Genomic DNA, 72,089 nt, shown 5'->3' on the forward strand with positions numbered 1-72,089 from the left:
TTCTTGTTCTGTGCTAATGTTAAACGTTCTCAAGTCTCTTCAATCCATGTAAAAAAGCTGGAATTATTCATGCTTCTCCCTTCTCATTTATAATAGGGTTTGTATAGTTTCAACAAGGAAGCAAGATATACCCTGAAATTTACTGCAGGCAGGAACAGTTGGCCCATTTAGTTTCTTCATTGTCTTTATTGACTTTACTGTCCATGAGGAGTAACAAAGATTAAGACTGTGCAGTAGCTAAGGACATCGTTAGTGGCTGGAATAATGAAGGAAGGAATGATAGCTGAAAAAGCTCTAGCTAACTAAAAAAGAGTCTTAGCATGTTGAATTTCTATATATTAAATTAGAAAGAAAGAAAGAATAAATATATCCAAGTGCTGCAACAAATGTTCATAATATGGCCAATGATCATTATTCAAGGTGCCTGGAACTCCAGCTAATGCCCAAAGCCATTCATTGTTGGAGCTTTAATTTTGGCAATAAGAAAAAGTGTGAACATGTTTTTCATTCTCTGTTCTTATAGTAGTTGGAATCTTCTTATAAGCTGAGCTGTGGTTATACTTTGTTAGGATAGCCAGTAAGTATAAGAAACATGCAGCTACACATATATTAAGGCTTTGCTTGAAGGATTATATGTAGGCATTTTGTAAGAAGTTCAAGCTGCTTTATGGCAAATAACATTTTCAACTGTACCACCAGCCTTTAAAGTTGGTACTAGCAATAAAGCACTATTGATGTTTATTAGTCCTGTGAAGTGCGGATCTCTCTTCTTTTTTGGATACATCTTGACATGTGGACTGCACTCGGGCCCAGTATCTCATGAGTTCCTGCATTTACTTATACATCATATATTGATAGTTCTTGATTATGTCCATAAGAAAGGAAAACTTTTTTAGCACACATTCAAACAGGAGGAAATTATGTTTATCTTACATATAATATCCATATTTTCATCACTATCTTTTTTTTCAGTAAAGTAACTTTAGCTCCAAGTTAAATGTTATGAGAAAACTTTTCAATTTCCTGGCAATTACTTTGATTCAATACTTGTCAAATGTGCAGATGTGCCAAATTTACATATCCATAAAGTGCCTTTATCTGCATTACACATTATAAAGTCAATTCCAATAAACAATATTTATAATTCCAAAGTGCACAGGATTCATGGATCAGTGACTAGACAGGAAAGGAATCAATTTTAGTATTTTGGTTCTGCATTTATGAACCGTTCATGCCTTGGTGACTGTAATAACTTCTGTTTCATCAGCTAAGAAAAGTAGACTGTAAGTGCTTCACTTATTATTCACTAGTTACTTTTCCTGCAGCTTCCTCTGTTACTGTGAAGACTGGGCTGGGCACATAGTTAAAGGGTGTTACACGTGCAGCACGACTGGGAGAGCTATGCCTACTGGTGGGTAGGTTCACAATAGCAAGGGCACTTTTTCCCAGCTCTGGCAGTAGAGATGAGGCTAAGCCAGGCCTGTTTCTACACCCCGTGGAACTGCTCTCAAAAGTGGGTGAAGTGCTGGAATTAGTCTTTGTGACTGCAATGTCTTCAGTCTGCACTACAGCATCACTTGTTTTCCGGCGTGGCTCAGATACATCATCAGTTAGTGGCAGAGCGCATGCTGGAAGAGTGCTCCTGAGAATATGGGGGATATCTTCATCTCTAATTCTTCTCCAAGTTGCTCTGCCTTTGCTAGAAGCAGTATGTGGTCTTGGGACCCTTGTCTCTTCAGCTTTGGAAGCATTCTGGTCTTTCCTAAACTCACCACGTGGCCCTGGAAGGTTAATGTGAGGAGAAGAGGAGTATCTCTTAAATGGTTCTGGAGGCGGTGGAAGATTTCTGACTGGAAGGCGGGAAGGACTTTCAGAGCTTGTTCTTCTAGGAGGGCAGTTAGGCGAAGTAGTCACTTTTGGCTTAGGTTGTTTGTGGATTTTGAGTTCCTCACAACGAGAAGAACAGAGAAAAACAGCAGGTAAAGCAGAATTTTTAGTTGGAGGAATATGATGTTGTCGTGGTGACACAGACAAGTCAGAGTGTTGACGTCTCATGCTTCCTGAAGATTCCTTGATGAAAGTTAGCTGGCGTGACATACCAGACTTTTCAGATTCGTTGTTCTTAACGTGGTAAAGTCTGCTACCTTGAGGCCTCCTGTTGGGACTCTGTCGAGGGCTGACAGGTTCTATAGCAAGCGGTGAAGTGCCAGGGGGGGAACGTGGAGTTGGCTTTTTCATATATGGAATTCTTACAGGCGACTTCTGAGTTTTATTACCAGGAAGAACCTGGGTACTTTTGGACCTCTTAGACATTGGTGAAGGTACTGGTGCTTGTGCTTTACGTGAAGGAGTTGAATTTCGAGAGGCGCTAGAAGAGGGTGCATTGCCGATACGAGCTGGGGGTGTAGCACTTCTTTTAGGCAAGGTCATTTCCACTCCCAGGTCTGAAGATTTCCCTAGGCGATGGAGGCTTCGAGATCGCACAGTGGTTGCCACCTTTGTTGGATCTTCAATGTGTGGAGCTTGACTCTGAAGTGGTTTGGTTGATGATTCTTTCTCCTTGGCTGGTACGTAGATAACTGTACGACCACGGACAACCATAGGGATGTTAGATGCTTGCTTTTGGTTAGAATTACATTTTCTTTCTCTGACATTCTTAGCTTCTTCATAACAGTTTATTGTGTTGGCTTTGTTGGAATTCTGGATCCTGGGATGCATGGTCCATTCTTTGCTTTGTTTATGATTGACTTGTAAAGGCTGACATGCCGACACTGATGGGCTAGACATAAGAGAATCAGATGAAGGGCCTCTTGAAATGGATGAAGTGCTCCTGGAGATAGAGGAAGCAGCCTGGTGTATCCAGCTCACAATGGAATTAGCACCTTCTTTGATTGCTTCCCAGTCTACGCTGTCTAGATCAGACATCTCACCTCCATCTGGTGATCTGTCTCCAACAGAACTTTGTTTATGATCGCTTTTACCGGGGAATTTAATCTTGTGCTTCCTTTTGCGGGTTGAGGTTCTTCTTCTCCTTGGTAACACTGTAGAATTGCATATTTCCTCATCTGAAGTTTGACTGACAGATGAATCTCTGTTTCCAGCTTGAATGTTTAGACTCCTGCACTGGAGCCTAGCTGAATGCCTACTGGATTTATCTGCCTTTTCTAGGGTGCATATAGGTTCAATGTCACTGAGTGAACTCATAGATGAACTGAGAGAGTAGCAAGGGATGGGTTCGTCCTCTATTAAATTTGAGAATGTAGAAGAATTATTGCTGGATTTGCTGGCTTCTGGAAGCTCATTGATTTCTCTCTTTGATACCCCATTATAGAGACTTTTTCTTGGAGATTTCAATGGCTTCTGTTTTATTTTTGGAGAATTTTTGTTGGAATACAGTGTGTCTGTCTCCTCCTCGTAAAAACAATAAACTGCCTCTTCAGTTGGTGTGGTGTGGCAGAATGACTGAAAAGCTAGGTTCCCATGGGTATATTCACCCTGATTCAAATCCAGTTTTGATTTTACTTTACCATGTGGTTCAGGGCCTTCAAGGGTAGTTGTTTGGTGTGCTTTTATTTGATAAGCTGTATTTGTAGTTCTGTTTCTTTTGTTATTAATTTTAACTGGATTTGCATAATCATGATCTGCCACATTTTCCATCGTGTATATTGGTCTTTTCTTTTTTTCCAAATTACTGTCTAACATGGTCCCAAATTCTCTTCTTTCTCTCTGGCTTCTTTGCCTCTCTTTCAGATCTTGGTCTTCTTTAAGAGAGTACTGTAATGTTTCATCACTGAGGGATGCAGCACTGGAGAAGTTAACGGGTGTCCCTTCTGCTGAATCAGTGTAAGAAGAGTCATCCTTAAGTAAGTCTTTCTTTGACTGGAAGATATTTGATCCTGCTAGCTGAGTATGTGCTGGAACCAACATATATACTGGGAGATGAACTGGCTTTTTACTTGAGGAATTAAGAATATGTCCCGAAAGGACTGATGTTTTAACATTACGTAACTGGGAGGGCATGGCTGAATTTATGCACTCTTTTAAAATATCAATATCATCATCAGAAACAAGTTCAAGTTCAGATTTTGTCATCATTCCCAGGATCCTTTCCTCCCTATTTTCTCCTTGTTTTTCATGTGCAACAAAATTTAAACCATTTTTGTCAGAAAAGGGTGGAATGAGTTTCAGCTCCACATCTTTCTCAATGTAATGTTCGTGCAAAGGCAATGCACTCAGGCTTGAGGCACATGAGAAATTTTCTGTTGGTTTTTCCACTGTGAAATAAATCATGGAGTCAATATCTCTTGGAATCTGAAACCTCTCTTTAAAATCTGTTATTTCCATGAACTTTTTCACATTGTTCTCCCATTGAATATTGAACTGGTTAGTCTCTCTTTCTAGGTGCCCATTAGCCTCAAAGCATGGAGTTTTGCTCCTGCTTGGAGGCATGGTCTGCCCAGGGCTATCTGGCAACTCACTGGGGCTTATTGTTCCATTAATCATCTCACTGCATGGATCACTCTGAATAGAACTGGCAATGGAAGGACTCTCAAAGCTACCAAGGGAACTGACAGAGCTGCAACGACTCATCACCAAAGGAGTTTCCTGAATATAATTCTCTGAAGAACTGGATGGGGTCATGTCCTCATTCCTCGAAGATGAAATTTCCTGGAAAAAGTGTTTTTCAGGGTTTGGCATAGGAATAACCATGGGCTGGGATGTAACAGGAGAAACTGCACTTTGTTTTACAGTTGCATCTTTTGTTTGTTTGTACTTGCTTTGTATGTTGCCATCCTCCATCTCTAGTATCTCTAGGGATGAGTCACTGTCTATTTCATTATCACTTCGGCTTTGTCCATCCAGTATGTTATCGCCCGATGATAGAGAGGAAAGGGAGCTGCATCGAGAGAAACATATTGGGGTTCCTTCTACTGCAAATTTTTGCAGTGATTCCTGTTCTGTTGAGGAGTGGTTAGAAGCCTTTTCAAAAGTCTTTATATAAGAGTCAGGTATTTGTGATGTGAGCAACCATGCTTTTTTTTGCTGTAAACCACTTCCAGGGAATCCTGACACGTTACTGGATACACTATCAAGGCCTGTAATGTGCTTATATGATGGAGATAGCTTTATGGTATGCACCAAAGGATCTGCTGGTAAAGTGTTACCTGTGTTTTTTACAAAATGCTCTTCAGTTTTCTCAGATCCCTCTTTGCTCTTCAGACCTGTAAGCGATATACCTTTAGTTGCTGAGTCATAAAGTTGCCTTTGATCCTCTGTGGATGGCACTTCTTTTTCCTGGTGTACAGCTGAATCATTTCTTTCTGGTTTGAGGACCAAAACACTCTTCAGATCCAGACGACTTGGACGTTTTTGATACCTATGCAACTCATCCTTGTAATCCAAAAAGGTAGATCTGCTGCAGGGTTTCATATGTTCCTTTGGACAATATCCATCACTTGTGCTGCCACTGTTTAAACTGTCATTAGAGAGGCTTGTGTAAGCAGTTTTCAAGCGCAATAGAGCTTGTGCTCTGCTTATATTATCTCGCCTAAATAAACCACTGTTGTCTGATAATCTACAAGGAGAACAAGAATGAGCTCTCCCTTCATGTAACTCATCTGAACCACAGGGCCAGTCAATGCAATGATCCTCTGAGCTCAGGCTAAAACTATCATCAGATGATGTATGCATTGTAGAAACATCTTCAACAAGTCTTTCTATCTTAGATATTGCAGAGGGTATTTTAGTTGCCAATTTATCAGCAGTAGAGACATTTTCATGTGGTTTCCTGATTTCATTTTTACAGCTGTCAACCTTCTCTAGCTCTCCTGCTCTCTTTAGGGACCCTGCTCGTGGAATGTTTTGCCCTTGGGTATAGGACGAGTTAAGATACATGGAGAGTACAGAGGAATTGCCAGTTTCTGCACTGATGGACGTATTTGGAATTTCATCATCATCAAAGCAACCAGAATCTGATGCATAATCCTTAACCAGGCTTTCAATGTGCCTCAGCGGACCCTTCACTGGCTGTGATTTAAGGCCTTGTTTGTCCATAGAGTCAATGGTTTCAGCCAAGTGTTTTGCATCCAGCTCAGCTTCCAGTGCCTTCTGCTTCCTCATATATAGTGAAGGCATGCAGGAACCAGGAGAGATTACAGAAGCATCTTTGTACTTTACAGGGCGGTGTGCAAGCAAGTTTCTTAGGGCAGCTGCACTGCCCATTGCAATCATCTTGTGCTTGGAGTGAATAAGGTTTCGTAACATACTGACAGCCCCCAGATCCCACAAAAGCTCCTGGTCCTGAGCACACCGTGCAGATAAGTTCCATAGAGTTCCACAGGCGTTACTGACTATGGTCAAGCTGTGAGACTTGAGATGCTGCAGAAGAGTCTGAAGACAGTTGTGGTCACGTAGGATCCGCCTGTAAGACAAAAAAGGCATCAAAATATATCTCAAGCTATTATAAATGTCAGATGCAATTTGACATATAAATACTTTCAATATATTTAATACTTATATATATATATACACTATAAGAATTATATGGAATTGGACAGTGTGAAATATTGAATGTTACCGAGGCTCTGCTGCCATGAGATAAGTGGAGAAACCCATGACTGTTAAAATCTGCTTAACACTTTAGGTGAACTGGATCGTGTTAGTGTCTTATAAATTAATATTATGTTATTATTATATTAATATAATTATAATAATTCATATAATATTGTATTAAGATAGTATATTAAAATTGTTCTGCTTGGAAATAATCCTAGGATCCCAGCTCCAAAAATGAAGTGACTGGTCTGGCAACTATCCCATTAATTGCTACACCATAAGATTACCCCCCTGACCCACCAGAAACATCACCCATCCCAGACATCATCTGCCCCAGATGACATTCAGCCACTGCTCAGACTCCCTGGCAGCAAAAGGTGTCAACCCTATTAAATACACAGATGTTTCCTCACAGATGTCTCCAAAAAAAGTCTCATTGATCGAAATATCTGGCTTAATATACTTCTAGTTTCTTTTAAGACTTGGGATTGCTGTGCTTATTTACTTCGTATCTACTGTGGGGTATTTTATATATTTTTTTCTTATGCAAGTGCTACTCTGTTGTATGTTTCTCTATATGTATAGAGATATAAGTATATGATCATAGAGTAATATGCCTATGCAGAAACAAATAAAATATCAGGTGTCATTCAAGTGTGGTTGCTCTGAAATAGACACATATGGGGCAAATTCACTAAGATGCAAAGTTGCGCCAGGGCAACTTCGCCGCACTTCGCCAGGCGTAGTTTCGCCAGCGCTCCGCAAATTCACTAAAATCCGAAGTTGCGCTCAGGGGTAGCGTAAGTTTGCGAAGTTGCGCTAGTGTTGATTCGCTATGTAAAGCGAAGTTACGCTAGCGAAGGCTAATTTGCATACGGCGCCAAATTCAAATTTCAATGGAGGAGTACGTATCAGCACTACAAATGCCTAGAAAACCTTCAAATCATCAAATAAAAATTTTATTTTGCCCTACACATGTGCTCACTGTCTAGGTAAGTTGCCATGAGTCAGGAAATGTAGGGGGGAGGGAGGGGAGCCCCAAAAAATTTTTCGATCTTTTTCAGCCTATCACCCATAATGTAGAAAACACGCCAGCGTTTTTTGGGACTTAGAAAAAATTTAGACTTTTTTTGAAACAATCCCTATCTACTCTATTGCGCTTCGCCAGGTCTGAGGTGGCGAAGGAAGTCTAGCGTAAAAGGTAGCGTTCAGTACACGTCGCTAGCGAAAATTCGCCTGGCGTAAGGATGCGAAGTAACACTAGCGAAACTATGCCAGCGTTCGTTAGTGAATTTGCGCAGTAACGAAAATTAACGCTAGCGTTCGGCGCTTCGGCGCTTAGTGAATTTGCCCCATAGAGAGCAAATGTAGACAAAATTCATAAAGGTACTTGCATCAAATGTGCTCCTTCACTTCCACATGGTTGCCACTGCATCAGTCCTGTCTCTCATGATGTGCCTACTGGTGCTGGGAAACCCTGGAGCTACCTACCACCCTGGACCACACTGGACCTGGCAATAGCCCCAGGGTTTGCAGAGGTGGTTGAAAATGCCCCTAACCTTAGAATGCTAGCTTTTGATACATCGGAGACAATTGTGCAGATACAACTTGGAGAGCAGCCACACTTTGCACTTTCTACTTGCATCTATAAATGACCCTTATTGTATTGGGCAACTGAACACAAACCTTAACGTTAAGGTTTTGCTCCTAACCTGTAGTCATCACGTGTAGCAATCAAACTGGATACATTGCGCAGGATTCCTCCACCACTCTCTATTATTGACAACGAATTGCTCTGGCACTTGTAGGTCAATGTGCTCACTAAGAAGCCCAGCGATCCTTCCACTGAGCAGACAGAGACCTTGTTCTCAGTGCTGTGGGCAGAGAGATTCCACAGTGCACTCAGTACACTTTTTAGTGTTGATTCCTTTAGAAAGAAACAATGAATTAATACTTGTACATTCAGTAAATAGGCGATATTCTACAAGACACAATAAGGTCTGTGTTTCTTCTCACCTCTTGGTAAAAGGAATTCTGCCTTCATAATATTGTACTGCTATTAAATATTTGCTATTGTAACCTTCTTATGAGGCAAAGCAAAGTCTAGTATATTACATTTTGAGTAGCTAGCATTTGAATTATTTACTTAATTGCACAAACATTTAAAGACATTCAGACTCCAACCACTAATTTACCCACCAGTCCATAGTAACAACATGAATGAGCTTGCACTGTAAGGTCAGCACCACCGGTGAGATTTGTTTGCATTCTGACTGAATAGACTGCTTTGCTTACTTGGCTTACAGTATCAATTGTTTCAATTCATTTATTTGGGGTGCTCAGAAACTCCCCTTTTATTATAATTTTAAACAAAATATCTATCAATAAAACTACAACAATATTCTGTATGTGTGTACTGAAATATGATACAAAATGTAATGACTAACTGAAAAAAATGTAATGCTTGCTCTTACCTTGTTGGCCCGCAAAGCACATTGCATCAAGCTGATCACACTGCCAACTTCACGCAGAATCTTTTTACTATTAATATCTGCCCTCCATGACAGATTTCTTAAGATACTGGATGCCACCTAGAAATGATGAGACCTTAACATAGTGAAATATTCTCAGGTCCCAAAAAAATCTCTGCTGCTTTATTTTCCTGATCTTGCAAAAGTAAAATGTTCTATTGAAGCATAAATCTCACCTGCTGCAATTCTTCATTTTCAGATGCCAGGTGAGCTACAATTGCCTGCATGCAACCACGGCGGGAACACAGTGTCGCCTGTTAGAGAATGCACAACGGGTATTTTATTTGCAGTATAAATAAATAAAGTCTAGTAGTAACTTAGAGGTTCGTCTTTATTAAGTTATATATAAAGTTTCACAAATTACAGATAATATCACTCTGGAGAACCATTTTTTCATCATTCATCCTTTTATTAGAAAATGCACGACATGTTTTAGATCAAAGATCCTTTCTCAGGTGTTTGAGGGAGTGCTGAGGAAGGATCTTTGATCAGAAACATGTTGTGCATTTTCTAATAAAAGGATGACTGATGAAAAAATGGTTCTGTAATTTGTGAAAGTTTGGAACGTCTGGCGGTACCTTGCTCTGAAGGTTGAACCTACTTTACATTCAATAACCAAAGACAATATCAACCGCATGGTGTGTATATATATAAAGTTTCCTCCTACCTTGTTCACTACATCACCAAAAGTAAGATTAGTGAGAGCCATTCCCGCATAGCGCCTTAATGCCAAGCTGAAGGGATCACTTGTCATTCTGTTCATCAGGTAGTCCACCTCAAGGAGCTCAGAAATTGCCTGTAGGCCACCTAGATAAGAAACACAAATTGCGATTACATTTCTTAAAAATATTACAAAACCTAGTGATAAGTTATTAAAAAAGTCAGTTGTAAAACTTTGAGGTGTGCTGATGAGTATAGGACGTCCCCACCTCCTGTGACCCCAGTAACTTACCAGGACTTATTGGGGGTAAGACCTTTGTTTTACAAACTCCTGCCCTATTGCTCTACACTGAGCTGCAGCAGCTCCATCATCCCTTCACTCCCAGTGTTCTGTGCTCTGCCTGGCACATGGGCAGAACATCTAGTACTGGATAAGTGCACTAAGCATGCTCAGCTGTTATGCACCAAGCCAATGGCAGAACATAATACACAAGACCAGTGGTCCCCAACCAGTAGCTCGCGAGCAGCATGTTGCTCACCAACCCCTTGGATGTTGCACTCAGTGGCCTCAAAGCAGATGCTTATTTTTGAATTCCTGGCTTGGAGGCAAGTTTTAGTTGCATAAGAAACAGGTGTACTGACAAACAGAACCTCCTGAGGGCTACCAGTCCATATAGGGGCTACCAAACAGCCAATAACAGCCCTTATTTGACATCCCCATGGACATTTTTCATGCTTGTGTTGCTTCCCAACTCTTTTTTTACATTTAAATGTGGCTCACGAGTAAAAAAAGGTTGGGGAGCCCCTGCACTAGACCAAGAGAGACCAGATTAGTGACTGGGGTATGCATGATCACCCCCAAGTATTTAAAGTTGACTTCTCCTTTAAAATAATACTATAATAATAGTATCCACCATTGTAAAATTATTTTATTACATACACACGTTATTATGAAGCTGTGTTATCTTATGCCACAGTAACTTTTTTTTGTATTTTTTTCTGTATTTTATTTTTTAAATCTAGATCAAATAATATATAATGAATCAGTTTCTATAAATTAACCTTTTAGATAATTATCATGTACATCTACAATTCCTGTCATAAAGCAATAATAGTCAGAAGAATCAGTGCTAGAAAATGACACAAAAAGCATTGATAATGTGTCTGGACCTAAGGAAATACTTCTCCCCCCCCCCCAAAAAAACTGCACAACTTTACATAGTATTACACTTTCTTTTTAGTGTCATTTTTCTAATATGTCATTAATGGTGAAAAATCTATTGGGGTGATTTATTACTGCTTGGTTTGTTCCATGGGGAAAACTTGTAAACGACCTATTAATTTGCATTAGGAATTAAGAAATTATTGGGTTGTTAGAGCTTGGCACTGCTGTTGAGCTCTAACACCCCTTAGAAGAGAATAGTGTTTCAATAGCTCAAAGCAGTAAGCAACACATTCAGTTACACTGAGTAGGAGAAACAACAGCCTATGAGAAAGCAGTTCCATCCGAAAGTGCTGGCTCTTTCTGAAAGCACATGACCAGGCAAAATGACCTGAGACGGCTGCCTACACACCAATATTACAACTAAAAAAAATACACTTGTTGGTTCAGGAATTAAATTTTATATTGTAGAGTGAATTGTTTGCAGTGTAAACTGTGTAATTTAGAAATAAAAACTACACCATAAAAATGGTTTAAGGAATTAAGGCAGAAATGACTATCCTGTAATACAATTCCTTTTTAACATTTTTTCCCTATCTTTGTAAAATATGGTTAGTAAGTGATAGCAAATCGATAAACGTGGTGATTTATTGTGCATCATACCAAGTTCATTCATTGCTCTGCGATATTCCTCATCAAACGACAGCTTCATGATTGCGCAGCTTGCTTGGCAGATTTGTGGCTCCACAGGGACTGGAGATAGAATAATGAATACAGCTTGTTGTGAGAGTGACAAGATAAAGGGTTGGTTGGAAAAACGTTGCACAGTTCTTTCTACTGCTCATGGAATATACCCAGTATAATCCCTGTATAATAAAGCTGACATGCACTCAGAAATTCTTATGGTTTATATAGTTAGACTAAACTTAAAACCTGTAATTCTGTATTGTACCTGGTTTGCACTCATGCATGTTCCCTCCTCGTTCATGCTCTAGCATCCAGTCACAGCAGGTTTCTGTATAAGAACGAATCTGTTCCAAGATGTGAAGAACTCTCATCTCTTTCTTAGCCTGTCCTTCATCTGGCTGAGAAAATATAACATTGTGCAGGGCAGCATTTGCACGCATCCTGGCATCCTTAAATGAAGAAGATTCTTGTGCACTTGCATCTCGCTCTGCCTCATGCAGGATTTGAATCAGCAGTGGGAGACAGCCAGATCTGCGCATGGCCTGACAGCTGTCCTGGGAGCTGGACATTGCCAAAAGGGTACGTGACATGTCATCCTTGTCTCGGGTGGCCAGCATAGACAGCAGCCATAATACAACCTCCACCTGTGGGGGGGGGAACAATAACCAATGTACCTTTATAGATTGTTCCATCCAAACTCTTTAATGTGTTTTGTAACATTCTACTTGTGTACCTTTCATTATTTTTACATGTCACATTAACTTATTGTTGTCCCTCTTCCTATGGATTTAATACTGGTGCACCCATTGGCCGCCTACATCACCCGCTCGCATCTCCCTTACCAACTCCCTGCTGTTGCTGGTGCCATTCCCCCGATCACCGCCACCACCAGCCCAGAGTATCAGGTAAATCATTACAATCACTTGGGGGTGCCTAATTTTTGGCACACTACCTTCTTTGCACAAAATTACCTTGCTTTCTTGCTGCCCTGAGCTGTCATCTGGAGGAACGACAACCTCTGTATTCATCTTTTCTGCCATGGTCTTTTGCTGTGGAAAAGCAGTTATAAACAATACAAAATCTTTGCAAACTGCAGATATATTTACTTTTTTAACTGACCCAGTAGGTCTCAGCACGTAATAAATCTAAATGTAATGTGCAGAAAAATGCCAATACACACTAAGCCATGTAAAATGTTCAAGATTCACGCAGTTTGTTTGCTGTTATCTGAATGCGGTTCTAATTAGGGATGCACCAAATCCAGGATTCGGTACGGTATTCGGCCAGGATTCGTCCATTTTCAGCAGGATTCAGATTCGGCCGAATCCTTGTGCCTGGCCGAAACGAATCCGTATCCTTAAAATCATGTGACTTTTTGTCACAAAACAAGGAAGTAAAAAATGTTTTAGCTGTACACTTCGTGCGTGCCTTTATTTTTCCCTCCAATTCACGGATTGCATATGCAAAATACGGTTTGGATTCGATTCGGTATTCTGACAAATCTTTCACAAAGGATTCGGGGGTTGGGCCGAATCCAAAAAAAATAGATTCGGTGCATCCCTAGTTTTAATACCTTTCCAGCAATTTACTACAGGCACTAGGTTACTAAAATTTGCATGGGTGTTCTTTAGGATTGATCAAAAGCAACTGCAATTTATTCGAAGCCCTATACTGGGCCCTACAGGCAGTGAATTTTCAGTGAAAGATATAATGAACAGTTCATGACAATCCAAGTGCAGCTGTAATAGCAAAAATAAGTCAGTTAATATTGCCACCACACCGAGTAAGTTCCTTATAACTCATCGTTTCCATACTGGGTTGTAATTAGGATTGCCACCTTTTCTGGAAAAAAATACCGACCTTCCTATATACTTATATATACTATATACTACCGGCCAGGTGGCAACCCAATTGTAATGTTCTAATTGGTGAAACGTTTTTCCTGGTGTAATAACCCATAGCAAACAGCCAAATGTTTGCTTCCAAAGAGCATGTTATTAAATTGTCTGCTGAACCTGAACAAACTTTGTATCAGTGTTTTCACTGAGCTTCCAGAAAAAGGGGAAAAGTTCACTAGACAACAGTGCAACAAACCTGTATCAAATTTGTCCCAGACCCAATTCTGCAAGGAAACTGTATATTCTTCCTATGCTCGTGTGGGTTTCCTCATGCAACTCCAGTTTCCTCCCACATTCCAAAAACATATGAGTAGGTTAATTGATAAAAATTACCCTATTATGTGTCAATGTGAATGGCAGGGACTGATGGGAATTATATAATCTATATAAATAAAGGATGATAAGAGAAGACTTGAATTTAGAATTTAGGCAAAAGTGTTACCTCAACAACTTGATGCTCTTTCAATTCTTTACTTTGCATTTCTTCCAACTGTTGCTCTATTTGCTCAAGGCGAGATGCCCGAATCTGAGGATGGAGCATTGTTTTATAATCAGTAACCAGTTTTACTTCACAGTATAACAGCTTGGATTTGATGCTAGCTGCAAGAAAAAATGGCCTACCCTGAACCTCCATTAGTGCAGATGACTGCTGCATTTATATTAAAAGTCGAATTTCAAATTGATGCAAATTTTTTTATTACTATAATAAATTCGAATGTACTCACAAATCAAATGGGAGGTAATTTATGAAAACATTTTAACATCTAAAATGAGAACGAACTGGAAATGTGATTCTTATTCAAATTGAATTCGAACGAAACTCAAATCGAATTTTCCTCTGAAAAACTTGAATGTCAGGAAGGCTATTAACATATTCAAATGAGTCAATGGACCTCTGCCATTGACATGTAAATTAATTCGTTAAGGCTTTAGGTGGTGAATATTCGAATTACAGTTGTTTTAGTGGTCGAGGGGTGATAAATCTCACATTTGAATTTGGGGATTAAAATTCAAATGTGTGCTAAATCTGCCCCATAATTTACACTTTGGGCTGATAAAAAAATAACCTGAAAAATGACACATACACAAATTAATATTACATGTTCTTGAAAACTATGCATTTTCAGTAGTAGTAGTATAGATTTTCAGAGGTTGAAATTATATCCTGTTTATAAATATAGTCCACAGATGTTAATTTTCAGATTTTTTTTTTGTTGGTTCAAGCTACACCTTCAAACAATTGCCCAGAGACTCTTTAGCTCATAAAAAGTTTGAGACATATGAAAAAAACATCACAATCACTACATCTTGGACAGCAAATAAATCTTCAACCCTAATCTCAATTGATCAAATCTCAAGATACATTTCCAAGAATCTCCAGTGGCACAAATAAAGCTGCCCTCCAAGGCCAAGGTTACAAAATATAAAAAACAGATGTATAAGGAATTCAATCATAATGACTTTACTGTATCTTGGACAGAAAATATGTCTTCACTCTTATTCTCAATTGATCTTCAAGCTGAATTTCTAGGAATACAGTATGTGATCAAATAATCCCATTCAAACCCATAATACTGCTCTCCAGATTAAGAACCATTTATTATGAACAATTGTAGTTCTTTCTTTACTAGGGATGTAGCGAACGTCGGAAAAAAAGTTCGCGAACATATTCGCGAACTTGCGCAAAAATGCGAGCGGTTCGCGAACGGTTCGCGAACCCCATAGACTTCAATGGGAAGGCGAACTTTAACATCTAGAAAAGACATTTCTGGCCAGAAAAATGATTTTAAAGTTGTTTAAAGGGTGCAACGACCTGGACAATGGCATGCCAGAGGGGGATCAAGGGCAAAAATGTATCTGAAAAATCTGCCTGTGTGTGCTTGGAAGAGATAGTGTAGGGGGAGAGCTGTTAGTGATTTCAGGGACAGATGATAGTAAGTTTGCTGGCTAGTAATCTGCTTGATACTGCTCTGTATTGGAGGGACAGAAGTCTGCAGGGATTTGAGGGACATTTTAGCTTAGGTAGCTTTGCTGGCTAGTAATCTACTGTTCTCTTTAAACAACTGCCATACGTTGACCTTGTAGGCATTGTTTGCCCAGTTTTTTTGGACGCAGCCACTGAAGCACAGTTGCCAGAAAAAATATGCCATATAAATGCTGAAAATAGTAATTTTTCGCCATACGTTGACCTTGTAGACATTGTTTGCCCAGTTTTTTTGGACGCAGCCACTGAAGCACAGTTGCCAGAAAAAATATGCCATATAAATGCTGAAAATAGTAATTTTTCGCCATACGTTGACCTTGTAGACATTGTTTGCCCAGTTTTTTTGGTTGCAGCCACTGAAGCACAGTTGCCAGAAAAAATATGCCACATAAATGCTGAAAATAGTCATTTTTTGCCATATACGTTGAGTCAACGTATGGCAAAAAATGACTATTTTCAGCATTTATATGGCATATTTTTTCTGGCCTCTGTGCTTCAGTGGCTGTGGCCAAAAAAACTGGGCAAACAATGCCTACAAGGTCAACGTCGTTGACCTTGTAGGCATTGTTTGCCCAGTTTTTTTGGCCACAGCCACTGAAGCACAGAGGCCAGAAAAAATATGCCATATAAATGCTGAAAATAGTCATTTTTTTGGTCGCAGCCACTGAAGCACAGTTGCCAGAAAAATTATGCCATATAAATGCTGAAAATATAAATTTTTTTGGTTGCAGCCACTGAAGCACAGAGGCCAGAAAAATTATGCCATATAAATGCAGAAAATATGCATTTTTTTGGTCGCAGCCACTGAAGCACAGTTGACAGAAAAATTATGCCATATAAATGCTGAAAATATAAATTTTTTTTGGTTGCAGCCACTGAAGCACAGAGGCCAGAAAAATTATGCCATATAAATGCAGAAAATATGCATTTTTTTGGTCGCAGCCACTGAAGCACAGTTGCCAGAAAAATTATGCCATATAAATGCTGAAAATAGTAATTTTTTTGGTTGCAGCCACTGAAGCACAGAGGCCAGAAAAATTATGCCATATAAATGCTGAAAATATGCATTTGTTTGGTCGCAGCCACTGAAGCACAGTTGACAGAAAAATTATGCCATATAAATGCTGAAAATATAAATTTTTTTGGTTGCAGCCACTGAAGCACAGAGGCCAGAAAAATTATGTCATATAAATGCAGAAAATAGGCATTTTTTTGGTCGCAGCCACTGAAGCACAGAGGCCAGAAAAAATTAAACCAGTAGGGTTTGCACCCTAGTTTGTAACGGTGGCGGAGGGAGGAGGAGGACGCTAAAGGACAGCTGTGTGTGGAGTCATGAGGCTTGAAGAGAAGGACAGCTGCATAGAAGTCAGAACAAGTCTTCCGGCGTGCAGTAACCCTCCGAGATCCACCCCTCATTCATTTTAATAAAGGTCAGGTAATCGACACTTTTGTGACCTAGGCGAGTTCTCTTCTCAGTTACAATCCCTCCTGCTGCACTGAAGGTCCTTTCTGAGAGCACACTTGAGGCTGGGCAAGACAAGAGGTTCATGGCAAATTGTGACAGCTCTGGCCACAGATCAAGCCTGCGCACCCAGTAGTCCAGGGGTTCATCGCTCCTCAGAGTGTCGATATCTGCAGTTAATGCCAGGTAGTCCGCTACCTGCCGGTCGAGGCGTTCTTTGAGGGTGGATCCAGAAGGGTTGTGGCGCTGCCTTGGACAGAAAAACATTTGCATGTCTGACGTTACAGACTGGCCAAAGGGCTTTGTCCTTGCAGGTGTGCTCGTGGCAGGATTACTGGCACCTCTGCCCCTGGAATGTTGATGAGTTCCTGAAGTGACATCACCCTTAAAAGCATTGTACAACATGTTTTGCAGGCTGGTTTGTAAATGCCGCATCTTTTCGGACTTGTGGTATGTTGGTAACATTTCTGACACTTTATGCTTGTACCGAGGGTCTAGTAGCGTTGCGACCCAGTACAGGTCCTTCTCCTTAAGCCTCTTGATACGGGGGTCCTTCAACAGGCATGACAGCATGAAAGACCCCATTCTCACAAGGTTGGATGCAGAGCTATCCATCTCCGCTTCCTCATTATCAAGGACTGCATCATCCACGGTCTCCTCCCCCCAGCCACGTACAAGACCAGGGGTCCCCAAAAGGTCACCACTAGCCCCCTGGGAAGCCTGCTCCTGTTGGTCCTCCTCCTCCTCCTCCACAAAGCCACCTTCCTCCTCTGACTCCACTTCTGGCACCTCTCCCTGCGTTGCAGCAGGTGCCTGGGTTCGTTCTGGTGATTCCGACCAGAAATCGTGCGCTTCCAGCTCCTCGTCACGCTGGTCTACAGCCTCATCTGTCACTCGTATCACGGCACGCTCCAGGAAGAAAGCGAAGGGTATTAGGTCGCTGATGGTGCCTTCGGTGCGACTGACCATATTTGTCACCTCTTCAAAAGGTCGCATGAGCCTGCAGGCATCGCGCATAAGCACCCAGTAACGGGGGAAAAAAATCCCCAGCTGTGCAGATCCAGTCCTACCACCCAGTTCAAAAAGGTACTCGTTGACGGCCCTTTGTTGTTGCAGCAGACGTTCCAACATAAGGAGCGTTGAATTCCAGCGAGTCTGGCTGTCAGAAATCAAACGCCTGACTGGCATGTTGTAGCGCTGCTGAATGTCAGCAAGGCGTGCCATGGCTGTGTAGGAACGTCTGAAATGGGCCGACACCTTTCTGGACTGGGTGAGAACGTCCTGGAATCCTGGGTACTTGGAGACAAAACGTTGGACTATTAAATTTAACACATGTGCCATGCAGGGCACATGTGTTAAATTGCCTAGTCTCAACGCTGCCAACAGATTGCTTCCATTGTCACACACCACTTTTCCGATCTGCAGTTGGTGTGGGGTCAGCCACCGATCGGCCTGTGACTGCAGAGATGACAGGAGTACAGATCCGGTATGGTTTTTGCTTTCCAGGCACGTCATCCCCAAGACAGCGTGACAACGGCGTACCTGGCACGTCGAATAGCCTAGGGGGAGCTGGGGGTGCACAGGTGTGGAGGAGGAGAAGGAGGACCCAGCAGCAGAGTAAGAAGAAGAAGAAGACGAGGTAGAGAGCGATGGAGGAGTAGAGGTGGTGGCAGAACCGCGTGCAATCCGTGGCGGTGACACCAACTCCACTGTTGTTGTTGAGCTACCCATTCCCTGCTTCCCAGCCATTACCAAGTTCACCCAGTGGGCAGTGTAGGTGACATACCTGCCCTGACCATGCTTGGAGGACCATGCGTCAGTAGTCATATGGACCTTTGGCCCAACACTAAGTGACAGAGATGCGGTAACTTGGCTCTGCACATGTTGGTACAGGTGTGGTATTCCCTTTTTAGAAAAAAAATTGCGGCTGGGTACCTTCCACTGCGGTGTCCCAATTGCTACAAATTTGCGGAAGGCCTCAGAGTCCACCAGCTGGTATGGTAAAAGCTGGCGGGCTAAGAGTGCAGACAAGCCAGCTGTCAGACGCCGGGCAAGGGGGTGACAGTCAGACATTGGCTTCTTACGCTCAAACATGGCCTTCACAGAAACTTGGCTGGTGGCAGATGACTGGGAATGGGAACAGGTGGTCAAGGTGGAAGGCGGAGTGGAGGGTGGTTCAGACGGGTCAAGGAGAGCAGAGGTAGAGCAGTAAGATGCTGGACCAGAAGGAGTGTGGCTTTTAGTTTGCCTGTTGCCTTTGAGGTGTTGCTCCCAAAGTGCTTTGTGCTTGCCGCTCATGTGCCTTCGCATAGAAGTTGTACCTATGTGGCTGTTGGGCTTACCAAGGCTCAGTTTCTGACTGCACTCATTGCAAATTACAATGCTTTTGTCAGAGGCACACACATTAAAAAAATCCGACACTGCTGACTTTTTGGAAGTGTGCGATCTGGCGGTAACAGTAGAAGTTGGCGGAGTTGGCGGTATTGGCGGCAATGGCGGGTGCGTTGGCCGGCTGAACACAGGTGCCGATACATGTTGTTGCCCTACTGATCCCTGCGGGCTGTCCTCCCTGCTTCTTCTAAGTCTTATTCTCCTACTGCCTCTCTGACTCTCCGTCTCTCCATCTGAACTACCCTCCTCTTGCTCTCTTCTACTAGGCACCCACAAAACATCAATCTCCTCATCATCATTCTCCTCAGATGCATCAATTTCTTCTGACACATCACAGAAGGAAGCAGCAGCGGGGACCTCCTCCTCATCACTCATTATGTCCATCTCTATCGTGTTCTCTGCCAGAATTAAATCTGGTGTAAGGTCCTCATCTCCTTCATCTTCTTCTGGCAATAATGGTTGCGCATTACTCAGTTCAAGAAACTCATTGGAAAATAACTCCTCTGACCCCAGTGAAGAAGGGGCACCGGTGGTGGAGGAAGTGTTACGTGGGGTGGCCATAGCAGTGGAGGATGAGGAGGATGTTGTGGTAAAGTTAGAAACGGTAGAGGATGGGGTGTGCTGTGTAAGCCAGTCAACTACCTCTTCAGCATTTTGGGAGTTCAGGGTCATTGGCTTTTTAAAACTGGGCAATTTGCTAGGGCCACAGGATTGCATAGCAGCACGGCCCCTAGCACGGCCTCTGCGTGGCGGCCTGCCTTTGCCTGGCATTATTTTTAAAAAAACAACAACAACAACAAAAACTCAGTTGGTTTTTCTGGAAACGATAATACACACAGCTAGATGGCGGGTTGAAGAAAACACTGTGCAAATAATGCCTACAAAGTCAACGTATACACTACTACAGCGGTGGATACGGATTACGTAAAATATATGAATGCTGCTTGAAAAAAAGTAACTCAAGTGGTTTTTCTAGAGACGATAATATTATCAATATTTAGACAAAATGTGAACAAGGTCACACAGCTCGATGGCGGGTTGAAGAAAACAGTGTGCAAATAATGCCTACAAGGTCAACGTATACACTACTACAGCGGTGGATACGGATTACGTAAAATATATGAATGCTGCTTGAAAAAAAGTAACTCAAGTGGTTTTTCTAGAGACGATAATATTATCAATATTTAGACAAAATGTGAACAAGGTCACACAGCTCGATGGCGGGTTGAAGAAAACAGTGTGCAAATAATGCCTACAAGGTCAACGTATACACTACTACAGCGGTGGATACGGATTACGTAAAATATATGAATGCTGCTTGAAAAAAGTAACTCAAGTGGTTTTTCTAGAGACGATAATATTATCATATTTAGACAAAATGTGAACAAGGTCACACAGCTCGATGGCGGGTTGAAGAAAACAGTGTGCAAATAATGCCTACAAGGTCAACGTATACACTACTACAGCGGTGGATACGGATTACGTAAATATATGAATGCTGCTTGAAAAAAGTAACTCAAGTGGTTTTTCTAGAGACGATAATATTATCAATATTTAGACAAAATGTGAACAAGGTCACACAGCTCGATGGCGGGTTGAAGAAAACAGTGTGCAAATAATGCCTACAAGGTCAACGTATACACTACTACAGCGGTGGATACGGATTACGTAAAATATATGAATGCTGCTTGAAAAAAGTAACTCAAGTGGTTTTTCTAGAGACGATAATATTATCAATATTTAGACAAAATGTGAACAAGGTCACACAGCTCGATGGCGGGTTGAAGAAAACAGTGTGCAAATAATGCCTACAAGGTCAACGTATACAACTACTACAGCGGTGGATACGGATTACGTAAAATATATGAATGCTGCTTGAAAAAAAGTAACTCAAGTGGTTTTTCTAGAGACGATAATATTATCAATATTTAGACAAAATGTGAACAAGGTCACACAGCTCGATGGCGGGTTGAAGAAAACAGTGTGCAAATAATGCCTACAAGGTCAACGTATACACTACTACAGCGGTGGATACGGATTACGTAAAATATATGAATGCTGCTTGAAAAAAAGTAACTCAAGTGGTTTTTCTAGAGACGATAATATTATCAATATTTAGACAAAATGTGAACAAGGTCACACAGCTCGATGGCGGGTTGAAGAAAACAGTGTGCAAATAATGCCTACAAGGTCAACGTATACACTACTACAGCGGTGGATACGGATTACGTAAAATATATGAATGCTGCTTGAAAAAAAGTACTCAAGTGGTTTTTCTAGAGACGATAATATTATCGATATTTAGACAAAATGTGAACAAGGTCACACAGCTCGATGGCGGGTTGAAGAAAACAGTGTGCAAATAATGCCTACAAGGTCAACGTATACACTACTACAGCGGTGGATACGGATTACGTAAAATATATGAATGCTGCTTGAAAAAAGTAGTCTCAAGTGGTTTTTCTAGAGACGTAATATTATCAATATTTAGACAAAATGTGAACAAGGTCACACAGCTCGATGGCGGGTTGAAGAAAACAGTGTGCAAATAATGCCTACAAGGTCAACGTATACACTACTACAGCGGTGGATACGGATTACGTAAAATATATGAATGCTGCTTGAAAAAAAGTGACTCAGTGGGTTTTTTCTGGAGACGGTAATATTATGGATATTTAGACAGAATGGAACAAGGTCACACAGCTCGATGGCGGGTTGAAGAAAACAGTGTGCAAATAATGCCTACAAGGCCAACGTATACACTACTACAGCGGTGGATACGGATTACGTAAAATATATGAATGCTGCTTGAAAAAAGTGACTCCGGTGTTTTTTCTGGAGACGGTAATATTATGGATATTTAGACAGAATGGGAACAAGGTCACACAGCTCGATGGCGGGTTGAAGAAAACAGTGTGCAAATAATGCCTACAAGGCCAACGTATACACTACTACAGCGGTGGATACGGATTACGTAAAATATATGAATGCTGCTTGAAAAAAGTGACTCCGGTGTTTTTTCTGGAGACGGTAATATTATGGATATTTAGACAGAATGGGAACAAGGTCACACGGCTCGATGGCGGGTTGAAGAAAACAGTGTGCAAATAATGCCTACAAGGCCAACGTATACACTACTACAGCGGTGGATACGGATTACGTAAAATATATGAATGCTGCTTGAAAAAAGTGACTCCGGTGTTTTTTCTGGAGACGGTAATATTATGGATATTTAGACAGAATGGGAACAAGGTCACACAGCTCGATGGCGGGTTGAAGAAAACAGTGTGCAAATAATGCCTACAAGGCCAACGTATACACTACTACAGCGGTGGATACGGATTACGTAAAATATATGAATGCTGCTTGAAAAAAGTGACTCCGGTGTTTTTTCTGGAGACGGTAATATTATGGATATTTAGACAGAATGGGAACAAGGTCACACAGCTCGATGGCGGGTTGAAGAAAACAGTGTGCAAATAATGCCTACAAGGCCAACGTATACACTACTACAGCGGTGGATACGGATTACGTAAAATATATGAATGCTGCTTGAAAAAAGTGACTCCGGTGTTTTTTCTGGAGACGGTAATATTATGGATATTTAGACAGAATGGGAACAAGGTCACACAGCTCGATGGCGGGTTGAAGAAAACAGTGTGCAAATAATGCCTACAAGGCCAACGTATACACTACTACAGCGGTGGATACGGATTACGTAAAATATATGAATGCTGCTTGAAAAAAGTGACTCCGGTGTTTTTTCTGGAGACGGTAATATTATGGATATTTAGACAGAATGGGAACAAGGTCACACAGCTCGATGGCGGGTTGAAGAAAACAGTGTGCAAATAATGCCTACAAGGCCAACGTATACACTACTACAGCGGTGGATACGGATTACGTAAAATATATGAATGCTGCTTGAAAAAAGTGACTCCGGTGTTTTTTCTGGAGACGGTAATATTATGGATATTTAGACAGAATGGGAACAAGGTCACACAGCTCGATGGCGGGTTGAAGAAAACAGTGTGCAAATAATGCCTACAGGGCAAATAATGCCTAAAAGGTCAACTTATACACTACTACAGCGGTAGTAAAATAAAAAAAAGTAAAATAAAAAAAAATGAATATTAAAAAAAAAAAATTAAAGTTGGTGCTGCTGAACTACTAGGAGCAGCAGATTAGCACACCAGTCCCACTCCCCAACACTGCTAGACTAATAGCACTGGGCTCTTATAGTAGTAGTAGTAGTAGTAGTAGTAAAACAACAAAAAAATAAATAAAAGCAGTCCTTACAAGGACTACTGTTATTGCAGCAGTCAGCAGATGAGATCAGAAGCAGGACAGCTGCCCACTGCAGCTACATACAGAGCACTGCAGTAGAAGGTAGATTACTAGCCAGCAAAGCTACCTAAGCTAAAATGTCCCTCAAACCCCTGCAGACTTCTGTCCCTCCAATAACAGAGCAGTATCAAAACGATTACTAGCCAGCAAACTTTCAACTGTCCCTGAAATCACTAACAGGCAGCAGCTCTCTCCCTACACTATCTCTTCAGCACACACAGGCAGAGTGAAAAAACGCTGCAGGGCTTCGGTTTTTATAGGGAAGGGGAGTGGTCCAGGGGAGAGCTTCCTGATTGGCTGCCATGTACCTGCTGGTCTGGGGTGAGAGGGCAAAAAAAAGCGCCAACAATGGCGAACCCAAAATGGCGAACGTCGCGCGACGTTCGCGAACTTCCGGCGAGCGCGAACACCCGATGTTCGCGCGAACAAGTTCGCCGGCGAACAGTTCGCGACATCTCTATTCTTTACCAAGTAATAACTTTTGAAAGAAAGGTTTCCATAGCTTGCTCAGCAAGAAAAGTCAAACAAAAAATGTAAATTCTAATTCCATTACAGGTCGGGATAATAGATCTCAATGACTTGCTGAAGTGTTGTTGACCTGACCTGCGCTCTCTGCACCATCTCGTCTGCTGTTCCAAATCTCTCTTCCAAAACACAATGCAGATGATCTGATTCAAACTCAAGTTGCTGCCGGATAAGGTCAATCTGCAAAGAGAACTAAATAGTAGGCAGTAGAAATCAGAAAAAGAGAGAAATAGAAATGGAGGGGGGGGGGGTATGAAACAAGCAAATATAAATAGTGCCATAATGGATTAAACTATAAGAATAGTTTTTAAACTGTATGTCATAAAAACCCATGCTTTCTGCTTTCCTATATTTTATTTGAAGCATCTTTTACTATATTTGATGTATACATAACCCCAAACAACCCCCACCTAGAACCTCTATTATCAAAAATCCACTAGCACTTCTGGGAGTTATTTTCTGGTGATATTCAGACAAAAGACATGGTTTTAAGGGCGTAACAAAATGAAAGTAACTGCATTTTAAAATTCTTTGTGGAAGGGATGTATGTTTCTTAGATCTGCCCAGTACCTATGTACTGTATGTGACATGGTTTAAATTATTTTTAATATATGAACACCCTCTAAATAGAGGGAATTCCTGATTTTGCAGGAGGTTTTGACCCGGGCAGCCCTTCTGAAATCTGGGGCTGATGACAGGTGGCAACCCTACCTAAATCTGTCACAATAAACAATGTTGGATCAAGCAGCCTACAAAAACCTCACCGTCTCAGCATGTGGCAAATCCTCTAGCCGCTTGGACAAACTTTGAATTTGGGAGTAATACCATAGTTTTTCCTTTTCCTCCTTATCGATTTCCCCTAAAAGCAGTGACCTAAAAATAAAAAGCAAGTGAATACAGTTTAGATACAGCTAGAGAGATATTTTCAGGTTTGTATATATGCTGATTACAGAACAAAAAAAACGAAATAAAGCCTTCATTAACATTCAGTTCCAAATTAAATAAACTTCAAAGAATTTCAAGAGGATACTCGTTGTATGCATCAGATTATTAATTTGCCAGTTAAAGCGCCCCATTTGTTGGGCATATAAATGTCATAGTACAGTGGTAGGGGAGGTGGTGACGCTTTATGTCAATGAGAGGTAGAGACAGGCAGAGCATGGAAAAAAGATTAACAGTGTGGCCTTATGCGATTAAGAGGGTTATACATTTTATGAGCCCAATTCCCATTTGCTACAACACAAAGTTATTTTCAGGAGATTAGTTGCCCCCGGGTAGCGCAGATTTCCTGCAGATGACCAATCTCCCCATGTACCATTACCCTTAAGATAAGAGTAGGAGTAGAGATTTAATGTTAATTATTAAGCCAATTTGGCTAATGTAACACAGGGCAATGAGTCTTTGTCAGTTACCCTACTATACAGCCACCAGAAACAATTAACTCCTCTCTAGACTGCTACAATAATCTGCTACTAAATTTCCCCTGTGATATAAGCCTAAAGCTGGCCATAGACGCAACAATCCGATCGTACGAAACGTGGAGAGTCCCGACATTTTTCGTCCGTGGAGATCGTTCATTTGGTCGATCGGACAGGTTAGAAAATTTCTGTCGGCTGCCGATAATATCTCTGCATGTATTGCCGATCGTACGATTTTCAGTGGGAGACTGTCACTAGCTTTGTCAGACATAACTATCGTACGATTGCTGTCGGAGGTAGAACATTGGCTGATCTGTTCTCTTACTACTTTATTTGATCAGAATGGTAAGACTTTGATCTGAATGGTTAGTGGCGGGTCGGGAGATGGGAAAGTCCGATCGTACGTTGATTCGTATGATCGGATCTTTGCGTCTATGGCCAGCTTTAGGCTAGGGCCAAACAATGTGGAGCTCGGCCTGCTGAGAATCTCCTCCTACTACTCTGGGCCTGCACCTGAATACATTGCCTAGACTCAAGTGCAAACAGATGTGGCGGATTTCATCACCAAAGCATGACATTTTGTGCTGAAATTTGTAGGTTCTGTCTGCACCTGAGTCGAGGCAATGTATTCAGGTGCAAGCACATTGAGAGCAGAGCAGCACCAGTTTCTGGGCCTGTGTTTCTCAGCAGGCTGAGATTTGCATTATTCTCATATGCTCCTTTATGAGGCTGTTTACTTTTTGTAGGTAATAGGGGTAACCGTTGGAAATCTTTCTGGATTTAGGATTTTTTCAATTTATTTACATTTGACAGATTCTAACCTTTCTTTATCCAGCTCCTGCATTAGAAGCTCACTTGATCGGTTTTCATCCCTTGCTCTTTTTTGAGGCATCTCCAAATGCATGGGGGTGGCAGGGATATCTGGGCCAATGGCAGGAGAGGTATATAGATTATAAAGACCAGGCATATCACCCTGCAAAACTGAAAAAATACTGTATTTAAAGAATTGCATAAAAATGTGATGAACCCGTTAAAATATATGATCTTACAGCAAATTTCTGTAACAATTGCCACAATTTGACGAGACAATTATGTGTCTTTCTCTTACCTTTAAATTGATCCAGCATTTCAGTGTGACCTGCTGACCCCCCAACATCCTGTTCAAGCTTTACCTGAAGATGCTTCAAAACTTCCTAAAACAGATGAAGCATACGATAAAATATGTTATGTAACGTGTTCTTTTTTGAAGTGAAGGATTCTGGGACTTTTAGTCCCTCTACTTACCAGAGAATATGTTTACCACCCACTTTACAAAGCAGATGTTATTTTTTCTATTAGATATCATGGCAGTACTTGATTGCCAGGGACTATATTCTTTTTTATATCTCCAGGTGCACTTTTTCATGAATTGCATGCAATTCCTGGCTGCTGATGCATGCAGCATTAGCTTGGTATTTGCTTGGTGTGAGTTAGTATCAGCTATTTATGCAACCTGCTACTGGAACCCTGGAGGGCTCATTTATTACAACAAACAAGGAACAGAGCACTAAAATGGACAAAACTTATCATGCAAATGCTATTTTTCGGGAAAAAACACTGTATTATGGGCAACTCATGTTGCACTTTGTGCTGTGTTCATGTCCAGGCTGCTAATAATTCTAAGGTTCCTAAATGTCAACATGGGTGTCCGCAGAAGGGAACAAGAGGTGGCAGTTGCCCCATCCTGACTTCTTCAGCTAGTTCCTAGAAATTGTTTGCAAATTTGATTCTCAAAGGAAATTGTCATAGGAAATTCAACAACACAAAATTTTTTATTCTTCCCACCCCGAGGCAAGCGGTGATATCGGAAGGGACTAAGGAGGTTTTGAAGGGAAGTCTGCAGTGTCATTAATAAAGTTAATTGGTAGGCAGTAGGTTTTTTACTGAGGATTGGCTGAGCTAAGAACATGCAGGCAGTAGGGAGTGTCCATTGTCTATTAACATGTAAGTGGGGGCACTTAATATGGAGGAGGTGTGTTCCTGATAACCGAATTATGTGAAAGGCACAATAAAACTGAGTTTGCCACCTATGCTGAGTAGAGCAGAGTAGCATCAAATAGCAAATGTTTTCATAAATGAATTTAGCTAGGTGTATATCAATGTATTACCACATTATGCATAATTAGCTTAACTATTGCATTGTCATGAATGAGATGCAACCCTATGTGACATTAACATTATTCGCATAGCAAAGAAGGCAGGGTGCAAAGTGCAAACAAATATGGTGGACTTTTGCACTTTGTACCCTGCCTTCTGCTTTGTAAATGACCCCATGAAGTTGCAATGCATTAGCTATACCTTACTGAGAAGTGCATTGCAATAGGATAGCAATTAAAACAGTAATTCTGGCTCTGAGATTCTATGTTAGAAGAAACAAAACTAAATGGAAAACTGAATCCAAGTAGGATGTATTATGGAAGTCTGTGGGAAAAAGCTGCATTGTATGGGGAAGGGGGGGATAACAATTTGTGCTGAAAATTGCACTTTGTACCACGTGCTGTGTTGGTAAATAAGCATTATTAACCTTTATTTATTTACTGGTTTGATGACAGTTCCCTATAAAACTCACACTATTCACAAGGGTCAATTTCATCAAGAGCAAGTGAAGCCAGTGCAACCAGTGAAATTACCTGTATGTTTTAGGAGTCCAGGTACTTACCAATGGAACTATTAGCTGTGGCATCAAACATAAAATAAATTGTCATGCTTCAGTGCTCATTGCTAGTTAAAATGCATGATAAATGGCTACTTAGTAACCAGAGCAGTCTGCAAAATGACTAGCCAAACTTGTAGCAAATGATTTTCAGATGTGTTTTGTTTTATTGTTTACATGCCTGTAGAATCTATGGCACAGAAACAAAAGTACTGTGTTCCAGCTTGTGGTAGAATTGTCTTATCTCCCCTCCTTCCAGCTAAGAATCACTGATTCATTTGGAATAACTTTAAGGGTGTTGGTCTTTTTGCCAGATGCCAAAATAAAGTATGCCGTTTATTTTTATATTAATTATATCCAATATGCAGTGTTTAGTCAACCGTTATTTTTGCAATATTATTTTCTTCTCCATCTTTGTTTTGGATGTCTTCATATTCCTAACACATTTTATTTAATCGCTCTCGCATTGCTTACTTTCATATCAGATGTGTCATGTTCAAGTCGGTTTAGCTGGCTGCTATTATCCTGCAGCTCTCTTCTTAGGTGGGAATTCTCCTTCTTAAGATCCTCCACCTGACGAACAAGCTGGTCGTAAGAGGCAGCAGGGCTCACCTTTCCGACCCTTGCACACACCTATAACAAGCATAGAGGTTACCTATATTTCCTCCCATGCAAAAATACATACAATATTGTATTTTTATGATGAGCCTAGTATATTCGCCATTAAGGTGATACAGGTATAGTATCTATTATCTTGAATGCTTTGGACCTGAAGTTTTCTGAATAAGGGATCTTTCCATAATTTGGGTCTCCATACCTTAAGTCTGCTAAAATCATTAAGCATTAAATAAAACCCATTAGGATTGTTCTGACATAAATATGGATTCATGTAGCTCAATTTCCATTAAGCACAAGGTGTTGTTTTATTATTAAAGAGAAAAAAGGAAATAATTTTTATAAATTAGAATTAATTGCTTGAAATGGACGCTGGTTAACAACAAATCTTTTTAGAGGAATCAGAGAGACCATTTTCACAGCTCTAAATATTTATGCAGATAACAAATGATTAATCATAGCTGTGTAGGTTTCAGTGTAGGTTTCTAGCCATCATGCGTTTAGGTACTAAATCTGTCCCTGGCAGAGAATGTGTTAATCTGTGACTGATCTCTTTGCCAGAATAGGAATTAATCAGTTCTATAGCAGCGTATATGTGATGTCACTGTCTGAGGATAAAAATTCAGTTCAACCCCTCTTTTTCTAAACTGTGCTTAAAGCCAACCAATCACTGGCAGTCGCCATCTAAAAGATACCATAGTAACAGCCAATCATTATGTAGCGATCCAACTCAAGCAATCAGATGAGACTAGAAGAGACAATCCATGTTCTGTTACTAAGTGACATTTTTTTTTCATTCTACATCATGAAAAAAAAGTAGGACATTTATGGCTCGTTACATAGTCTAAATGACCTAACCATTGCAGACATTTAGGGACTCGTACCACTATTTTCACCAGTCTCATATCTTAGGGATATATCCATACCATAAATGCAAGCACTGTACCATTAAAAAGAACCCACATTCCTTTAAAATGCATCCGTCAATAACAAGGTTACAATTTATAAACATGGCATCTAATGAAAGATGTTCAAAAATGCTATAAATAGGTCAAGTCCATTTTTAAAGTTAACAATCTATGGCCCTGCAGATACACAATGATGGTTCGTCCATGCAAGAAATAAATACAAGGATGGATTAAGTGACCATCTGCGATACATGTAGAAATGAATGAGTTCCCCTAAATTAGCTGTCAGTATAAAGAATCCTCTTGGGCCCTGAGGTCTAATAACCAGTGAATTGCCCTTCATGGAGATAGGTCATGATATTTTAACAATGGTTGTTTAAAAGCAATGCTGAGTAACAGTAAAGCATGTATTTCAAAATTCCTAATTCATTGGGTTAAAAACATTGAAACACTGTCTCTGGCAAACGCACATTCCATTAAGGATAAGGGGTAAATGATTTTCCAAGGCAGAAATAAAGTGCAGGGGAAGGGGGTTTCCAGCATTTCCTGGGCAACTCTCAGCAACATAGAAAAGATGTGTCTAGGCGGACAGCAGAACAAGGAGTCCATTATAATAGAAATAAAATCATCTGTGTTAGTGCCACCTCCTCTCACACAGAGACAACTCTCTCCCACCCTCTCAGGCCTTAGCTCACCAGATTAAAGCATTTGCATTAGGAACAATTAGAGGCCACCCCGGGACTAACGAAATGCACATAAAGAATTCAAGAGTTTGAAATGTGAAAGAATATTTCAGCACCTTGGATAGACGCAGGGACACACAACTTTAGGGAGCCATTTGTACAAACCATGGAGATGAGCATTTTCAATACAAAATATACTGAGCAACACTAAATAACAGCAGGTACAAAAGTCCAGTTTGTTAGAAATTATTAGAAACTAATTGGATTTTATTAACAGTAATTTGCCTTGCAGCAGACAAATGAACAATATTTCTTATTCACAGGCAAACAAAACTACATTTTTTTTTACATGAAACCTAAAGCATTGAGATTTATGCATTATATCCCAAGGGCATTACAGACAAATTGGAATCCTTGAAAGTCTTAGGTTCACAGTGGGAGCACAGCAAGGTCTTCTGGTCCTAATGATTACTGAAGGGTAAATAGGTGCCTCCAGCAAAATTAAGGCATTTGCAGAGAGGATTGAAATGTAATGGTATTGCTTATTGAATTTCAAACCCTGGCAGATCCCAACAGCATCTTAAAATGAAATTAACTGTATAAGCCCAAGCATTGCAATAGACTTCTCCATTTTTAAATTAGCACTGGACAGAAACAAGGAACTATGCAAGAATACAAGTGAGGTGTGGCTTGCCAGCTTCCAGTCTATTTATTGTTGTAAACTACAACGTTCAGCATTCCTTATACAACTGGAAGCTTTTGTTGCCATAATTAGAAGCTGACCATTCTCTTTGGAGGTTCATAATGTTAAAAATATACATAAATTCACATGTAAACTGCTTTCCAGCTAAACCACTAACAACCATTGCTTACTTCATTGACTTTCATTTTAATACATAGTGACACCAAGTCATTGTAACAGGCACTGATCATCTAACCTGGAAACAACTCTAACCATATCAACAGGAAACAATTCAGGATAAACAAGCATAGAAAAAGTATTTTTAAAAAATGCATAGTATAGGTTAAAGTAAAGGGAACCTGTATTTTGGCACTTTAAATATTTGTATCTATCTAGCAAGACCTTACGCTTATTTAATCCATAATGTAGTTGCACCATCCAATAGAAAAAAAATAGCTCTGTTTTCCCCATTCAGAGATTGCTTAGACACAAAAGAACATTAATAAAATAAGATTTCATATTTAGGCACGAAGGAAAGTCTTGACCCACAAGATACAGAACACAGAAGAATAAATACTGTGCAAAAAAAGCCACATTAGCTCTGCAAACATTCAAAATGTCAATGTACAATGCAAAACAAATATATACAGAAAATACAGAAGCTAAAAAAAACACAACACAATTTTGAAAACCACAGAGGGTAAAGTGGGTGTTCCTCACACCTAAGTGTGTTTTGTTATCTGTCAATGAAAGTCAATAAATCATTTGTGTTAATTTAAACAGATGGGCACCTGCCGGGGGGCAGTGTGATTGCAAAAGCAGCCTTGGGTGGAATAAATAATAACCTCTGTGTATGAATCATTTATTGGAATATCTCATTTAAAATGCTTGTCCATATGTTCTTAATAAACAGACCCACACACTTAAACTGTATCATCCTGTTGTGATATAACTGAATCAGTGAGGGTATACCATACAGATATATAAGCAGCACATAATGTATAGTCTTACTAAGATACTAAAAAATATTGCAGAACTGTGGGTCAAGTGTGAAAAAAAATCTTGTGCTGATGCACCAGGTCAAATGTAAATATTTGACTTTCATCCCTATACTTGCACATACATATCATGTGATGAATTATCACTATCACTCCTAAGGGGAAAATAATTGACTTGGTGTGAAAAAAAGTAACTCTTTTTAACATGCTGGTGATTTCTCTCAAGGTGGCCATACACGGATAGATCCGCTCGTTTGGCGATGTCGCCAAACGAGCGGATCTCCCTCCGATATGCCCACCTTGAGGTGGGCAATATCGGGCTGATCCGATCGTGGGCCCTAGGGCCCAACGATCGGATCCTAGCGTTCGCCAAACGGGCGGTCGGATCGCGGGACCGCATCAACGAACAGATGCGGCCGCGATCCGACGGGATTTTTAATCCCATCCGATCGAGATCTGGCCGACTTTCGGCCAGATCTCGATCGGGGAAGCCCGTCGGGGGCCCCCATACACGGGCCAATAAGCTGCCGACACGGTCTGTCGGCAGCTTTTATCGGCCCGTGTATGGCCACCTTCAGTAAGATGAATTTTTACACCTTTTAGTAAATCTATCCAAAATATTACAAGGTGCATTAAAGGCCTTTATACACTTCTTACCTAGAACTAAGGTCAGTGCAAGGTATTAAAACCACAGCGGTATGGGCACTGTCCCCAGAGACCTCCAATCCAGACTTTTTAGCTCCTATTGAGCAGCTAAGGGGCAGACTGGACATCCCTGTGTTGTACTCACTGTCACTGTAATTTTGTTATTTATGTAATTGAAAAAATATATATTTTATGTATGAATTTAGACAAAAGGAAAAGTATTCAGCTTTCTAATTAGTAGTACTTTCCCTGTCCCTAGATGTGAAAATGTTTTGCCCTATCACCTCAATGGTAACGGTTCTAATTCAGTTTTGTCGATACATGTAAATGAAAAACCATCTAAACCCAAGCTATGTATATAAGGATAGTCTTCATTGTGCAGAACTTTGATGAAAACTTCCATGAACCCTTTCATAGAAGAAACAGAACGTATACAGTTGCCACAGTTAAAATAAAGTCACTATACAAGATGGAAAAATTCCCCCTTTATCAACATGAATGCCAGTGCAATTTACCAGTATTTCTTGCCATAACTACTACCTTCCACCCATGGAATGATTTACTTGGACTTGTAATAAACTGTAACCTGAGTCAAAACAATTCACACAACAGACCCACTGATAAATACAGAATTATTATAAAAGCATTATGAAAACATCAGGCTGATTATTGCATATAAATAAATAATAAAAATAGAGTAGCTGACACAGACATGCCTGCCCAAACATGCCTTATAGGGGACAACAGACTGGACTTACATTAAAAAAATAAGACTTCTACATTATGGGCAGAACTGGTAGGCAGTTTATATGGTGGATCACTAGACTGGTAGAGGGTCAAAACTAAGACGTTATTATTAAATTCACTAGGAGTTAGCAGTCAGTGAATGGGTAGAAACATAAGGTGCAATAGAGGGGATTAATACCTTCTATTCTACCACTTCTATAATGAATACTGCATATTATAATTAGTGAATAAAGGACATACAATGCTGTGCTTTTTTAGATTAAGACTGGACTGTTTGAAACCTGATTTGATTCCCATTTAAGCCTCCTTAACACCTTCACAACTTTTTTTGGTAGCTGACTAGGGTCAAGCAACTAACCTTAAACTCACATGAAATAGGAGCCCTGTGTAAGACAATATCCATCATATTTTTATATTCATTATTTTCACCAATGCATGCCGAGTTTTACTTGGAGAATGCATAGCAAAACAAAGAAAGCTAAAAAGACATATTACAGTGTCGCGTGAAACAATATTTCTCCCTGTTGTACCTCTTATACAGAATGTCATACTATTAATATAAACTGAATGCTTATTTATTCTTCATTGTATAAGAGTCAATGGACATTATCTGTCCCCTTTTCCCTCATACCTCCATTCTGTACATGAGAAGGCAGCTTGCCGATTGCTACGAACAACCAAAGGATTCCTCCTGGGGCTTCATCCTGTAGAGAAAACAATTTAGTAATTTAGATTTACAGTGGAAATGGGAACCATAGAAACATTTCCATGAATGTGGCCTGATTAGTAGCATGGACAGAGCTACTATTTTACTCGATGCTTTTAAAAGAGGCCTCACGGTATCCTTCTGCAAAGTCAGGACCCATTTATACTCACAGCTATACAGTATCAATACACCCATTTCTGTTTCACCAGCTGATGCTATTATAAACACACACTGCAACTCCCTAGGGAACAAAATCCCCCCCAAGCACACATAATTAAACCATCTGATTAAACCACCTATGCATGTAAACATTGTCAGAAATCTGTCCTTAATCTCTCTAATATTAGCCAACAGTGTATTTCCGCAGCATTGTTCTGCATGTATATAATCATTTAACTCCAAAAATAAATACAGATAGCTCTACCACCTTCAGTTACTCTTCTGCCGCTATATTACTGTATCTTATTTCCTTACCTACCACCCCAGATACTGGACATACATTTCGCTGTTTTGATACTATACTTATACACCTCTAAGTATTTCTTCCATATCTTTTTACCATTCCTGATGCACAGCTCCAGTACTACACCTTTCTGCTATTCCTGGCTTTTGTGTGATTCAGCCAATCAACCATAGTATTATACCAGATTAATGCACTTTCGTCACTGAAATATGCTTTTAATAATCTATGTCTTCCAGCACTGGCCCTGTACCCCACTCTTGTATTTCCGTCTTCTATTGCAGTATCCAAGGGATATTCACCTTTGGATCTCTTTGTCTGATGGCACATATATCCATTCTGCCCTGTGCAATAGGCAGCAAGCCAACCAGATCTGCCATGTCCTGAAATTTCTTTATCTTGTATTTTCTACCCCTGAAACTCCCTGCACCTTTAAGGTAATAAACTAAATCAGTTATATTCAGGATATGGGATCCAGCTTACTCCATTATTAATCAGGATGGCCGAGCCAGAGGCAGCTTCCATTTCATGTGCAGCTCAGGAAGAAAAAATAACAGCAGGAACAAAATAAGAACCTAGGACACAAAGCTCCATATCACCACAGTATGCTTCTTTCTGTCTGACAAAAGAATATTCTGCTTCTCACCTGCTCTGATGCTGAAAACAGGAGGGATGCTGAAATATCCTATATCCACAGCGGAATATTTTGCTGCCTCCATGGATTCCTCCTCTTCTCTCCCTCCTCCTTTCTCTCAGCCTGTCTATTCCTCCTCCCTTTCCACTGCATCCCTCAAGCCCTCCTCTATCACTACCCCCTTACTGCTTCTATATCATGCTTTCATTTCCTATCAATCTCTCACTGAGTCCATTAATCCTGTACAATTATCTCTGGCTCTGAATCATTTCTTCTCCTTCCATACCCTATGCCTTATTTCCTCCCATTTCCTATGTAACCTTTGTCACCCTATTTTTCCTTTCTCCAAATCTGCCTCCCCCACCCTCAGATATCTTTCCTGACTGTAGTCCCTTCCCTTACCTCCCATTTTTTAATCCTTTAACATTGCTAAGCTTGGCTGTATTATTTTTTTAATCATAAAAAAGAACAACAATTTTAAATTAAATCTTGCTTGCACACACACACTCACATATACATAGCTGAAATATATGTAATTCTTTTATGGTTTCATCCTGCTGCATTTGTTTCACCTTATTTAAAAGCTTCAGAGCAGAATATGACACTCAAAAAAATCTCAAAATCAATTTGCCAGTTCTGTGGAGGAGCTAGAGAATATCAATTCTAACCATTGTTTTGCCAAAATAGGTATGGGATCCATTATCTGGAAATCCATTATCCAGAAAGCTTCAAGTTATAGGAACTCAATCTCATATAGACACCATTTTAATCAAATAATTAAAAATGTTCCCTTTTCTCTTTAATTACAAAACATTACATTGTATTTGATCCTAATTATAAATATAATCCATATTGGAGGCAAGCCAGTCCTATTGGTTTTATTCTATATTTAAGTGATGTTTTTAGTACACACAAGGTATGGTGATCCAAATTATGGAATGACCTCTTATCCAGAAAACCCCAGGTACCTAACATTCTGGATAACACGTTATCCAAAAATCCATCCAGTAAACTCCAAATTACAAGAAGGCCATCTCCCACATAGTTCATTTTAAGTATATAATACTAAATTTTTTTTATAATTCTAATGATTCCTTTTTTTCTGTATTAATAAAAAAGTATCTCATACTTGATCCTGACTAAGCTAAGCTGCATAAATCCATATTGGGAAGAAAATAATACTTTTGGGTTTATTTAATGTTTAAATGATTCTAATGATATGGTGATTCAAATTACAGAAAGATAAAAGATTCTCAAAGGCTGAATAGGCACTATTAAGGGTTGATTTTACTATTCCCAATAATTTCCCCACTATATGTATATAAATATAAATACAAACACATATATACAGTATATATATTTGTATTACAATAATGAAAAAAATACACCATTGCATAATAAAACAATTGTTGGCTGCCTTTCCACCTTGTGGCTCCTTACCTTGGGAATTCTATCCCTGAATTCCTCCATAAGGAACACTCTCTTTTTAAAAAGAAAGTGAGATCCTACCTTTCGGAGCACTAGAACCACTCTTCTAGATCTTTGAGGTTTTTTTTTAATCAAATTGGGGTAATTCACCTCATTATGGGTAGTGGTAGGTGTAATAAACATTATATCCTAAGTAGTATATAAAGTTTGGCCTATACTTAAAGGAGAAGCAAACCCCAAACTAATGAAAACCCCTACCTCTTACCCTCCATAGTTCCCCCCTCCCTGTTCCCCCCCGCACAGGTGTTAATACCAGTGGAGCTCACGGACGCCATCTTCCGGCGCGTCGGTAATCTTCAGGTCCCTTCAGCAACTTCTGTGACTTTCAGGTGCATGCGCAGCTGTTCAGGACCTAAATATTGGTACAACTCCGCATGCACCGATAGACCTCTTACTGACTGAAGACTCCCGAAACGGTGAAGATGGCCCCTGTGAGCTCTGCTGCGCTGACTCTGCATCGAAGGGTAATTAAAGACTATTGGGCATTTACAGGTATTAACACCTGTGCAGGGGGGACAGGGAGGGGGGACTATGGGTTTGCTTCTCCTTTAATGGATAGGCAAATAGGGCATTTTGTTGCTACCAGAGAAGGCTTCAAATGTACTTTTTTACTAAATCCAGAAACTCCGTAGGGGTTTAGGCAGAGATTGTTTGAATATTATGAAAGTTTGTGTTCACCGTCACCCTACATATACCTTGAAATGCTACATAGAAGTTGAAAAGGGCACATTTCAATCAAGGTTAACCAGAAAACTAATTAAAGGGGCTGTTCACCTTTAAACAAACATTCAGTATAATGTAGAGAATGCTAGTCTGAGACAATTTGCATTTAGTTTTCATTTTTTATTATTTGTGGTTTTTGAGTTATTTAGCTTTTTATTCAGCAGCTCTCCAGTTTGCAATTTCCGGTTGCTAGGGTCCAAGTTAGCATAACAACCATACATTGATTGCAATAAGAGACTGGAATATGAATAGGAGAGGGACTGAATAGAAAGATGAATAATAAAAATAGCAATAACAGTACATTTGTAGCCTTAAAGAGCATTTGTTTTTTAGATGTGGTCAGTGACCCCCATTTGAAAACTGGAAAGAGTCAGAAGAAGAAAATAAATAATTCAAAAACTATAAAAAAGAAAAAATGAAGAACAATTGAAAGGTTGGTTAGAAGTATCCATTCTATAACATATTAAAAGTTAAAGGAATTGTTCAGTGTAAAAATAAAAATTGGGTAAATAGATAGGCTGTGCAAAATAAAAAATGTTACTAATAGTCAGTTAGCTAAAATGTAATGTATAAAGGCTGGAGTGACTGGATGTCTAACATAATAGCCAGAACATTACTCTCTTGGTTTCTGGTTACCAGGCAGTAAGTAATCAGAGACTTGAGGGGGGCACATGGGTCATACTGTAACTGTTGCTTTGGAATCTGAACCGAATGCAAAGGATCGATTGGAAACTCACTGAACAGTTATGTCCCATGTGACCCCCTTAATGTCGCTGACTAACTGCAAAGCAGGAAATTGGGTTCTGGCTATTATGTTAGACGCCAGTCACTCCAGCCTTTATACCAGGGGTGTCCAAACTACGGCCCGCGGGCCAACTGCGGCCCGCGACTCATTTTTAATTGGCCCGCAGGCCGCAGCATTTCACACCACCCCCCTCCCCAGTTGGTGCAGTGGAAGTGGCCAGCGGTGAAGAGGAAGTCTGCTGCAGTGCCAGAGAGGGAGCCGGAAGAGGAGCAGAACGTCGCAGCAGGTCACACGCGCACCTGCTGCACTTGAGAATACTGCTGCCGACTGGGATTCGACCTCCTCCCCATTCCCACTGCAGCAGCCAGCCTCCGTGAGTTTTTAAAGCTCTCCGTTCTCTCTCCGTTACACACTAAACTTCTGTCACTCCCCCTCCCTCTCAGAAACTAAAGGTGGACTCCTTGATTGTGACTTACTTCCCTGCTGCCGCACATTCATTTCTATGTGATCACTGAGACACGTGAGAAGTGTTGAAAATGTGCTGCTGCAGCTTGATCCTGCTTATCTAACAAGTGTCTCTGATCACATAGAAATGAATGTGCGGCAGCAGGGAAGTAAGTCACAGTTAAAGGAATTGTTCAGTGTAAAAATAAAAACTGTGTAAATAGATAGACTGTGCAAAATAATAAATGTTTCTAATATAGTTAGTTAGCCAAAAATGTAATGTATAAAGGCTGGAGTGATTTGATGTATAACAAGTCAGTCTGAACACTACTTCCTGCTTTTCAGCTCTCTTGGTTTACACTGACTGTTTACCCTGGTTACCAGGCAGTAACAAATCAGAGACTTGAGGGGGGGCCACATGGGTCATATCTGTTGCTTTTGAATCTGAGCTGAATGCTGAGGACCAATTACAAACTCACTGAACAGAAATGTACCATGTGGCCCCCCTTCAAGTCGCTGACTAACTCAGAGTTCTAGAGCTGAAAAGCAGGAAGTTGGATTCTGGCTGTTTTATTAGACATCTGTTCACTCCAGCCTTTATAGATTACATTTTTGGCTAACTAACTATATTAGAAACATTTTTTATTTTGCACAGTCTATCTATTTACACAGTTTTTATTTTCACACTGAACTATTCCTTTAAGGAGTCCACCTTTAGTTTCTGAGAGGGAGGGGGGAGCTGGCAGCTCCAGAAGGAGAGGAGCTTGTGTGTAACGGAGACTAGAGTTGTAAAACTATCGAGGGGGGGGGTGTAGCTTTTTTTTCATGCCTGGTTTCTGAGAGGGAGGGGGAGTTACAGAAGGTCAGTGTGTAACGGAGAGAGAATGAACAGTTGAATAAAAAATTACAAGATTACAGAGAGTGGGTGGAGGCTGGCTATCAGGCCTGGACTGGGAGTCAAAATAGGCCCTGCCATTCCAAGTACACAGAGGCCCAAACATCCCCCTACCAGCCCAAATAGCCCCCTACCAGCCCACTATTTGGTAACTTTCTATGGAACCATATAGCAGCCCCTCTGGTATTTGCAGAACCCATAGATTGCCAGTCCGGGCCTGCTGGCTATGGGGAAAGAAGGAGATCAGTGCAGTAGGGCACTAACATATCATAGTAGCTTCACATTTAATTTTGCCTGGATCCAGCAGCTTCATGAAAATAAACTTAATGGTTCGAGTCAAAGAATGTCAGGCTAAACTGGTCGGCCCCCACACATTTTCACCTCATCAAATCTGGCCCTCGTTGTTAAAAGTTTGAACACCCCTGCTTTATACATTACATTTTTGGCTAACTAACTATATTAGAAACATTTTTTATTTTGCTCATCCTATCAATTTGCCCAGTTTTTATTGTTGCACTGAACTGTTCCTTTATAGGTGAACCACCCCTTTAAGAAAAAGGTATAAAAAAGCAGTGTGAAGCCATTACAAATAGCTTTAGAGGGGGGAAAAATGTTTTCCTCACTCTAAAAAAACCAATCTGATCAGTCCCTCGATCAACTTTGAACTAAAGGTGGCCATACACGGGCGATAAAAGCTGCCGACAGACCGAAAGTCGGCCAGATCTCAATCGGATGGTACGAAAAATCCCGTCGGATCGCGGCCGCATCTGTTCGTTGATGCGGTCCCGCGATCCGACCCCCGTTTCCCATGCGTTAGGATCCGATCGTTGGGCTCTAGGGCCCACGATCGGATGAGCCCGATATTGAGTTATTTTTGAGAAACTATTTTCTCACTTTCATACTTAAAGGGGAACTATTGTGAAAATGAAAATGTAATATTCGCTTCAGCACACTTAAATAATAATTTCTAAATACAATCAATTAAATATTCTGTATTGTTTCTGAAATAATCAAGTTTATCTTCAGTATTCCTCTCTCAGCATCTGTTTCTCTTCATTCTGTCTTTGTGCAGGGTGTCAGATTTTGATCTCAACCCACATCTTTTTCTATTGAAATTCTTTAGGGATTATACTTTGCAAGGGATCCTTCCAGTTCCTTTTTTATATCTATGTCCTCTGTACTGCTGCTTTACTACACTTTTGTGGTATTTATATTCACTAAAGAAGCTTCTGTGATCTCTGATATAAATGCTTTAAATGCCTTCTTGCTCATTCCTATCAATTTCCTTACGTCTGAAGTAAGCCACATAGAGTGTTACTTAAAGGAGAACTATTACTTAACAAAGGAGTGTAAAAATGCTTTACATTATGTTTTGGAGTTCTGTACAAACCCAACGCAACCACAGCCCATTGTTGCGGGAGATTAATCCCAGCCGACAATACATTCAGTGTGTCATTGCCCTTATCAGTGAAGATCTGTGCCTCTGAATATGCCCATAGTAGCTTCCCAGTAGTAGCTACTAGTAGCTCCCATGTTGGTCACCAGAACATCTGCTGTGCAGGCCGGACTGGCAATCTGTGGGTTCTGGAAAACGCCAGCTATAAGATGCCATAGAAAGTCAGTATTTAGTGGGCTGGTGGGGGCTGTTTGGGCCTCTGTGTGGACTGATTGGGCCTCTGTGTAACTGAAATGCCAGGGCCTATTTTAATTCTCGGTCCGGACCTGTTGCTGTGCTGCTGTCAGTAACCTGAGTTTAGGATACAGATTCACAATATACTGTGAATCTATCAGATTCTCTTTACATGGCAGTTTAGTGCAAATAGCGTCAGAACTGAATAATCGGCACTATAGCATCAGCTTATATGAGATATAGAGATGCTGAACCTTTAGGCTGTTGCGGTAAATTCAGTATATAAAAATGGCATTTTTAGCCATATTTATTTTTAGGTTTTAGTTTTCTTTTAATGATAATTCATTTCTTTCTGAAGACAATAAACCGAGAACAGCAATGGATTAAAAGTTAAAGGGATACTGTCATGGGAAAAAAAAAATTCAAAATGAATCAGTTAATAGTGCTGCTCCAGCAGAATTCTGCACTCAAATCCATTTCTCAAAAGAGCAAACAGATTTTTTTGTATTCAATTTTGAAATCTGACATGGGGCTAGACATATTGTCAATTTCCCAGCTGCCCCAAATCGTGTGACTTGTGCTCTGATAAACTTCAATCACTCTTTACAGCTGTACTGCAAGTTGGAGTGATATCACCCCCTCCCTTTTAGCCCCCAGCAGCCAAACAAAATAACAATGGGAAGGTAACCAGATAACAGCTCCCTAACACAAGATAACAGCTACCTGGTAGATCTAAGAACAACACTCAATATTAAAAACCCATGTCTCACTGAGACTCCTTCAGTTACATTGAGAAGCAAAAACAACAGCCTGCCAGAAAGCATTTCTCTCCTAAAGTGCAGGCACAAGTCACATGACTAGGGGCAGCTGGGAAATTCACAAAATGTCTAGCCCCATGTCAGATTTCAAAATTGAATATAAAAAAATCTGTTTGCTCTTTTGAGAAATGGATTTCAGTGCAGAATTCTGCTGGAGTAGCTCTATTAACTGATGTGTTTTGAAAAAAACATGTTTTCCGATGACAGGATCCCTTTAAGAGCAATAGTTTTAAATGACAACCATTCCTGTTCTGCAAACTATTCAGCTGCAAACCTAACATCGATCTATACATTGGAAATAGTAATCTTAAAGTGCTAAAGTTCCTTTTCTGAAATTTAGAGTCCATGGTCAATATTGGACTAATTTGTCCTGGATTGTTAGATTCAGCATAACAAAATCTCTGCTTGGGTGTCTGTTTAAGATTGGCTCTGTTTAGATGAGCCAAAGGTTCTTTTGCTAGGTCAAAAAAGAGTGGACAACCCTGTTTTGTAAATATTTATTTTCAATATAAGTAAATTGGCACAGGAAGTGTACCTTAATCAAGCAGTAGTGTGCTTCAATCACAGAAAGCTATATGTATAACAATAAATATGAAAAACACTGTCCGATATTAATTAAGACCATAAATTGTTTCTCACCAAGCAGGGAGTCAAATGTCTATCTGGCCAATAGACACAGGATTTGATTTTTCTTCTATGATATTTTCTAAAAATCTTTTGCCCTTTCCCAGCCCAATAAATTGCTTCGATGTGGTTTACATCTACTTTATTAGGTATTTCCATCACCACAAAGCTCATGGTGATGGCTCTAACAGCCAGAGAAAAAGACAGTGTGTCTGAGATTGACACAGGCAGGTAAAGAAGCATGAGTGCTGTGCAAAAGCAATTGATGACACCTTTTATTTGCACCTTTTTATGTATAGCAACGAACACTTTACTAGTTTCACTGTTTCATAGACATATCGTCCAATACAGGAAGCTTGTTTTAGCATAGATATTTTTGTAAATTAAGCCTAATTACAGGGTAATTACAAAGAAATGCTACTAATATTTTTACTATTTGTGCACTGTGGGTCAGGGGACTGTTCCAACTACCCATTTGAAACTAGAAAGATATTTTTCACTTGACTAACCTTAACCAGGGCCATATTTATCATATAGGCTTGTGGTCTGATAACTTGTTCCTCTGTGATTGGCACATACACAGTACAACGGTGAGGTACAGTGCCCCCTGACCTCCTTAACAGATAAATGTCTTTTTTTTTGAAGTTCAGCTGCTACATTACAGTCTGGTTGTCTGATTTCGTATTTGTGTTTTTTGTCTATCCATATAACTATTCACATTAGTCATTAGTGTGGCTATATTCTAGATATTGTAAGTTCTTCAACAGATGTACACATTTATTTCTACTAATTATTCAGCTATTAACTACAGTATTGTCTGAGATATGCCCAGACAGATGGCTCTGGAAATATTGTTTTATACTGAGCTGCAATGCCAGAACCACAACTAAATAGGAATTGATAAGCCTGTATTGAGGTAGTACCCCTTTCTCAATATCAACATGTGCTGGAGATGAGACAACTGCATCCAGCCAAATAATACTCATTGCAATATTTGTCGGGTTTCCAAATCAAGAGATTAATGAATACATTTATGATTGAATAAAATTATATAAAATTTTATTATCCTTATAGAATATAACCTCAAGATTATATAGTTTGTTATAGATATTAGTAAGCGGGTTTTGATATCCGTATAGGCGTAATTGGTCACATGGTTATGAAAGAAATTGGTATTTTATTCCCGTTTTTATACAATTTAATATTGAAAAATCTGAACTTAGGAAGAAATTCAGAGAGGTTCTTTATTTTTAGCTAGTGACAGAATGCTGAGACAGGTATTGACACAACCTTTAGAATAGGACCAATATTTGTCCAAGTGTTTCTGTCTGAATGATTCCAAGGATCTCTGTTTACTGAGTCCAAAGAGTAGAAATGACCTGAAGTTAGGAATCAGCTCAAAACTGGAGAGACATAAGAAATCTATATGAGTTTTCATTTATATATATAGATATCATTATTCGTAGGATATATCACATATAAGGTAACGTTAGGAGTAAAATATCATATCCAAATATCAGCGCCGATTCTGACTAAGGAGCCGCCTGAATCAAAATGTAGAAAGAAGGCGCACACCCTATTGGTAAACTACAGGGTGCTAATCCAAAGGTGACTCCCCATAAGGGTCTCCAAAAAATATTTAACAGCAAAAGGAATGGATAGCACACCTAATTTGAAAAAGTAAAATTAATTTATTGGACAAAAGAATAAACTATACAAAAATTACAAAACAAAAACCAAAATCATAATGAGCCCAACGCGTTTCGACCTTAGGGGTCTTCATCAGGGGCACAAAAAATGAACAAAAATCAAAAAGGCAGAACGAGCCTTACTGTCTGTAACATTTTATAGTCCATGCAGAGTCCATTCGATAGGAATCCGGCGTCTGACGTCACTTCCGCCCCTCTGGTCATAGGGGGTAGAGCAGCGTCGCCTAGTATCGTAGTGGAACGCATATGCGTTCCAATACAGCGTATATCCCTCCTCTAGCATCAACAGATGCGGATTGTTACCAAGACGTCACTTCCGGTTAGCTAAGCGTCCAAGACAGTACCAGCGTCACATGAGGATCCAACTGAGACGCACATGCGTTCCAACCCAGTATCATAATATAACACGCTCAGGAAAGGTTGCACAAAGCATCATAATTAACATCAATTGTAGTTCTGGAGGCAATTCACTGACAAAACACAAAAAAACAAATATCAATAATAAATCGTCTTGAAAAACAACCGACTATATTAGTGTATGTCATTATAATATCATCAAAATAAAAGTAAATATGGCACCCCTTTCTTAGCGTGAGTCAAGTAAACTATAAATGTTGAGGATTAGGGGGACACGAAGCCATGTATTTTTCGTAAAAAGGTAGCTGACCGGATCGCTGTGTTCCCATCCAAATATATTAGGTAAAAAAGAAAATGAACGAAAAAAAGAAAGAGAAAAGAAAAAGAAAAAAGGAAAAAAAAGAAGAAAAACATAATGATAATGGGGGGAAAAAATTCCATACTTACTCCGGTCCAAAGGATCACGGCATATGTAGAGGCTGAGCAAGAGAGACCACAAGAGACCCCTCATCTAGTCTGCAGAAAGCAAGATAGATTTAATATATCGTTAAGTCCAGACGGAGTTACCGTATTTAAACGAAAAATCCATTCCGCCTCACGACGCAACAGTAAAGTGTTCTTGTCCACACCTCCCATAGAGGAAGCTATCTGGTCAATCCCCATTAGGCGTAACGCCGATATGTTATGATTATGTTCCCTACAGTGTTGTACTAAGGGGGTAGATTCCTTTCCCAACTTAATGACACTTTTATGCTTGATAAATCTATCTTTCAATTTTTGTATAGTCTTTCCAATGTAATATAAGCCACATGGGCAAATAATAATAATAATCTGTAGTTGCCCGGTTTTGGATTGCTCAGAAAATGTGGAGAAGTATAGTGTAATTTATTGTTTGCCTTTACCAAAAGATTTTTTCCTTTTATATGCGAACATAGGTGCATCCTGGCACGAATTACCCAAAATCGCATCTGTCTGCAAATGATGCCAATGTGTAGACATTGTATGTTTAATAAACCGACTAGCTGTTTTAAATTTGAAAACAAATACAGTCCTATTGCTAGTGGAGTCTGTCCTTTCGAAATTAGTTTTTACCTTTGTAATTGCTTGATCAATAGCCCCAGGGGTATAGCCACGCTCACGAAATCTGTCAGCCATAGTTTCTATGGAGGAATCTAATTCATTGGGATCTGATGTAATGCGCTTCACCCTAGTAAGTTGAGAGTAGGGTAAAGCCTTGATTAGTGAAAGGGGATGAAAACTACTGGCATGAAGGAGTGTATTACGATCCGTGGGTTTACGGTATATGCTCGTAGAAAATTTACCTGCTTCGCGATTGATAAGGATATCCAAAAAGGATATCGTGGACGAACTCCAGGAGACAGTGAAGCGTATTGTGGATTCAATTGAATTCAGATAATTCACAAATGTAGTTAACGCAGATTCATCCCCCTGCCAGATGAAAAAAATATAATCTATGTAGCGATGATAGCTGGTTATATGTTTCCAAAAAGGTGAATTATAGATGTATTTATCCTCATATTCTGCCATAAAAAGGTTCGCATATGAGGGAGCCACATTACTTCCCATAGCGGTTCCTTGTTTCTGTCTATAGAATGAATTTTCAAAACTAAAGTAATTATGATCCAAAATAAAACACAGTAATCCATAAATGAAGTCTGCCAATTCCTGATTCTCAAATTTCTCAGTTAATAATTTTTTTATGGTATCTTTTCCCAGACTGTGTGGGATATTGGTATATAAACTAGAGATATCCATTGTGACAAGTAGAGTTTGACCTGCCACAACAAGATCTCTATTTGCCAATTTCAATTTATCCAAAAAATCAAAAGAATCCTTAATAAATGAGAGAATCAGGAATACATGTTTTTGTAAATATGAATCAACAAATTGAGCAAGAGGTTGACATATAGACCCAGAGGCCGATATAATTGGTCTTCCCGGTGGTTTACTCAAAGATTTATGTATCTTGGGAAGTAGATATAAACACGGTCTCCGTGGATTCTGCATGATCAAAAAATCACCAGTTTTAACATCAATGATCTTAGATGTCAATGCTTTACTGACCATATCCTTAATTTCCTTCAAATATAAAAATGTCGGATCACCAGACAACATCTCATAGCATACATTGTCTGCCAGTTGGTCTAACGCTTCCCTCCTGTAATCTTCATAATCCATGATGACGATGCCTCCCCCCTTATCTGCTGGTTTCACACTACGTGATTTATCCTTGGCTAACTCTTGTATTGAGGTTATTTCATTTCGTTTGACATTTCTTGTGTAACGATGTTTATGTCTAACATACTGTATTGTTTTACATCCCTCCTGACATTATTGGCAAAAGTAGTTACTGACCTATTTAATGTCGGCGGCATAAATGTAGATTTAAGACGTAGCTGATTGGTCATGTCGGGATTCAATTGCTCAGCCTCAGACACTGCCAGATCACCTGTAGGAGCAGAAGCAAAGAAAGATTGCAAGTTTAATTTGCAGCAGAATTTAAACAATTCAACCTCAAAGTTGAAATGATCAAAATTCGTAGTGGGTACAAAACTGAGTCCCCTACCTAACACCTGGATCTGAGTATCTGTAAGCGGTGTAGAGGAAAGGTTGAATATTATTTGTCCCTTCTGCTGCTGCGTGTCTTTACTGGACTGTCCTGAGATGTCTGCGGACCCTCCTGATTCGTTTGTTCGTCTAACAACTGTTTTTGATTTAGTCTGTCCCCTCCTTGTTTTTTTCTTTGTTTGCCTTTTGGGCCCTTGGATAAAAAAGAACCCTTGTGACGTTCTTCAGGAGAATCACTATCAATAGTATCCGTAGCACTGCCAGATGATGATCCCCTGAATTGTTGTCGATTAGGGAATCGATGTGGTCTCTTATTAAATAGATCACCTCTAGACCATCTATATACACTATCTGTTTTATAATCCTGTATAACCTTCAATAGTTTTCTTTTTTTAAAGGCAAGCAAATCCTCTCTCCACGCATCAAGTTTTTTAGACAATTCTAAATTAAAGCTGTCTCTCTCCTCCTGGTTAGAAACTTTGTCAAATTCAATTTCCGTCTTGAGAATATCAATACGGCAATGCCGCCCCCCCTCACCAACTTACGTGTCGGGAGGGGAGGCAGAAACACTATTGCGGAGCCGGAAAGCGCAACTGCGCTCTCTCGCAATAGTACAGCCGAAATTTCCGGTTCAAAAACCGGAAATTCGGCTCTTAAAGGTGCAGGAGCGGCTTTTTGCCGCCCCTGGAATCCTTTCATGCGCTGCCGCCTGAGGCGAGCAGCTCAGCTCGACCTCATTGGCGGCACGCCCCTGCCAAATATATATAGATAGTAGAAATAAAATGGAACTATTCCATATTGATCACAGGTACATATCTATAGAGTTTTAAAAGGTTTGTTCTTACAGAGGACAGACAAAGCTGCATGTTTGTTAAAAGGGTAATTATTAAGCTCTCCTGTGCTAGCCAGACACACAGAGACACAACTATATTGACCCAGATGACCAACTGTTTGCCAGAATAACTGACTTTATCCAGTTGTGTATTCCCAAGTATTGGAAGGTATTAAGAGATTATTGACCATTGTCTACTCAAAATGAAATGTAAACATATTGTCTATTAAAAAAAGCCGGCAGGTCAAAGTTTATTTGGGGAGATTTTGAATAAAATATATGTAAGACAATAGTGCCCCCTGCTGGAAAATGTTACACATCATTAAAAAAAAAATGGACACTGTATATATTAATTTATGGAGATTCACTGAGTAATATTTTACCCAGTGACTTCCCCATCATTTCCGATTGGTAGTAGCTAATCCTTTAGGGACTGGATGATAGATAAGAACAGGATATAATGGGAAACAGGGGGATAATAAGCACACAATTGGGGGAAGGACTCTCAAAAATTTTAGAAGACAGGATTCAGATCCCACACACGCAATCTCATGTGTTCCGATGTCCAAGCGTGTAACTTAATAAGGAAAGAGATTGGTTAATATAAAAGTTTCGTTAACAGATCAGGTCCAATTTTCATATTCCTTCCTTTGTTTTCCAATGGTGTTGTTATATGATTAAAGTTTTATAGTCAAATGTAATGTGGGCTATTCTTGTGATTATCCATTGGAGAGGCTGGACAAATTAGATCATTTTTATATCCGCTTTGTTTTCAAAATAGCCTGTGTATCATAACCAAGCCTTGCTGAAAGTAAATGTATGCCATGTAGAGGTTGCACAGCTTATTGCGATTGATAGTTTTCAACTATGTTCAATTTTGCTCTGAATTTATATAGTCAGCTTATATCAGGAAGTGTTTTGTGGGGGCGCATGCGCGGTATGGAGTAGAGCAGACGTGTCTCAGCGGAGCTCCGATACCCGGGATTATAAACCCCTGGTGAATTAGCTTCGATCAGCATTTTTGACTTACCAGGCACTACACTAAGTGAGTGGCAATCGTCAACATGGGGAAACGTAAGAATAAAGAACAGGCTGGCACGATGTCCCCGTTCCTGCAAAAGACTCCAGCGGCCACGCAGCAAGAACTCCAAGATGGCGCTGAGGAGTCGGATTCGGATCGCCAAATGAATTCACTTACTCCGTCCCCAGCATACTCAGGATTTGACGGAGACGCTACAATGGATACTGCAATGGGTAAGCGATCATCAACCCAGTCCCCCACAGATGTAGTAACTGTGCAGATTTTAACACAGCAGCTGACGCAGCTGCAACAAAACGGAGTCCATTACTGAGACTGTTCGCACAACTCTTAAAGATGTACAGACTGATATAATTTCTCTGGGGGAAAGAACAGATAGACTGGAGACTAATCTGGATGATCTGATTGTGCGACATAATGCTTTGGAGGACAGTAATATTGCTCTGAGAGAGGAACTCCAGTGTCTTAAAAATTACACAGAGGATCTGGAAAATAGATCACGGCGTCAGAACCTGAGAATTAGAGGAGTGCCAGAGGATGTGGGACCCCAAGATATACGCACTTTCTATGCTCTCTTACGCACTTTCTTACGCTTAATCCAGATCTCCCGGTTGAAGCCTGGCGCTTTGATATAGCCCATAAGGCACTGGCACAGTGGCGTAACTACCGAGGAAGCAGACCCCGCAGTTGCGGCGGGGCCCAGGGGTACAGGGGGCCCGGCGGGGCCTGCTTCCTCAGTAAAAAAATCCAAAGCTTATAGCATTCGCACTGTTCCGTTTTTCACTGTTGCACAATGCTCTTTGGTATTGTAGCACAGCACTGCGCATGCCTCTTTAAGCTAAAGCAGGATGTACTCACTCCTCCCAAACCGGCAACCAATCACAAGCTGCAAAACCTTCTGTTCTGACGCCAGTTCCTTTGTGTGTGGGCGGCAGGATTGAAGAGGAATCCTGTCACATGGTGCTGATTATCTGGCAGCAGTTGCTTTAAATCTGCGCGCCAGACCTTCAGGCAAGCGTCACCTTTAGGAGGTGAGTGTCAAGCAGCTGTACGGGTGAAATTAAAATGACCTTTTCTAGCAGAGGGAAACAAATGGCAGCCAGTTTTACTGGCACTGGTTTAACTGAGACCTCTGACTTTTCCTTTGCACTGACCAGTTCTCCATAGGCTATATACTACAAGTGAAATAGACAGCTATTTCATTAGGATGTGTCATTTTATATTTATCAAAATCATTGTATAGAAATTAATTGCTGTGTTGTTTTGTATTTATGCATTACTGGGAGAAAGAGATTCTTCCAGGACAGGCTTTGTTAATGTTTTAGTACATAGGTGGCTGAAGGAGGATGGCAGCGTTGGATCCCAGAGATTCTGAGGGGAGGGTTTATTGCTGGTAGAAGAGATTCGGGCCTGCCACACATGCTGTCAAGTAGTCTAAGGATCTGCTTGTTTGGCCCTCCAGCCAGGCTTACATGTAGGCTGTAGTTAGGCTGACAAATCAGTAAAGGGAAGTGCAATCAATAGGCAATATTTAAGCAGCCTCCTATAAACCTCATTATTACATGACTGGCACCGGTGCTAGGGAAATGTCAGTAGGACAGATATTACTTTTTAAAGGGAACCTATGAGGGTAAATTGCTTCCCACATTAATTGAGTCCAGACTAGGCTGGGGAAATAATACTATTGTTAGAAAAAAATGCTCCCAACCAGCACAATTTGCAGCATGCAAATTAAGCTTAGTGTCCCCGATCGCTGATTATGCGCATGCGTGAGTTGGAGACTCTCTTATTAAGCACAAACATGTGATGAAGCCTGGCTGCCAGCATCGGGAGCTCCCTCCTGGTGGACAGCATAGTACTGTTGGGGGGCAAAGTGTTTGAAAAATAGTATTGTTTCCCCCAAAGGGAGAGCAGGCTCTGACTGTGTCTATTCTGCTAATATATTTAATATTTCTACCATAGTGGGCATGGTCTAAATTCTGCAGTAACAGCCTCCAAGTTTGCTCATAGTCTGTACAGAGAGATCCCATAAAACTAGGGCAGCATAGGTTTTCCCCTGTACTAAGCACAATTCAGCAGGAACAGTCCCTAAGTTTGATCATATTCTGTAAGAGAGATCCCATAAAACTATGGCAGCATAGGTATTCCCTGTACTAAGCTCAATTCAGCAGAAACAGCCCCCTAAGTTTGCTCATAGTCTGTACAGAGAGATCCCATAAAACTAGGGCAGCATAGGTATTCCCCTGTACTAAGCTCAATTCAGCAGAAACAGCCCCCTAAATTTGCTCATAGTCTGTACAGAGAGATCCCATAAAACTATGCCAGCATAGGTATTCCCCTGTACTAAGCTCAATTCAGCAGGATCAGCCCCCTAAGTTTGCTCATAGTCTGTACAGAGAGATCCCATAAAACTATGGCAGTATAGGTATTCCCTGTACTAAGCACAATTCAGCAGGAGCAGTCCCTAAGTTTGCTCATAGCCTGTACAGAGAGATCCCATAAAACTATGGCAGCATAGGTATTCCCTGTACTAACCACAATTCAGCAGGTATGTTGTTTATAGCCTGTACAGAGAAATACCATAAACTATGGCAGCATAGGTATAACCTTGTACTGTTTACCATACAAATAGGATGGTTTAAAGGTAGTTCTTTAAACAATTCACTTGTCAGTTACATATACTGTAAAATGTAATTTCTGTGCTGTGTATTCAGTTAAACTTAATAAAAATAAATTAGTGACATATGGTGAGTAATTATAATGGGTCATAGGGAAAGGCAGTCACTAGTTGTCATCCAGCCCTAGAATCCTGTGCCAGACAGAAAAACTCTGTCTAGTGGGCCCCACCAAAATGGTTCCAATTGCTGAATAGCAGGCTCTCAGTGCAAACTCCTGGCCTCTAATCCTGTGTGTGACCTCGGGTCACGTGAAGCTTTACCAGTAGCTCAGAAGCAGGGTGAGAGAAATGCACCAGCCGTCACATGCCCCCCTCCGTTTTGAAACAGATTGCGACAAGACAAGTTTGGGAGGAGAAGGGCAGCAGAAGATAGAATATGAGTGCAGAGGTAAATGCAAAGCTAAAAACCAATGTGTGGGACTGTGTGGAGAAGGTTACATTAACACAAGGACAAAAAAAGGCGGCACCTGATAAAAAGGAAATAAGGTTGAATGGGTAGAGAAGGAGACACAAAGTGAAAGGCTTAATTGTCTTAATCAGAAGAATATTGAGGTCAAAAGTAAGTGATTTGGAAAAGTGAGTGTGTGATGATATGGCAAAAACATCCTACTATGAGTTCTGGGGATATTATACATGAAATTTTTTTTGCAGGGGGGCCCTGGCATCCGATGTTACGCCACTGCACTGGCACCACGAATACCGGGCTCCAGCAGACCTAGAGATATCGTAGTCTGTCTACATTATTTTGAGAGCAAGGACAGTATTATTAATAAGACTTGGAATGCTCCATCTATTGAACATCAGGGATACAAGCTGCAAATATTTAATGACAGCTCCTATCACGCTAAAAAAGAGAAGAGACCTGAGACCCATTACCCAGATCGTTCGTACTCACAACATTGCATATCGATGGGGATTTCCTTTTAAATTAATAGCAACTAAAGGGAATAGACAGTTTGTCCTTGTCGATTTGGAGAATGGTCAGCAATTCCTCAAGGAACTCGGCATCTCGTCGCAATATATAAACTGCACCCTGTCTCGCCCGGAACAACGTGATAGACTTTCCCCGACCTGGTCTAAAGTTGGCCGGTTCACCACCCAGGACATCGTCGACTGCTGTGATGACCCTATAACTACCTATTACTATTACCATGGAACATTGCTGGACTCAGCAATGCTGGACTCAGATTCATATATGGATAACTTATCCCGGTGATCTGGGGTCTCCGTGAGTATGGATCTTAAACTCCTGATATGTCCAATTGCTCTTTGAACCGCTGGGACGCTCCCTTTATAGGCCACGGCGGGCCTACTTTAACCCCTATATTTGTGTTGCTGAACATACTGCAACTGTTGGGGGTTGTACAGTTACATGTAATTTACAGGTTAATGGTTACTTCACCTATGTTTTGGTGTATGATTTTTGTTATTGTTTTTTTCTGTATGTTCATATTGGATTTGCTTGAGCTACGTATATGGCACAAATATCTCTCTCTCCCACTTGCTCAGCTGCATAATATCCTCAATATCTCTCTGATTGTTTACCCTGTGATCTGGTTTATGCAGATGAGTAGGCTATGTGACAATTCCTATATCTTTAGAAGGTTACTACTATGGAATACCAAAGGTTAAGTTGTTGAATTGGTTGAATAGTGTGCTAAAGAGGTATTTAGCAATCAGAGAACTGCATAGACTCAGGCCGGATATTGCTCTAATACAAGAGACACATTTTAAAAAATCGGACAACTGTACATTGAAATCTAATATGTATCCCAAGGTGATTCAGGCAGATGCAGAAACTAAGAGGGCTGGAGTACTGATTATGATACACAGAGAATGTCCCTATCAGGTGACTAAGGTTTTAGCTGATCTGGGAGGTCATTACTTGATCTTAGAGGGATTCTTAGGAGGTAAGCCATTAACATTAATGAACGTATATGCTCCCAATAAGCGGCAACTTAGATTTTTGTCAAAAAGGTTGACTAAGGCCAGAGGGGATTACCAGACTCCGATTATAATAGGAGACTTTAATCTTGTGATCTCAGAGTTCAGGGATCGCTCCTCACCCCCCACTAATCAAGTGGTTTCAACGCAGTCCAAAAACTTCCATCAATTGATTTGCAGATTGGATCTCAGGGATATTTGGCGGATACATCATCCCAATGAGAAAGCTTACACTTTTTATTCCAATAGGCACAATCTCTATACAAGGTTAGACTATTTTTTGATTTCTAGAGATTTGCTAAAGTTTCAGTCTACCACTAGTATCTTACCTATTACGTGGTCTGACCACTCTGCAGCATCACTGGAGATAGATCCCTTCAGTCAGCCCAGACGACAGGCACAGTGGCGTTTAAATGAGATGCTCTTAAATGATCCGGTGATTCACAAACAGATTCTGGATACTATAACAACCTATTTTACTGAAAATGCAGGTACTGTAGATAATACAGCCATAATATGGGAGGCACATAAGGCAGTGTTAAGGGGACACCTTATTGCCATAGCTTCTAAAAAGAAAAAACTAAGGGCCAAGGGTATATTACAATTGGAGAGAAGACTCCTCACTCTGGAAAAATTATATCATCGTACACCCACTAGGGCAATACTGTTGCAAATATCCCAAACACGTAGAGAGCTCATAACTATTATACTTAATGATACAGAGAAAGCTTTACGGTGGCTGAAACAAAAATTTTATGAATGGGGAGATAAGCCACATGAATTGTTGGCCAGGAGGTTAAGAGAACAGATAGCACAAACCTCTATAACATCTGTTGATGTGGGAGATGGGCAAATGGTTTATTCACAGGAAGGAATAGCTGAGGCTTTTAGAGCTTATTATTGTGGACTTTATAATTTAAAGACCCAATGTCACATTGAACAGTCTCCAAAGTTGCAACAATGGCGGAAAGAATTTCTTAAGGATAATATCCACACTACGCTTACTCAAAGCGAAGTAGAGAATTTAAATGCTTCTACAACAGCAGAGGAAATAGAAATGACAATACGATCTTTTCCTTCCATGAAATCACCTGGACCTGATGGATTCCCATATGCCTATTATAAAACATTCTCCAATGCCTTGACCCCACATTTGACACCACTTTTTAATTCCTTCCTTGATGGAGCGGAGATCCCATCTACTATGCTGATGTCATATATTACTTTAATACATAAAGAGGGCAAAGATCCTCAACCATGTGGGAGCTATCGCCCCATATCGCTCTTGAATTCGGATTTAAAACTCTTTACAAAAATCCTGGCAAACAGACTAGCTCCAATAATGCCCCGACTCATCGACCCAGATCAGGTGGGCTTTATCCAAGGCAGGCAGGCGGGGGACAATACGCGTAAAGCGATAGATTTGATAGACATTATAAATAAAGCCCGAACCACAGTCATCATTCTTAGTTTGGACGCAGAGAAGGCCTTCGATCGCCTAGATTGGAAATATATGCTCACTCTATTAGAACAGATGGGCTTTCGAGGGTCTTTTCTGACTGCTATAAGGGCTATGTATTCCACACCAACGGCGACTCTTAAATTGCTGGGGGCTTCTAGCCTTCCTATCAAAATTGCAAATGGCACTAGGCAAGGCTGTCTGCTCTCCCCCCTGTTATATGCCTTAAGCATAGAACCCTTGGCGACAGCAATTAGGACATATAGGGATATAACTGGACCAAAATTGGGAGCACACAAATTTTTAGTTTCCCTCTTTGATGATGATGTACTCCTGGCTATTACCAATCCAATGATATCTTTGCCAAATCTCCATAGACTCCTCAACCAGTATAGTGAAATATCTGGGTATAAGCTGAACATTCAAAAAACAGAGGCTCTTGCCCTGAATGTTCCATATGCTACACGGGACACCCTAAAATCAAGTTTTAAATATAAATGGAAGGATTACTCAATTAAATATTTAGGCATTCATCTTACTAAATCATATTTTGACCTTTACAGGCATAACTTTCCTCCGCTCATCCAAATCATCAAGTCATTGTTAGATAAATGGAGCACATACTCCCTGTCTTGGTTGGGTAAAATTGCTACCTTAAAAATGGCAATCTTACCGAAATTGCTCTACTTATTTGAGACTATTCCAGTTCAGGTTCCAAGTACCATTTTACAGGATCTGCAAAAAACTTTCTTTAAATTTATATGGGCTAAATCGAGACATCGGGTCCCAAAGTCTGTGATGACTGCTAGCAAATCACAAGGTGGATTAGCGACCCCAAATATTAGGAGATATTATGAGGCAGCGCATCTGCGCCAGGTGTTAGGGTGGACCACCTTCAATCCTATGTCTAAGTGGGCACAAATAGAAATGCTTAATCTACTACCAATTCACCCAAACTCATTACTTTGGGAATCTAAGAAACCTATTAAACTCCCAGTTACTTCACTCCATGTAATTAAGTTTACCCTACAGATCTGGAAACACTGTTGTAAGAAACCACCTTTAGTTGGCACAACGCCAGTATTGCAGTCAGTGTTGGCAAATCCCTGTTTCCCACCCGGGTTAACTTCCACCTTTAAGGAGCATTGGGGACGGAAAAACCTATTTTCCGTGAAGGACTTTTTCAACCCTCTTACTAATAAACAATATACCTTTTTTGGAATTACAAACAAAGCAACACATTCCACAAACCTGGTACTATGAATATGTTCAGCTTTCGCATTTTATTCAGGACACTATATCTCAGATGATTCCACTTCACTCTATGACCTTTTTTGAAAAATTATGTGTTAAGGGACTGCCGCAGAAGGCATTGATATCAAACTTATATTCCCTCCTAAATAGCCCTGTCGATGATCCACCGCCTAAACATAGGTATATGATTCAGTGGGAAACAGACCTGGAGACCAACCTCACCCACCAGCAGTGGGAGGATATCTGGGAGAATGCTAGAAAGAGTGTCACGTGTGTAAGGCAGAAGGAAAATGTTTATAAAACTTTATTTCATTGGTATTATACTCCAGTGAGGCTCAATAGGATCTTCCCGGATTCATCTGCCCATTGTTGGAGAGGGTGTGATCAGCCAGGCACACTTATGCATATTTTATGGTCCTGCAGTAAGCTCAGAGATTTTTGGAATGATATTACAGGTATGATAGCAAAAATAATGTTTATGGACATACCAATAGAGCCTTTATATGCGCTTCTAGGTGCCCCTTATCCACATCTCTCTCAGAAACTGATAAATTTTATTTATACGGCGGCTAGATTAGCTATTACCTCTAAATGGAAGGCCCCAGAAACTCCAACATTCGGGGAGGTAATTGTCCGCTTGCGCGATATGAAACTGATGGAGGAAATGACTTCCAAACATAAAGGGAGGATGCCCCTACATGAAAAAATTTGGTCTAAGTGGGATTATTTTATTTCTCAGAGATAGAGGTCTTATTCTCCTTTTTGGGTAGCTACTAGGATACAAGTGCTGCTCTTCTGGTGGGTGAATTGAATTGACTATGTGTCGTTTGATCCACAGAAATGGGAAATAGTGGAAGGTATGAGGTTTATGGAGATTAGATGGTTATATAACATGTATCTAAGTGCACAATTGTATTGAATACATAGTGACCGTAATAAGAGGACATATTGTGTCAATTTACCTGCTGTATTGATGTATGATTTTACTGTTTTCTCTATATACCTTCAGCTTGTCTATTATGGTGTAACTTGATGCTTTGATATCATGAGTCTCTGTGAATCTAAACAGTTATGATTTGTGATGAAAAACGGTCAAAATCCAATAAACTATAAGTTACAAAAAAAGAAGTGTTTTGTGATTTTATTCTTCTAACAACTTTATATATTTATAATAAATTAATTATTTTAATTTGATGTCGTGATTTTTCACTCTTTGTATCAGTAGCTTGGAGAAGACTCAATAATACTGAACTCAATTGGGCATATGATAAGATTTCCTCCTATTACAATTTTTCCAGGAAATTTTAATTTTGATTTTTATATTTCGGTTACTGTTTATGTGACTGTAATTATCTATCATAATAAGCCTGACATAATTTATCAGTAAAAAAAACTCTTTGCAAGCTGGTGGTAAATCCTTCTTTCCTCCAGTGTCAGAGAATGTCACTGGGGCTTACTCCTGGACAAAAAGTCCCTAGAAACTTCCTTATCTTGGCTTTCTATATATTTATATATATCAAACATCTCTCCTCTAAGACACCTTTTTTTAACAACAGGATTCAACAGCAGTATGTTCAAGTGGTCAACTTTTATTTCCAAACCCTTTGCACCTGACAGTTGCAGCCCCATTAATTCCACAACACTGGAAGTTCTTTACTAAAACTTCTGTGCTCTATGCTCTGTTTGTGTGTGTCACAAGAGTTGCTTTACAGTGTTTTATTAGTGACTGTACTATGTCTGCCAGGGTGATTGTGTTATGTGTATAAACAACAAAGGTTGCAGTGACACACATAAGGGGAATAGTATAACCAGTATCAGAGTAGAAAATTAGTAATCTCCCAAATGTAATCTAGTAGAATTTCTCCCATGAGTTTTAATATTCAAGTACTGAATTATTCATACATTCATTTGTGTTTTTATTATTTTCTGTGTTGTATTTCATTTGTTGTTGTTCATTGGATGTTCTAAACTGGTGTTTGGTGTTGAAGTGGTTATTTGTACTTGGGAACAATATCACTTGTACAGAAACCTTCGGGAGACTATGGCATTTCAAAAAGATGCTTAATTGTCAAAAAAAAGGGTTAAGCCTGCACACCCCCATTGTCAGTATTGCATTCTTGTAGATGAACCAATACATTTTTTTACGTTCTTTGATGTATGGAATCCTTCTCCACTTGAGGCCACATCTGTTCAACCTCCAAGTAGCTGCCCATATCCCCAAGAGACTTTTGCAACTAAAATGTAATAAGAACATGGCTACGAGACCCAATTTACCAGACACTTTTCTGTAGTCAAACTGAGCAGCTTCATGCATCAGATATTGGGCAGGATTAAATTCAATGACAAAAAGTTATCTCATGGTTTATCACGTGAAAACTCATTGACAAGATTCAATTAGAGAAGAAAAAACTTTTCCCCAAATTATTTTTTTTGCCATAGACCTTAATACAGTTTTCATGCGATAAAAAGTGAGGTGTTGTTCTGAATTGAATTGCAGCTCGAATTGAATCTCGTCCATGAGTTTTCATGTGATAAACCCTTTTCTCACTGAATTCAAAATCACCAGCGAATATCATTCACAATATTGATATTTAAAAAAGATCAAGCTTTGGATACAATGACATCGTCCTCATCATATTCCCCTTAGATTAAAAACATATTATGGGCTCACCCACTCTAAATACAGATAATCAGATATGGATATCCCCAAACCTCCTTATAGTATCCCAGATTTGATTGATTCTCTTCTTGTTCACTTCTCTTCTAGTACCACCTATTTGGGATTCAGCTATTCTAAGGAAAACTGTCATGGATTCTTACTTCACATCTTCCATCTTCAGTTAACTGAGATGTGCCATTCCTAACTTTCTGAACACTGACTCACTTAAGAATTTGGTAGTCCTTATTTACCATCCTTTCACTTTCCTTTTATATGGTGGTTATCACTACTTACTTACTGAAACTCTGCACCCTATCATTTAACTATTTCTTCCTTGTTAATCGTAATATGTTTATAGAGCCATTTGGCTATATATAATGAGGCTTCACAGGCATTTTGGTCTTTGCTCGGTCTTACATGTGACATTATCGTTACTTGGACAGCATTAATGTTGAGCTATTTGTGCTTGGAATACTCACGTACATTTGCAAATCTATACTGACTGACCATCAGTGTGCTCAAATATGTTTCATGCATTATTTACTGCAACTTCTTCTTCAAGCATTTGACATCCTTAATGGAACTGTGCTTATTCAGCCTTGCTAGCAAACTTGCTATTCATAGTTTCTTACCTGCCCAAATAAAAGTGTTGATCTGTGCTTGTAAGGTTTTGATGTACAGTGGCAGGAGTTGTATTTCAATGAAGCCAATATTATTGTCTGATCTAAGATGGCATTTCATGTGAGAAGGAAGAGATAAACTAATTATAGGGTAGGTAAGGGAAAACCTAGGTATTCATTGAATTCCATTCAGAGTTTAAGCTTACATCTTGGTACAGCTGACTCTGAAACAAATAATAAGGGTAAGGCCACACAGGGCATTTTGGGGAGATTTGGTCGCCTGGTGACTAATCGTCTCGTCTTTGCGGCGACCAATCTCCCCAAACGTCTTTCCTGACTCTGCGCCGGATAAAATGAAAAAACGCCGGCACTAATCGCACACGGCGATTCGTTTTCCGAAGTTGCCTCACGAGGAACGCCCAGTGTGGCCTTACCCTATAGAAGGAGCTCAGCTAAGTGAGGGAATACAAAAATAAGTTTAATCTGCTTTTAGCTTGTTAGCACAGTGTCTTTATTATGACAGAGATTTTAGTGATGTTTAATAAACAGACAATACACTCCCAGGCAGTAGTCAAGGCAAGTAGAGCTGTTCGTGCAGCAGGTGTAATAGTGCTTTTATTTTGCATTTACTAAACATGTTGAGGCCTCTGACCTGCAAGCCATAGTTACCGTGTATTGTTATCAGCGAAAGAAATTTACCTTGGTGCTGTCCACTAGTTGGTTAGCAGCACATATTAGTGTCAGGTTTCCTTACTTTCTAGTACACTCCTTTGCTGTTCTCCCACATTCTCCTCCCAACTGCAGCTTCTGTTTGTGGATAAACAAACAGCAAAGATCTGAAATGAGGAAGAACCAGGTCATAAAGATCATGTATAAATATAAACCCTAGGCACAGACCACAAAGTGGAGCAGACATATGAATAAGTGCGGAAGGAACAGACATAGATAGAGTTATATTGGTCAGAAGGGAACCCAATAACGTATTCACTGCAATCAAAACTACACAGATTTATGTAAGGTAAGAATTATTACTTTAACTTTTACATTTAACAGGATCTGTGTTAAAATCTGTACTTGTACAATTCTTTAATTATTCAACTTATACAACTCTTTAATTATTTGCTTTAATTATGATGGGCCCCTCTTAGGGTGGTGTGATATGTGTATAACGTATGTCTATATACAGTACATATATAAAGTCTAAATATACATTTGTAAATATAATGTCAGCTGTGCGTCCACACTTTAAGTGTGGGTGCTTGATCAAAAAGAATCGATACCTGAAGGAGATCAGCACACCATCTTGTATATACAGTGATGTTTTTTATCTCTGTAATAATAAAACAGTACCTTGTATTTAAAATAAACTAAGATATAATGAATCTTTATTGGAGGCAAAACTATCCTATTGGGTTTATTTAATGTTTAAATATTTTTTAGTAGACTTAAAAGAACAGTAACACCAAAAATTAAAGTGTTTTAAAATCAGTGTCGGACTGGGACACCAGGAAAAAACCCAGTGGGCCCCTGCCGGGCCAGACGGCCTTGCCCGACCTGCAGTTTTTTTAGAAAAAAAAAATTCGGTGCGGTGGCGTCTGCACATGCGCGACGAACAATGTTGTTTGTGCATGCGCATGGCACCGTCAGGGCATGTGCGCCTTCGCATCACAGTAGGGGGCGGGGAGCGAAGGGGGCCCTGGACAGCAGTCCCGGTGGGCCTCAGGCCTCCCAGTCCGACCCTGTTTAAAATAATGGAAATACCAACACCAAACACGTGTGTTATTTGGTGTTCTTTGGTGTTACTGTTCCTTAAGGGTGGTGGCAGGTGGGGAGATTAGTCGCCCAGCGACAAATCTTCTCTACTGTGGGTGACTAATCCCCAAATGCATTCCGCTGGTAAGAATACAAATCTCAATCTCAATCGCCGGTGAGATGGCATAGGTATCGCTTCGGTTTTCTAAAGTCGCCTAAAGTTTCCTTGTGAGCCCACTTTGGAAATCTGAAGCGATATGTATGCCATCCCAACGGAGATTTGCATTCTTGCCAGCGGGAAGGCATTTGGGGAGATTATTCACCCGCAGTAGAGAAGATTTGTCGCTGGGCGACTAATCTCCCTGTGTGCCACCACCCTTAAGGTATGGAGATCCAAGATCCCTTATCATTTTTTCAGTCTTGACTACTATCAATTACGGGTATTGGACCTGTTATCCAGAATGCTCAGGCCATGTGTTTTTTTTAGATAAGGGATATTTTGTAATTTTGATCTCATATATTAAGTCTGCTTAAAATTAATCTAAACATTAAATATACCCAATATTCAGGTTTTGCCTTCAATAAAGATTTATTATATCTAAGTTCGGATCAAGTACATGGTACTGTTTCTTTAGTACCGAAAAACAGGAAATCAATTTTACAAATCTCAATTATTTACTTAAGATGGAGTCTATGAGACATGGCCTTCCCGTAATTCAGAGCATTCTAAATAAAAGATCCCATACTTGTATCAGCTCTGTGTAGAGGTAGCAGACACCACCCAAATGTATGTGGAAATTGGAATTCCCATGTGACTTAACATACAGTCATATTAAAAAGTTTGGGAACCCCTGAGTGTCTGGATTCTGGATGGCGGTATTTTTGACCATTTGTCCATACAAAATCTCTCCAGCTCAGTTAAATTTGATATCAAGCGAGCATGGACAGCCTGTTTCAAATCATCCCATAGATTTTGCAAGATATTCAAGTCGGGGGACTGTGAAGGCCATTCCAGAATATTGTACTTCTCCCTCTGCATAAATGCCATTGTAGATTTCCAAGTGTGTTTAGGGTCATTGTCCAACCAAATATCCAACCCCTGCGTAACTTCAACTTTGTGACTGACGCTTGAACATTATCCTGAAGAATTTGTTGATATTGGGTTGAATTCATCCGACCCTCGACTTTAACAAGGGCCCCAGTCCCTGAACTAGCCACAAAACCCCTTCTTCCGCCATGCAAAGCTCTTTTTGTTATGACCAAATAACTAAATTTTTGTCTCATCAGTCCAAAGCACTTTGTTCCAAAATGACTGTGGCTTGTCTAAATGAGCTTTTGCATACAACAAGCGACTCTGTTTGTGGCGTGAGTGCAGGAAGGGCTTCTCTCTCATCACCCTGCGATACAGATGTTCTTTGTGCAAATTGTGCTGAATTGTAGAATGATGAACAGATACACCATCTGCAGCAAGATGTTCTTGCAGGTCTTTGGAGGTGATATTTGGGTTGTCTTTAACCATTCTCACAATCCTCCACATATGCTGATCCTGTATTTTTCTTGGCCTGCCAGACCTGGGTTTTACAGAAACTGTGCCTGTGGCCTTCCATTTGCTGATTACATTCCTTACAGTTGAAACTGACAGTTTAAACCTCTGAGATAGCTTTTTGTAGCCTTCCCCTAAACCATGATACTGAACAATCTTTGTTTTCAGATCTTTTAAAAGTTGCTTTGAGGATCCCATACATGCGTCTGTGTGAGTACAGCCCCCTTCACAATAATTGAGTGCGTCTACTCCTGCGCTCCCCTGTGGCTGTACAGAAGAAAGCGTAACGCAGGGGAGCGCAGGAAAAAACACCCATGTGTAAGAGCCCTAAATACCTTTTCTCATTATTAAACACACCTGCCTATGAAGTACAAGGCATAACAAGCCAATCCAACCATGTATTCAAATTAGCAAGATTACAAGGGTACCCAAATCTTTGCACAGCCAGTTTTTCACATTTGATTTTATTTCATACAACTGAATACTGCTTCACTAAAAATCTTTGTTCAGAAAAAACCCCAGTACTCAGATGTTCCTGGGAAATGAAAGACATACCACTGTTATCTTTTTTGTTGAAAGTGGAGTAAATTATTATGCAGGCTGAGAGGGGTTCGCAGACTTTTTCATATGACTGTATATGTGGAAGCAGTCCTCAGTATTTGCTGCTATAGGTTATTAGACCAGTAGCAAAATTAATTTGATTACATTACCCCTGGAACAGTTGTGTTGACAGGTTTTACTGTATCTTACATTTCTCAGTACAGAAATATTTCTTCACATATCCCAGGAAATGGAAACAGTCACCTGCCTTCTTAGCGGAGCATCACATTTAACTTCAGAACTTGGCCGAGCAACCTTGACTATCCTCTGTTTCATCCGCTTTGGTATCTTGGCTGTTGGAAGTGAAACAGTGTGGAAGGATGAAGAGAAGGACTTCACCTGCAATTCTAGCCAACTGCTTTGCCCACTCAGTTGTTTTGATGAATACTGTCCCATCTCTTCATTTAATTTATTTTCTCTGCAGCTTGTTGTTCTTTTCACTCTCTCACTGTCATTTGTCTGCTATAACCAGTCTCACCGCAAGAACAGGGAGGGCAGTCTACTTGGCCACCTCCAAGGAAGACATCAATTGAAACTACACATCCTTCACCTCCTAAGCAGGAGCCTCATTGAAACTATTTTAATTTTCACCTTCTTTAAGGTGTCTACAGGGCTACTACAATCTGGAGCAGCACAGTGTCAATCTTTGTATTGTGAGCCATTTGTCATTTGCGTGGATCAAAGAGAAGGAGCAAAAAAAATGTTCAGCTTTGGTTTTTGTACAGCTTCTGCTGTGAGTGGCATGGTCTGCTTAGGAGAACTATTGAGCAGTTTGAGAACCATTTATAAGGCAAAAAGGACACTTCCTACCAAACAGCCCTATAGCAAACAGCATTGTTAATCAGCTTTCATGAATACCAACGTGTATCTGGATAAATGGAGATACTGCAGATACAAAAACCTTTCAGGGGGTTTGATATTAATACATTTCAGGCCCATTTACAAGCCATTCTATATGTACTTAGTATTTATATACACACAAGTTGGAATGCATCCCCACCCAATGACAGATGGGAGAACGAATGTAATGAACAAAGTCCATTTCCACATCATAAAATGTGTTCCACTTCTGCAAACCTAGTGACTTTTTGTTCAACTGATCACTCGCCGTGCAAGAAGGGACTAATCAGTAACAAATTATAATTTTATATAATAATATTTATAAACATTAGGCATATTTGCACCTACACAGTAACCCATAGCAACCAGTGATTCAGCTGAAGGTAGAAGAATGTATGCAAAAAATGTGACTGCTTGCTATGGATTATTGCCCAGGAGCAGATTTGCCCAATGTTAAGATACAAGGGTAGATTTAAGTCGAATAAGTCTGAGGGCCAATTTTTTCAGATCAGCCAAAATATGGCCCAACATATAGGTGTCGCAAAAGCAAAGCAATTGCATGTTGGGTAATACTCCTGATTTGTGAAATGTAATATTTTGGGTGCATGCCCCTTCATCAAACAAAGGCGAAGAGACATGCCTCTAAAACTTTGCACTTCACAAATAAATCATGGAAGGTTTACATCACACGTACTTTAACTGCTTTGCAGTGCCGAGCCCCCACCCACTTGAAACTTTAGTGTTGGAGGAAGTCAAAGGGGAGTTGCATTGCTACTGCAATGAACACTACATCGCTCTCTGCACTAGCGGAGCTGAATTTCTGGTTTAAAAAAACTGAAATTTGGCTCTTAAAGTTACAGGAGGAGGCTTTTTGCCACCCCTTTTAACTGGCTGCTCACTGCCCCCTGAGACAAGGTTCTCACCTTGACTCATGATAAGAGCGGCCCTGGCTTTGCCATGCAGGTCTTTCTCTACTTCTGTCATTCAGTGTTGGGAGATGGACAAACCTCCAGACCGAGAACCAAGTAGTATTTTGGTTGGGTGTTCTAGTGTGTTCCTCCAGGTGTATGGAAACCTTTACTGGACTAGGAAAGGTAAACTTAGACTCCACTGACAGAGGCAAAGATTATATTTCTGCAGTAGTAGCAGTAATTTCGCTTTCACTAAAACTCCACCTTTTCTTTGCCTTGTCTGATATAACTTATTTTCTATTCATCACAACACTCCTTGCCCTTGATCAGCACCTATGCAAGAAATAGCACCACCAAGCAAATTAGGTTAGAGAATATTTTGGATACCAGGGTACTGATAAGAGTAATTCTTTGGAGAAAATTAAAAACCATGAGGAATAAATGATCTCCACATTGTCAAGGTGTATCCTTTATCAAGCATATTGTCATGTGTTATACAGTGATTATTAATGTACCTCTTCTAGGGCCCTTATAGTTGAAGGAAAAACTGAGATTACTTGGGGGTACCAAATGTTAGGCACCCCCAAGTGATTGAATTTACTTACCTGAAATCCCGGGCTGGTGCTGCTATCAGGAGAAAATTGCACCGGCCCAGGGGGTTCTTCCAGTGAGCACCACGGAGCAATCTCTTCCTTCTTCTTCTTTGCGTGGGTGTGCATGCGCAGTAGCGTGAAAAGCCAAACATTAATTAAGAACTCAACTATTTCGTTCTACTGCTCATGTGTCTGCCCCAGGAAATTGGAAGTAAGAAGGAAACAATTGCTCCGTGGTACTGGCTGGAAGAACCCTGGGCCGGTGCAGTTTTCTGTTGCCCGGGGTGTCAGGGAAGTAAATACAATCACTTAGGGGGTGCCTAAATTTTGGAACCCCCAATTAAACTCAGCCTTTCCTTCTCCTTTATGAAGGGGTTTTGCCATGTATAAGGGCCTGTAAAAAGACAGCAAACCCTCACGGGTAGGAGAATCCTGCTTAAATGCCACATATCTTAAAGCAATGGTAATGCCAAAATATGTTTTAAACATATTAAAATATGCACCGCTGCCTACACTGGTAAAACTGGCATGTTTGCATCAGAAACACTACTATAGTTTATAAAAATCAGCTGCTTTGTAGCCATGGGGTCAGCCATTCAATCTAAAGAAAAGGCACAGAATACATAGCAGATAAGCACTCTATTTAGTTTTTACATAAGAAGATACACAGGCTTAATTAAGATATTTAGCACAGGCTACAATGTACAGCAGAATCCTTTCACCAAGGATAAAACATAGGTCATTTCATAGTACTCTGCAGATGGGAGGGAGTTGGCAGCTACATGAGCAAATGGAACATTTAATATCTGCAATGCACAACTTCGGTTCTGCCAATAAAATCACAAGTCTTGACACTGCACGATGTATAGATCTATTTATTTCTTGTAGAAAAAAAACAAAAAAAAAAAACCATCAGCAGAGGACCACCATCAAGTACCAAAGGTAGGTAAGGTGGAGTGGAGTACAGACTAAGAAGGCAGAACTATAAACAAAGTTATTTCCCAGTGTACCACATCTATCAAACCCTTCTGCCCTGAATAAATTGCAAAATTAAAGGGGGTTGTCAACCTCTGAATTAACTTTGTTAATTTAGTTAGTTGGACAGTGACAATGAGCCAATTTGCAGTATTTAGCTTTTTGTTCAGCAGCTATCCATTTTGAAGTTTCAACATCTGGTGCTAGGATCCAAAATTGCAATTGGTTTTTATTTATTTGTGGTTGATGAATTATTTAGCTTTTCATTCAGCAGCTCTCTACTTTGATATCTGGTTGCTAGGGTCCAAATTACCCAAGCAACCAGGCAGTGGTTTGAATGAGTGACTGGAAGGCAATGAAGAGGGCCTGAACAAAAAACATTTTTTAAAAAGAGTAAAAAAAAATTGTAGCCTCACAGAGCAATCCTTTTTTTGACTGCTAGGGTCAGTGAAAAATGGAGAGAAAGAAGGCGAAAAACTAAAAAAAAAAAAATAAATAAAGCTATTCTACAACATACTAAAAGATAAACTATCCCCTTAAGTGATGTATGTACAAAAAGGTTAATGCATTTACTAAATGCAGAATGGATTCAGTTTATTTGTATCTTCTGGTTTCCATTCAAAGTTAGCCTTTCCTAAACCACATTGACATTAATAAAAGGGCACAGCTTTAACCATGTTGTACCATTTTAAAGTTTGCATCACAGATCTGCTTTGTTGATCTTTACGCTACACCAATTTTTTTTCCGCATGACTAAAACACCTGTCTGTTAAAGGGGTGGTTCACCTTTACGTTAATTTTAGCATATCATAGAATGGCTAATTCTAAGCAACTTTTCAATTGGTCTTCATTTTTTCTTTAGTTTTTGAATTATTTGCCTTCTTTGGAGTCTTAAATGGGGGTCACTAGCCTTTCTAAGGCTACAAATGTACTTTTATTGCTATTATTTTTATTATAAATCTTTATATTCAGGCACTCTACCTCAAATAAATGGTAATCTGAACCCTAGCAACCAGATTGCTGAAATTGCAAACTAGAAAGCTGCTTAATAAAATGCTCTAAAAAAAAAACCCGAAAAGCAGTTATGAATTCTCAGAATCTCTTCCTACATCATACTAAAAGTTAATTTTAAAGGTGAACAACCCCTTTAATATCAATAACCTATATATTTACCAGGCTTTATAATTCATGTATATTTGAACATTGTTATCAAGTCTTCATAGAACGAAAAGCAGTAAAACTATAAAACTGTTTGCAGTGTCCAACAATCTTCGTACCATAGACTGATCGCTAAATACTTGTTTCCATCTGCAAATGGCAATCATGTAAAGTAGCTGGTGTTCTGAATGCAGTCACTAGTAGTGTGTTAGGTATGCAGCATTAAGAACTTTCAAGCCAAATTGGAGAAACTGCACACCTCACAAAACCAAAGCAGCGTGTCCTGGTGCCCAATGATAGGGGAATCGGCAACCTCCCAGTCAAGGTACATAGAAAATTCACCGGCACACAGGAATTCAGTTAGCAGGGCAAGCCCTTGCAATTTTATGAATGTAGTGCAACGTTTCGGGGCACGCTTGACAAAGGGGCGTGCCCCAAAACGTTGCACTGCATTAATAAAATTGCAAGGGCTTGCCCTGCTAACCGAATTCCTGTGTGCCAGTGAATTTTCTATGTGCATTAAGAACTTTGTCAACTCTTCTTTTATACCAACAGTAAATCACACTGAATCATGCTGGTTTGTCTTGCATGTTTCTCGGATATTAAAAAAAAAAAAAAAAAAGAAATACAAAAAAACACCAGACAGGTCAGACTGGAAAACTCTTTTATTTACACCATTAGATGATTACTTAAGCGGAATGAAACGAGAGGAGTGGGTGGCACCAATACCGGGTCTGCCGTGTTTCACAGGCTTGTAGGTGATGGAAAACTCACCCAAGTAATGGCCAATCATCTCAGGCTAAAGGAAGAATGACAAATGTTAGTGACAAATCATAGACAATATGCACTTGCTAATGTGATACTACATTTAGGACACATTTGTTACTGTACAAACTAGTTGCGAATTTAGCTTTCACCAAGATAACTAGGGTATTTGCATTAGAGCTGTGTGCCTCATGCTGCACAACCAGTGGCAATGTGTTTACTAGAATAAATAAAGCCCCCCTCCCAAAAACTACAGACGTTTACATTTATAAAGTAAATCTGCAAAGACCCCCCCCCCAATATAAAATATTGCATTTAGAAATATGGGGCTAATTTTACAAAAATATATCTTTTTGTGCCAGGCTGTGATGTGAAGTCTTTCCCCAGGTGTCCCTACAATGAATTCTGCTGGCACATGTGCAGTACAGTAAAATCACAAAAATTTGCTGCACACTGGTCTGCCCAGGGAAGTGCAAGGAATAACTGGGAGAAGGCTAAACACTAAATGGACGTGCCCTGTTCAACACTACCCTGGACAAATTCTTCTTGTAAAGGGCCACATGAGCATAAAGTAGAAAAAGTCAGTGATTTTAGTCAGTGGTTACATGTTTTCTTAGCACAAGATCGCTCACACAGTATCACATAAAATGGACTAATGGAAGAACTCTTTGCAGGGCTAGGGAATCCTGTGTACAGGTACCTGATACTACACAGATCAAATTTGACCCTGGGGCCCAATTACTTAAACTCACAACTGCAGACATGCATACAGCTAAGTAATTGCCAAGCACACCACTATCATGTCAATAGGCCAAATTAGGAGATGTTACTTAGAACATTACCACCATATGCTTACTCAGGTTGTTGCAACAAACTTACCTTGATTTCCACCTGGTTGAAGGCTTTGCCATTGTAAACTCCCACCATGCTTCCCACCATCTCTGGCAGTATGATCATATCCCTCAAGTGAGTCTTAATGACCTCAGGTTTTTCCATAGGTGGAGCCTCCTTCTTAGCCTTTCGTAGACGCTTTAGAAGAGAGTTCTGCTTGCGACGCAGGCCCCGGTTTAGACGCCTCCTCTGCCGAGCACAATAAAGCTGCATAACCTGCTCACTGAAAGGAAAAAAAAGTACAGGTATGGTCAATCCAAATATAAATAGAAAACATTTCTTTATATGTAGAACACCTAGATTGTCCCACCTCTATATTCAGTATATAATGCAATTTGTGCCACACACACTAAAGCTTGACATACTCCAAAGAAGAATATGTATATCTATATATCTACACACACTTTTCAGAATGTAAATATATCTTTTAAGATATAGAAATACTCATTAATAACATAACATTAAAAAGGATGAAAGTATATATTTAAAGGGCTTGCAATTCTGCCAATCGACGTGTTATTGGCATTTTAAGGATTCAGTGTTATGGGTGAATATGGTTTGACACCCTTATATAACAAACAGGGTGGATACAGATTAAAAAAATCCAGGGCATCATTATAAGGAAACAGATGCCAAAGGACGGACTGAATATACATATTTGTTCAGCTGTCACCATCACCTTCCAAATCATTTACATGCTGACTGGGTGTCACCTGCTGATTATCTTTCCCATTCTAGATCATCTTTCCCATTCTAGAAGATCAAATTCAATGCAGCCAGACTGGATTTGATCTTCCAAAGTGATTACAGCCAAGAGCAGAGCACGAGACAGACCAATGGTCAAAAAATTAAGCAAGGCAATTGACCTAATTCTACAACCTCCACTTCTCATATAAAAACAACCTCTTACAGATTCTCAAACAAACTGCACCACAAACTTTTTAGCCACTAGTCATTCTGACAGATGTCAACTGGCCTTTAACTTTGCAGACTTAATAGTCCTTAACAAAAACTACTACCAAGCTTATATACACCAACCACTCCTCTTCAAACACCTACCATTCAGGATGGATGAAATGTAAAACTGACCCCTGCATCTGTGCACATCTCTCTAACTTGAGATTTTCCCCATCCCTTCATTAAAATGTTATGCTGTAATGACGAAAAAAAAAAAAAAAAAAAAAAAAAAAAATTTATTTATATATATATATATATATATATATATATATATATATATATATATATATATATATATATATATATATATATATATATATATATATATATATATATATATATATATATATATATATATATATATATATATATATATATATATATATCTTGATAGCTATCCTCCTCCTATAAGGATACAATACACAATACATTAGTGTCTAATAAATACACACAGGAGTGTAAAAACTATTAGATCATGGTTTAATAAACTCTGGAAAAGTAACATTTGAGGTCATTACAGTGCATCGTGAAAAAAGTAGAACTCACTAGGACATATCGAGCAGCTGGTCGAGGTCCACCCCTCGATAGGTGAATTTCTTGAAGGTCCTTTTCTTCTTCTGCTCAACTTCCGCCTGTAATAGACAAACAGTTAATAGACAGTTAATGACCACTACAATGTTTTCCATCTCCCCAGCTGTGGCCAGAGTAGCTGCCCTTTGTGAGAACCAATGGATAGAGCTGCATTAATAATTGTTATCCATGCAACCCTCGGAAGCCTAAAATTTGGTGGCCAGACATATGCTTCTTCAGAACATTTGTTTACACAAAGCTACTGATATCCTACATATTCTTAGGCAGTTCCACTGCTAAGAACTATCTGAAAATCTAAACAGTTGTCAGTACCCATTCACAGCCATTTTATATTCCCTTATTCAGCAGCATCCAAGTTAGGAATTGAAAAATGTAAGACATGACTAATTCAATACAAACAGAGCTGAGGGCAGCAGAAATGTAATGGGATAACACTTTGCATCAAAGTCCTCTATATAAAAATGTGTCAGCAACTTGTAACTGGAATGTTCCAGCAGGACCACTGCTAGAGGGTAGAAGTATCGCTTGTATCACATTACTGTAATACATTTAAGGCTCTTCATTAAACAATTATAACAATGACTACTAATAATTCCATACGATTACAACGTAAGGGA

The 72,089-nt window shown here is 39.9% G+C and overlaps 2 protein-coding genes and 1 long non-coding RNA gene across 5 annotated transcripts; all 3 read right to left on the bottom strand.

Moving 5' to 3' along the window:
• Positions 1 to 327: 327 nt before the first annotated feature.
• Positions 328 to 35,737, bottom strand: apc2.L (adenomatosis polyposis coli 2 L homeolog). Of its 3 annotated transcripts, none has more exons than XM_041561715.1 (16): positions 35,403 to 35,737; positions 34,222 to 34,294; positions 28,787 to 28,945; positions 26,729 to 26,813; positions 26,442 to 26,541; positions 24,967 to 25,075; positions 24,281 to 24,394; positions 13,936 to 14,019; positions 12,567 to 12,644; positions 11,861 to 12,239; positions 11,572 to 11,661; positions 9,754 to 9,893; positions 9,263 to 9,340; positions 9,030 to 9,146; positions 8,268 to 8,482; positions 328 to 6,421 (listed from the first exon to the last, which is right to left on the bottom strand). In XM_041561715.1, the coding sequence occupies exons 2-16, from the start codon at positions 34,234 to 34,236 to the stop codon at positions 1,300 to 1,302; spliced, it is 6,885 nt and encodes a 2,294-aa protein (XP_041417649.1). In that variant the 5' UTR covers positions 34,237 to 34,294; positions 35,403 to 35,737; the 3' UTR covers positions 328 to 1,299. The 3 variants fall into 3 exon arrangements, with proteins under 3 accessions (XP_041417649.1, XP_018110164.1, XP_041417645.1); XM_018254675.2 differs by having other exon boundaries at positions 26,442 to 26,601; XM_041561711.1 differs by lacking the exon at positions 35,403 to 35,737 and adding an exon at positions 35,240 to 35,363 and having other exon boundaries at positions 26,442 to 26,601.
• Positions 35,738 to 44,505: 8,768 nt separating this feature from the next.
• Positions 44,506 to 46,329, bottom strand: LOC108696642. The gene is made up of 4 exons (XR_001932307.2): positions 46,146 to 46,329; positions 45,916 to 46,030; positions 45,271 to 45,339; positions 44,506 to 44,936 (listed from the first exon to the last, which is right to left on the bottom strand). It is a non-coding gene; the product is annotated as an uncharacterized LOC108696642 (long non-coding RNA).
• A 22,586-nt stretch (positions 46,330 to 68,915) lies between these two features.
• rps15.L (ribosomal protein S15 L homeolog) lies at positions 68,916 to 71,514 on the bottom strand (the record flags this gene model as incomplete). Its single annotated transcript, NM_001095574.1, is given in 3 exon segments — positions 68,916 to 69,067; positions 69,913 to 70,147; positions 71,428 to 71,514. Coding segments are annotated over 3 exon segments (436 nt in total), but the record flags the coding sequence as incomplete, so codon positions are not given.
• Between the last annotated feature and the right edge of the window lie 575 nt (positions 71,515 to 72,089).

Source organism: Xenopus laevis, chromosome 1L (genome assembly GCF_017654675.1).
Source record: "Xenopus laevis strain J_2021 chromosome 1L, Xenopus_laevis_v10.1, whole genome shotgun sequence".
NCBI classification, from domain to species: Eukaryota; Metazoa; Chordata; class Amphibia; order Anura; family Pipidae; genus Xenopus; species Xenopus laevis.

Excerpts from the sequence above, each read along its gene's own strand:
- apc2.L (XM_018254675.2), bottom strand. Across the intron at positions 8,483-9,029 it reads GTGCTTTGCGGGCCAACAAG|GAATCAACACTAAAAAGTGT; the intron begins GTAAGAGCAAGC and ends TTCTTTCTAAAG. Across the intron at positions 6,422-8,267 it reads GCTACACGTGATGACTACAG|GCGGATCCTACGTGACCACA; the intron begins GTTAGGAGCAAA and ends TTTGTCTTACAG.